General features: G+C 41.8%; 1 protein-coding gene and 1 pseudogene across 1 annotated transcript; one reads left to right on the top strand and one right to left on the bottom strand.

Moving 5' to 3' along the window:
* Window positions 1-11,190: 11,190 nt before the first annotated feature.
* LOC147433823 (uncharacterized protein At2g34460, chloroplastic-like) lies at window positions 11,191-23,663 on the top strand (annotated as a pseudogene).
* Window positions 23,664-32,274: 8,611 nt separating this feature from the next.
* On the bottom strand, window positions 32,275-47,856 carry NOP10 (nucleolar RNA-binding Nop10p family protein). The gene is made up of 3 exons (XM_086490435.1): window positions 47,700-47,856; window positions 32,661-32,703; window positions 32,275-32,574 (listed from the first exon to the last, which is right to left on the bottom strand). The coding sequence occupies exons 1-3, from the start codon at window positions 47,817-47,819 to the stop codon at window positions 32,477-32,479; spliced, it is 261 nt and encodes an 86-aa protein (XP_086346561.1). The 5' UTR covers window positions 47,820-47,856; the 3' UTR covers window positions 32,275-32,476.
* Window positions 47,857-65,296: the final 17,440 nt, after the last annotated feature.

Raw genomic sequence — 65,296 nt, 5'->3', positions numbered from 1 at the left:
ATTAGGTTAGAGACATGTAACTCTTTAAAAATTATGTTAAACCATCAGACATTGGTTCACATACGAATTGCTAGCACTAGTTCTGTCTAAAGTTGATAAAATATGGCACAAACCATGACGATAAGGCTAAGCAAGTACATTGATTCAATCTTCCAAACCATATAGATTAAAGACATGTAACACTTCAAAAAGTTATGTTAAACCAAAAACATTGGTTCACATTTTGATTGGTAGCACTTGTTATGTCCAAAGTAACATGTAACACTTCAAGAGGCTTGAAAGATTGAATCAATGTATTTGATTATCCTTATAGTCATACTTTAGCAACTTTGGATATAACTAGTACTAGCACATCAAATTGTGAACCAATGCTTATGGTTTATGATAGTTTTTTTGGAGTGGTATATGTTTTTAACCTGTATGGTTCGAAAGATTGAGTCAATATATTTGATTAGGATTATCTTCATGGTTTGTGCTATATTTTATCAACTTTGGACATAACTAGTGCTAGCAATCAAAATGTGAATCATTGTTTTATGGTTTAGCATAGCTTTTTGAAGTGTTACATGTTACTTTGGACATAACTAGTGCTAGATCAAAATGTGAACCAATGTTTTATAGTTTAGCATAGATTTCAGAAGTGTTACATGTCTTTAGCATGTATGGTTCGGAAGATTGAATCAATGTATTTAACACCACATTAGAGAATTTAAGACTTTAGAGCCAATTTGGGAATCGTCAATGTCTTCAAGATTTAGCCATATGGAAAAATCTCAAACTTTTTTTTAAGGTTAAAGCCTTCCACAAGGTAGTACTTGAAAAGCTCTTCCGAGCCATGCTCTCAAAACTTTGGCTAAGATTTGGCCATGTGGTGAAATCTTAAGCTTGTTTTAAAAATGAAAATTGAAAATTTCCCAAATTCACTAATATGGTGTTATTTGATTAGCTTTATAGTCATGGTTTGTGCTATATTTTATCAACTTTAGACAGAATTAGTACTAACTATCAAAATGTGAACCAATTTCTTATGGTTTAACATAGTTTTTTAAAGTGTTACATGTATTTAACCTAATATTTCGATAATCTAATATGTACAAAACCTAGATGGGTTATGCGGTACCGTTTAGATCATTTTTTTATTGACCAGTGTAAAAGTGACGCCTCAAGAGAAAAAGATCATCATGCAAACAATTTACAAAGAGTGCACACATGCAATCTCAATGTATGCAAATGCCAAAATCCATCAGATTAATGAAAGCGATATCTTTATTAAAGATTTCATTAGCACTATGTGGAAATATATAGAGTGCACGCTACGTGAAGAAGGCCACCACGAGTTATTGATGCCAACTGGTATCAAAGAATTTGAGTTGCATCACAAAATCAAAACAACGCTTGGTAGCATGAAGATATGTTGCAGAGATTTGAAAGAATACATTCCTCTTACATGCAATATGACCTATGGAAAAAACAGTGGGAGAAACAAAAGATAACTTAGATGAAGAGAGTCAAAATACAAGATCATTCTACTTTGCCCAAGCGAGTAAAAATGACGCAAAACACGCACGGAGCCATCGACAACAAGTCAAAAGCCAGCGGCACGAGAACACTCATGCACATAACATTGAATGCTAAGTCTGCACATTTGATTGTCATTCCCCATGAAGCCTTAGTATAAGGAGTCAGAATTGGATCAGGTTCATTTGTTGTTTGTAGCTTATACACCATTAAGAGCTTTTTTTCTTTCTAGAACACATCAATTATGTAGCCAAATGCTATAAGGGAGGGATAAAAGCAAAATTTAATAGCTTCTAAATAGAACAGGGCATGCAAACATTGCATTCATCCATTGTCAAATGCATCAGTTTCACTACAGAGACCCCATGAATACACTTTCTTTTCATACTATAATGGAGGCTTGCTGGGAGACTTGATGTGCCGAGTACACTTCTTGCAAGGCACATTTTGACTTTGCATGCATAGTGGTGGAAAGAAATTGCCCCCAACAGATCAAAATCCATAAGAGATAGACATACATATCTCAAAATAATGATTGAACACATGCTAGCCATTTTGCATGCATTGGTTAACGGCATTGCAGGCATTTACTTAGTTGACATTGTACATTGCAATCTACATCCATATAATGTAATTTTTATTTCACAAGAGCAAATAATTTGCATCAGTATTAACAATTGTGGCATGCTGCTAAGAATTTCAACCAAGTGGGTGTCAAATAATTATGTATATAATGCAGCTAAATCTTTGACAATGCAGCTTTGGAAGCAAAGAGTGCATGCAAGCACGAGCTGTCAAAGTGGCCATGGATTGCTCCAACAATCTATGATCTACAATGTGATTGGTACATACACAAAGGCCATTGATATATATATGCGCTAGGTTTTATGTAAGAGATGGTGATAGATTTTTGGAATGCAACTAGCAGAGTATTCTTCAAAAATGAAGTATCTTGTTACCTTGATCACGATACTCTCAAAGTCATTCAACTGAAGATGAACACATAGATGAAGCTAAGGGAGCGTGAGGCCAAAAGGAATCAATTTGCTATTTTTCAAAGATCATTTAAAGATAGATCCTAACCCTGTTTAATGACCTCTCATTGAACTTATATCTTCTTTTTATCTAGCTGAAAAATTATCAATATTTATTGTAAATGATTTTTTATTTAGGTTTTTATTTGGACCGATCTTTTCATTTGGGTCAACTATTTATAATCGTGTTGATTACTCTATTTATGCATTTTGATTTCTCTGGTGTGATCTGGCTTTGTCATGGTTGATAAACATTTTGAGCTATAGTGTGAGAGAGTAGATCTTCGAGGGAACAACGTTTTGCCAAGATGTTTAATATTTGTCTATTTGTGAAGTTTTGAGACACCATGGCTCAGTAGGACCAAGAATCTGACGCACAACTTGTCCCAATAGATAACGCCAAGCAGTTGTTAATGCATTTCAATGCATGAAGTCTTTAGCACATGGTATATCAGCACAAAGCAACGCACACAGCTCATTGGCTATCCAAATGGGCAAAACCCAAACTATGCGCAATAGAAGATATCAACAAATAAGTGATCAAGAAAATGATCAAGACAACATGGCCATGTAAATACAGAGAAATCAAGAAAGGCATGTGAAAAGTATCGAAGTATCAACACCAAGAAATCACAGAAAATGTCAAAAAGATGGACTTGAAGTTTCCATTGCACAACGTAGATTGTGATCTGTACTTTGCAAAGATGTTGTATGCACAATTTTTCCAACAACGTCCAATGGACTTCTCCTCGAAGGAAACCATTGTGGCCGTACACGATATAAGAGAGAGTTGTGTGACATTCACACAAGACAAGTTGATGCTAAGATTTGAAGGCACAAAGATAAACTTGAATGACAACACAATTGATGGAGAAGGATATAAAAATCACATAGCTCCTTAGGTATTCCAAATACCTCCAGTGTCACAAGCCAAAATGGAAAACAGATTTGATCAATAAGCCAAGACGATCAAAATTTAACACAACGAGTGAATCCTCCACCTGTTCAAGGGACACACATAAGTCACTTGGTTGTACATCCATAGTTAGTCCCCGCATGAGATTCACATACATCTTCATCCTCTCAATACATAGTATGCTATAAAACTTTTATTGGATGGAGTGGTCACTGGCGTATAGTCAATATTACCATCTATGTGCTTGATTAGACTCATGCAAAACAAGTTGATGTGAAATTTATTCTAAAGAAATTTCATAGGGTGTGTATTATATGTTCGGGATAGCCAATGAATATAAATTCAAGCAAGCGCGACAAAGCATCCCTAGTGGAATAATCAATGATTTTATTACTGAAAAAGCACAAGCTCAACATCAACCTTCACAACAATAGACATTGTAATTTTGCCTCAAAGTAGCATTGTTTGCATTAAAAACTTGTTAAAAAATAAAAACTTCAGTTACAATTTCACATCTTGTAAACTTGTGACATCTTATGCTGAGTCTATGCAGTCATTATTTTTCTCTGTGTTTGTCCATTGTCAGTTCTCCAATGTTGAATTGTCTACATCTATCGTGAGGTCCTCTTTGATCTCAACTATTTTACATTGAGATACGTCAATATTGATGAATTCATCTTCATCTTCTGCTTGATAATCGTCCACTCAACTAGGCATTTATTTCTTGTAGCTAGCACTTTCAATATGTTGTAGTATCTTTTCATTGTAGAACATGCAAACTAATTTTACAGCTCTGTCTGCTAATAGTTTGTGGGGTTAAAGATCGCAAAGAAAGCATTGCAGTTCCTACAGCAATTCGACAACATCTATGCTTCAAGGAACTATACAGAAGAATCCAAGATTTCTCGAGCAGCGGGATTTCTTAAAGATAATTCTATGCAATGGTGGAGATTAATCGCGACACAAACGCATGCTCCAAGGACCTGGCAAGCTTTCAAGATAGTTTCTGCACGTAGTTACATGACTTCTATGTTTGAAGTCCGGATTTTGGCAGAGTAGGGCAACTTGAAAATGCTTGCCACCGAAACCATGGACGAATATAACCAAAGGTTTCTCGACGTGTACTTTCCGGTGTCCTTCTTTAGATTTGTTCCCTTGGAGGCCCAATGCGAGCGATACACCATTGGACTACCATCACTATTGCAGGAATATTGTCTATCCAAGCAAGTCTCCACCATGCAGGAACTTATGGACCATGCTGCAGATGACTACAAACTGATGAAGGGAAAGCTAGAGTTTACCACTGAAGATCTCCATCCACTAAGTACAACTCTCGCCAACAAAGAACAAATTCTCGAGAGTCTCGTGAAAGTCAACCACAAAGGCCTTGTTTGACACCTCAACAACGAGACACCTTACTACAAGAAGGCCGATGTTTTGGATGCTTTCAAACAGGACATAACTATTTTGGTTGACCCCAACGCACTAACAGACCCGCGGAGTCGACTCCCGCGTCGACGGTTGAGAGAAACCCAGGACCATCTCTAGCCAAATGAGCTAAACCGGCTATTTGATTAGTACCTGACATCTATGGCATACGCCTTGAAAGTACAAATGAATTGTGTCGAGCATATGGCAAAGTCAATGGTTTCAAAGCCCTTATTTTCTTTGACTCTGGAGCTACAAAGAACTTCATCCTTCCAGGATTCTTAAAGCAAATTCACTTTGATTATGATGTAGAGGGTGGAGAAATTGAAGCTGAGCTAGCCACGGGGCAAACTCAGAAAGTGGTACCGCTCATTGGCGCTCTTCCAGTGTCTATTCAAGATTATCATGGAAAAGCTGATTTCCACATCATGAAGTTGGGCAATTGTGACGTTCTATTAGGCATGCCTTGGCATGACAAGAATGATGCGACTCTCCAGGTTCGAAACCGAACCATCAGCGTCATGCAGAAGGGCAAGCCAATCGTCCTCAAAGTTTGGTTGTCTGAACAAAACCCTGAATGAACTCTCTAGTTGTTTTATAGTTAGATACTTTTGAACTTTGTTTGAGAAAGTATTGTTTGAAATTTTGTTTGAAATGGATGGTATCTGTTTTGAACCTGTCTTGGTGCCAATTTGAATTGTTTGACTTTAATTTTAATAGTGGTTTTAATGATTGGTGATTTTACTCCCGTGTGGAGTAGTGAGAAATGACGTTTGTGAATGCTTGTTCATACTCATTGCCCGACCCTTGTGGTTATTTGCGGGGGGAGTATTGAATGATTGAAAAGTGTTGTTTTTTTACTCATGGCCCGGACTTTTGTGGTTATTTAAAGGAGGAGTATTATTGTTGCTACTCATGGATCGGACCTGGATGGTTATGCGGAAGGAGTATTAAGAAGTCTGAGCAATGGTTACTCCCAACACCTCCAAACGACGCAATCTGCAGTCTGGGGGGCGTTTGGTTGTAAAAGGCCTCTATATCTCATGGTCCGGACCTTTTTAGGTTATTTACGGGAGGAGTGTTGTTGAACAGCTCATGGCCCGGACCTGGATGGTTATTTTGCAAGGGGAGTTCATCGGCGGCTTCATGTTTCTATGTCTTGTAACATGCATATGTGAGCATTTGTGTTGCATTGTGATGTGCCAACCACTGAATATTCCTAATTGGATGAGATTGCCTAGGTATGTAATTTTAGTGCATCAAGACACCTGTGGAAGATCAGTACGGTCTGGGTGTGATGGTTAATTTTAGTACGCCGGAATATCAAGAGTTCCGATCTGGACGAAAGGAGAAGCTAACTCCTTGATCAAAAGAGCCAAAAGGAGAAGCTAACTCCTTAACAAAAAGAGAAAACTGATTGTCCCTCGGAATGACCCTCGAAATTTTTTGAGCTAACTTGAGTTGTTTTGCAGATATGTTGTAATTCGGACGATTACTCTCTTTCAAGAAGGGGAGATGTCACAAACTGTTGATGTGTCAAAGCCTTGAAGAAGGGAGTCAACTTGCAGATGTCGGCCCAGGGGCCTGAACTCTAAGAAGAACAAGTAACAGAAGAAGAAGTCCTACCAACTTATGGGGACCCCGTCTGATGGGGCCCCAAGTGACATAAAGGATTAAAATAAAGCAGGACCCGGAATTGATGATGTGGCAGATTTCCAAAAATTGCGCTAACAATGATGATGTGGCAGGCTATATGGATTTCCATGTTTTGCACTGACTGTTGATGTGGTAGTTGTATGGATTTCCATGATTTACACTGGCAGCTTTTTGGCTTTGCTTTTGGACCAGAAGCTTTTCAGTTTTGAAGGCTTTTCATTATAACTGCTTTTTAGGCCAAGGCCTTTAAATATGAGGTTAGGGCTCATTCTCTGGCATGTTTCCTAGAGAAGGTGCAGAGTCTGGATTACCGGCTTGTACTGTTTTGATGCAATATACAGAGATACCAAAAGGATTGCCAGTGTTTGGGGCCAATACTCTCTGGGGTGGAATTTTTCCACTCCGTGTTGCGTGTCCTCTCTCTCTCTCTCTCAGTTCTGTTTTTATTGAAGTGCTAAAAGTCTGTTCACTTTGTTCTCTTCTATTGGCACGCGGTGCCCGTCTTGTGACAGCTGACCTGAACTCTAGATGTGAGATAGCTTGTCCACATGCACATAGGGTTAGATGTGCACGGGACATCCCCTCCTTTTCAAAGTGAGGTACCGGTACCGAGCTGTATGGCATTGAGGGAATGCGCCAAGAACTTCAAGAATCTTGAGAAGAACTCTTTGCTGGCCCACTCTGATGCGTGGGTCGTGCGATATTTGAACTTCATGAAGGTTTGCAATGCTTGCTTCTTTGGACCGCGTCGAAAGCGACACAAACTAATCTGTTGCGGCTTCAATGCTTCAACTGCGTCTATGGTCGTGGGTACACCTACGTTAAGAATCTCCGAGGAGGAAAATTTTTGAAACCATTGCCAACACAAAACCATAAACATATCCATTCCGTGTAGAGTAACTGGAAAAATACTATGCTTCCTAAATGACTTTGCATGCAATGCAGCTGAACAAAGTGATGGAGTGCCAAGCCGTTCACCAAACACACGCAAAAAGTGGGATCGAAACTTAACTTTTCGACCTACACCTATCAACTCTGGCAAATCACAACGGAAATGACGATGCTTGATGGACAATCTTGCTCGTGCCCTTTCTGAGACTTTTTTCTTTTCAAGGGTGATCCGCATACATCCGTGCTCATCCATGAGTGAATCATGTGCATCGTACAATACAGCATGCCTGTGAAAAGAGAACACATAAAGAGAACACATAAAGACGGTGATGAAAATACAAGAAACCGTCAAGAATGAGAAACTCAAACCATGTGTGCTGACTAATCATGTGAACACACAATACTTCCTGAGTGGGTTCTTTGGACCTCGGCTCGAGAGCCAAGATCTGTCCTGCGTGACTGATCGTATCTGCAATGAGGTTAGCTTCACTAGAAGAATCATCACTCAAATCATTATCCTTGCAAACAACTACATCTCTATAATGCAAAAAATGTGTGTCTTGCTTCAGAGAAGAAAAGACTGAGAGAGTCTCCTTCTCATGTTTCTTTTCAAGGTTTGCCTGCACATTAGAAATGAGAGGTAAAGAATGAATACCCTCCTCACCACGAAATGATAATGGGAGGGTCACTTTTGGCAATTAGAGTGAGCGTATTATCTGTCCAATCAATGAGAGGGTTATGCTCACGAAACCATCAAATGCCCAAAATCATATCACATCCTGAAAGAGGAGACACAACAAATTGTCGGCGAAAGGAAGCTTGTTGAACAGTGAATAACACATCAAGGAACTCTCGTGTAATGAGAGAGTCCATACCAGGAGCAAAGCCCGACACCTCGAGAGGAGTTATCTGGCTAACCTCCAAGCCAGCTCTTTCTACAAGAGAGGCACCAATCACATCATGCGTACTGCCTGAATCAAACAAGATCACCATGCGTTGACCATTCACATGACCATAACACTTCATGAGAGACTCATCAGCTAGATGATCATTAGAAACTTGGGACAAGCGAGAGAGAGGACCCTCCGCTACCGTACTTGTTGAAAAATCAATAAAGAATGAAATACAGAAAGGGGCGTCAGTCTTTGGGGCCAACGCATTTGGAAGGGGATTCACTCTCTCTCTCTCTCTCTCTCTCTCTCTCTCTCTCTCTCTCTCTCTCTCTCTCTCTCTCTCTCTCTCTCTCTCTCTCTCTCTCTCTCTCTCTCTATTTTCAAGTTTTGTTGTTGAAGTTTCTCACGTATGCTGCAACTGGTTTCTTGCTTTGGGTGTCTAAGGCTTTTACACCTCGCGTGGAGGGTGTCATCCTTTGTAGTAAAACCTGTCTGCTCTCCGAAGAGAGAGTGAAATCATCCCCATATCTCATGGTATACTGGGCACCAGCATATGTAGTGCTTCTATGTCTCTGGCTCTAAGTCACATAACTGGCATATCTGCTCCTCCGGAGTTCGTGAAGTACTCTATGTGTAGCTGATGAGAGGAGGTGCGAAGCTGGTTGACGCACATTGAAGCCCATGTGAAATGTGTGAGTCCATGTATCTCGGCCGTAAAATAAATCCATCCTCTATAATATTGAGAAAATGCTCTTTGAAGAGGGGGGGGGGGGGGGGAGAGAGAGAGAGAGAGAGAGAGAGAGAGAGAGAGAGAGAGAGAGAGAGAGAGAGAGAGAGAGAGAGAGAGAGAGAGAGAGAGAGAGATGAAATGTTATATGAAACGTCTTTAAAAGGCCAAAATGATCTATGAGACCAAACTAATACAATGTTGGTGGATCTAATAGAATGTCTGGGTACAAATATAAAAAGAAGTAAAGTGAAAAAATAAATTCTTAACTGCTAGATGCGAACTAAGCAGCTAGCTGGTGTAGGATATGAGTAGGCGGTTGAAAGTAGTGATTGGGGGCTAATACAACACAATGTGGGTGTGAGTGTGGGAAGATAATTGGTGAGGGCTGATACAATATGAGGAGGGTGTACAATCCTCAAAAGAACTAAATCATAGGAGGTCCATCATCGGTCTCTGGCGGATCTCATCAATCTGCTCCATGGTCAATAGTCTGACTGGGCATCGTGCATGTCCGGCCAAAGCGATCTGAATCCTCTGATGCGGCCTCCGTCAATGTTGTCTAGTCTCCGTAGTCGTGGGCGTCTAAATCTCCCTAGATCGCTCGCTCGATCGATCAATGTGCCTGTGGAGTCTGGTGTGAGGAGAATGTGAGCTCTGCTGTGGTAGCTACTCCTCTCGCTGTCCATTGTCCACTCTAAAGAAGTTTGTGATCCATCTTTGAGACTAGCTAGCCTTGCCTCTCATCAGGCTCTCTCTGTGTCTGAGAGAGAGAGAGAGAGAGAGAGAGAGAGAGAGAGAGAGAGAGAGAGAGAGAGAGAGAGAGAGAGAGAGAGAGAGAGAGATGAAATGATATATTAATGTCTTCAAAAGGCCAAAATGGCCTATGAGACCAAGCTGTTACAACATAGTGAATCTGATACCATGTCCGGAATCAAAAAGAATTGAAACAAAAAATACAACTACTACAAGTTGGGACTATATGGATGTGCCAGCTACTACAAAGGTGCCCAGTACAATGTGTAGTACAATGAGAGGGGGGGGGGGGGGGGGGAGGGAGGGGGGGAGAGGGAGATATGGTAGGGATCCATCCTCCTCTATATGGCTCGAATCCTCTACTGTAGTCTCCGTCGATATTGTGTAGCTCCTCTCCTCAATCGCGGTCGTCTAGATGTCCCTAGATCCAATGCTCGGTCTATGAGAATGCCATTAGTGGTAGTATGAGTGTGGGTAGAGCTCTGCAACGGTGGCTGCTCCTCTAGCTGCTCTTCTGGGTTTCCAATATCTAGTGTAAAGAAATCTGTAATTTGTCTCTGGGACTATCTCTCTCCAGCTCTCCTCAGTAAAGTGTCTCTATGCCTGTGTAACTCAAGTAGATACGGTCCAAGACATCTCTGATCCTCATAACTCATGACCCTAGATAGAGGCCCAAAACCCTCTCTAAATAGACAATGAGAGAGAGAGAGAGAGAGAGAGAGAGAGAGAAATGAAATGAAATGAAATGCTATATTAACATCTTCAAAAGGCCAAAATGATCTATGAGACCAAAAAGTTACAATTGGTGAATCTGATATCATGTCTGAGTACAGAAAGTACAAAGAACTAACACTAGAAACATTAAGGAAAGTATCTAAAACTGATTCTCTAGGGGGGGGGGGGGGGGGGGGGGGGGGGGGGTGGGTTCAGATCGCTGTCGAATCTCATCCACATCCTCCATGGTCAGTACTCTAGTTGGTAGTCTTGCATGTCGAGCTAGAGTGATATGTATCTTCTGCTGTAGCCTTCACCGATGGTGGGAGACCCCTCGAGGTTGTGGGTGTCTGGATCTGCCTAGCTCAATGGCTCGGTCAATCAACGTACCTCTAGTGTGGGTGGGCTCTCAGATCTGCTGTGGTGACTGCTCCTCTGCCTCTCCCCTTGCTTGTGTAAAGAAATCTGCGATTCGTCTGTGAGACTCTCTCAACCCTGATGTCCTCAGCAAGCTCTCCCTGAGTTTTTGTATCTCTAGCAGGAACAATCCAAGACATGTCTTATCCTCGTATCTCATGACTCTAGAAAATGATCTGAAGTACTCTCTGAATAGACAGTGGAAGCGGCCGCGTATCTCATAGTGCGTCGGGCAATGACATGTGTAGTGCAGCTCTGTCTCTGGTTCTACGTGACAAAGGTGACATATCCTAGCCCCTACTGGCACCCCTCAAAATCGGCCAATCTCGATCTGGAGCTGATGTGAGGATGTGCGTATCTACCCAATAGCGCATCGTATCCCATGAGATAAGTGTGTATCCATCTATGCAGGCCTAGTCACAAAACTATCCTTCGTGAGTTGGAGAAGATGCTCTTTGTAAAAGGCCATCTTTGTTTCCAACTCCTGTGTCAGATGTATCCATGTGCTCTTGGTACCTAACTGAATCAGATCCTGGCATATGAGTCTGGTGATCTATGTCCCTATGAGAGACAGGGAGGGTGTATCTAGGGAGTATTCAAACGGAGGCAATCTATCCATGGTGAAACCATGTGACTGAAACCATGTTGTCATCTGTCCATACCAACATGATGTATCTCCTTGTAGCACTAGTTGTCGAGATGACTCCAGGGCAAGCCAACCATATCTATCCCTGGGGAGATCCCATAAACTATTGATAAAGGATATGGATCAAGTCAATGCCTCAACCACGAGGGAGGGCCGGGGGGGGGGGGGGAGGCTAGCTCGGCTCGGATAATCTCATGCAGCACTGAGGCCTTAGCCCAAATCATCCGAGTGATCATAGAAACCAGAGGCCTCTCCATACATCTCCATCCATCTGTGTTGCCAGATCTCCCATGATGGTCTACTGAGGGTCCCCATACCTGAACTCCGTAGAGCATAGCTGAGGTCACTAGAGTGTCAAAAAGCCATAGCTTTGCTCGCGGTTCTTGGAATTGAACCTACAAACACATCCTCTCTAGTCCTCCCAAGGTTGCATATGCTCTTGTCAGTCTAGTCTCTGATGCTCTCCTCAGTGAAAACACCGGTCCATCAAAAACTACCCCAAGATAGGTATATGCATCTGTGTACTCCACAGTCTCCCGGCCATACGTAAATGTGGGTGCTGACCTTCTGACCCACTGTGGTGTGGTGTTGAACACCATAACCGTGTCCCAAGGTTGATAAAAAATCCGGATACAGGTAAAGAATTCCCAAGAATCTACTTTGTAATTTACCCTCTCAAAGTAAAAAGAAATATGAAAGGGGCGCCAATTTTGGGACCTATAGGTTGTCGGCATCTGCTCGAAGCATTCTAGCTTCCGAGCCGTGTGTGTGCTTAAGTGTTAATTCTTGTCACAGGTTTCCTTTGCACGTTCTCTCTGTGTGTGTCTAAAGTAAATAATTTTGGGTGAAAGCCAAAGCCTACCACCCTACGCGACGGTTTTCATCTGCCATACTGAGTGTACTCCTCATCTTGTGATAGTCTAAATAGGCCCATCTTTGTGACTTCCAGATCCCTAAGCATCTCCTTGGCAGTATCATAAAATATTGTCTGGTGATGGGCACTCCTAGCATTGAAGTTCCCTAGTATGATAATGTCACCATCCTTAGAAAACTCCTACTTGTCATTATCCAAAATAGCAAAGGGGGGCTGTCCTCTAGGTGATGCATATACTGACGTACTAGGAGGAAAGTAACAAATAGCAATGTAGAGGTCTTTGCCCGTCTCTGCCCTGAGCTTTACCCACATGTACCTAGCATGTTCATCCTTGCGCGCTATATATATCAATGGCTACAACTCCTCCCTGAATAGAATTGCCACTCCCCCTGAACCACGTCTTGATGCTCCGATCTGGTCTCCTGTCTGCAGGCTGTCTCCCATCTATATCCGCTCATGTGTGGCATGGATTGCCCAGGGGCTTGATGCGTCTCAGAGTAGAAAATGATGTCTCTCCCTGTGAAACTATCCTCAAAGGCACCCACATCAAGGCGAAGTGACCCATTGAGAGAGAGAGAGAGAGAGAGAGAGAGAGAGAGAGAGGAGAGAGAGAGAGAGAGAGAGAGAGAGAGAGAGAGATGCTCCTGCTCCCTTTGTTTGCTTTGTATTTTAGGCTAGTAGTAGAAAATCTAGTATCGGAAGGTGCATCAGTTTGAGCATTAGTATGAGATGTCTACAAAGCACATGCAATATCACAACTAAAAGACTGCGAGGTAGATTTGCTTAAGGGCTGGTGGTGTCTGTGCTTTATTGGAACAGATTGTTTAATGAATGAGGGATGATTGTGTCTACCCTTTGATTCAAAGTAGACTTTTACATGTTCTTTGTATATTTGTTTCTAAATTCAGTGCGTTGAGGCTGACTTGTACAATAATGAACCAGTGAAGAGAGCTATTGGAGATTGGTGAGTGTTGAACTTTTTGATCCTTCAAAGATGAATTCTCGAGTTTTTTTTATAGATAGAATTGGTAACTCCTTGATATCTGTTATTTCTGCAGTAATGTGGTCATATGTGCCATTGGAGCAAGGACTTTTGCATTTGATCCTTTCAACACTTATCAAGTAAATTGACTTTCCGATGAACTTGTGTGCTTATGTGGCTTGTTCTATGCTTATTGTCCTATTCACATATTGTATATGCTTTGTAATTGAATGTATAGCACTACTTGAAAATTTTGCACCGTTGAGAGTGACTTGATTTGAACACAGGTCGAGTATGAAGGTGTTCTTAACCTAATTTCAACAACCAAGAATCAAGGGAAGGTTTAGAAGGTAAATTTTGTTTTGTAGCATTGCCATTTTGTTGTAGGGAATTTTCATGCACTGACACATTGTTTGATTGATTGCAGTTTGTTCTAATTTCTACAATTGGTGTTACATATTTTCAACTGGTTTGATTGATCTTCACGTAAATCATTTTTGTCATAATAATCAATATCTAATTCTCCTAAATGATTTTCCATGTTAAACTGACCATTTAATATGGGGAAGTGCCAAGGGAGAAAAAGCTAAAATATTGGTTAAGCTAGCAGACCGGCCATAGTAGGGATCCAAAGGAGGGAAAGTAGGGATCCACAAGGGGGGCCATCTGCAAAAGAGCAATGTGCACCAATGGGCTTAAACGACCCTAAGGTTCAGCCCATTAAGACTTCCAAAATGCTAAGGTTCCAAAATTCAAAGGTTCTGTCCAAAGGTCAAAAGCCTAGGGAAATTGGATGCTTTGTGTGTGTCCCAAAAGTCTTCAGCCATCCCTACATAGGAGGGGGCGAGCCATAGAAGCAGGAGATGAGAGAGAAACTCACACACACACACACACACACACACACACACACACACACACACAAGCTCCCTTTACACAAAGGGAATGAGAAACACATATCAGCTCCCTAGCCCAGATGCCCACAAGGTGTACTCAATTCCTATTGGATGGCCTTGGAGGTGGACCAATGAGAATTAAGTTAGAGTAAATCTAGTTTAATTCATTTAAAAACACTTGATAAAAGAACCAATAGGAATTAAGCTCTCTAGAAGACTATTGGATAGTCTCCCAAGGGGTCCAATGAGCATTCAGCAGCCCAATGGCTTGCCTAATTCCTATTGGCCAAGAGGCAAAGGGGTCCAATGAGATTTTAGTTGAATTAAGTAATTACCTAAAGCTCTCACAAAAGGGGAAAGGGGGACACGTGTCAGAAGACTATCAATTGCTACTTAATTTCCATTGGCTAGGCCTGGGGAGGTCCATTGAGGTGTGAGGATGAGCAAATATCAAGAGGGGTCGACCAAGAGAGAGAGGGGGGGATGATTTTTGCAAGGAATTATCACACACACACTCACACAATTTCATGTGTGAAGCAAAGAAGACTGTCTCTCCTTCTCAAGCTTTAATGGAAAGCTTACCACCTACTCCAAGCTTGTGAGAAGGGAGGCCTACACCAACAACTCTTGGCTTTGTGATGCAAATCCAACCAAGAGCCAAGCTTCAATGCATGCTCATCTCCTCTACCATGCTAATTACTAAGCTAAGCTATGCTAATCTGAGTGATTATGTGAGGATATATACATCTTTCTCGTAAGAATACGCCTTCTTCCTCTCAATCTACTCTCATACCCCGCTAGCTCTCACCATCTTCGAAGGTGTGTAAGCTCTTGGGTCTAAGACCGTGAGGGAATTGATGTTGTGTTTGATAAGTGTTTTGCTTATTGCATGAAGTTTCCATCTTCATTGCACTAGATAGTATTGAAGGAACACAAAGAAATGTATTGTAAAATCTCTCTCTTGATGGGAGAAACCATAATACAAAGTCTTTTGGAGGGGGGACCGGCTCCATGCAACTCCGGTCCTCAACTATTGTCAATTGCTTAATTTCTCTCTCTTTTGAAGTATTGTTCATGTTATCTAACTAGGTGTTATACTTTTTGTTGCTCTCTCTCCACCCAAGCACTCTTGTTATTCTCATTAGGAAGCTATTCTAATGAAATGCTCACTATGTTCATGCTATTTTCCGCTACACACAAGTTACTAGACCATTAAATGTTACATTGGTATCAGAGCACAAGGTTTCTCTTTTCTTGCCCAAGAAGGGAGGTCCTCAAGCTAGCTATAAATGTTTGGTACTATTAATTGCATGTGAGTAAGTAGAATAGGGATTTTTCAGCCTTGCAGTGCACCTTCCTTTGTGTAGTTAACGGGGCATCATTGTCAAGAGCTATGGTCTTAATAGTGGAGTCCTATGGGGCTTGCCTACGGCTTAACCACTATTGAGCTCTTAGAAGCTTGACAGGAGCCGGTGTTGTTGTGGTGTTGAACGACCCTCTCTTCTATTCCTTGCAATTAATGGTATTCTAGCCACGGGTATAGTAGCTTGAGTGCTTTTCTAAAGGGGTAAAGAGGAGTAGCAACTAGCGCTTGAAGTGCCAAAGTACACCTAAAAATTGTTAGAATGGCTGACAATAGTAAAGAGAGTGAAATTAATGTTGATAACTTTGAGTTTGCTAATGAGCAAGCTACTAATGATGCCCCAATGCTTGTTAACTATCTTGTTTCTAAGCTTCAACAAGCCATGGGCAATCCATCCCTCCAAAGTGAAGTGCAACGGCAGCTTCGTGCTCTTGGGATTCTCCAAGCTCCCCACCATGACGAGAGAGCACCTAGGAAGCCTCCTTGCGAGACTTCCAAAAGAGGCATCTCTTCGATGTGGGAAGAAGAAGAGGATCCATATAAAGGGCTCAGAAATTTGCCCCTTGATGACGCATCTCCTTCTCAAAGGAGAATTCAAGAGCCTCCACCGAAGGAACGAGAAAGAAGTGAGTCTCCTGCCACCTCGGTGGAGATGGCTCCACGAAGACGGCGGGCTAAACGCTCTCCATCACCTCCACAATGGAGAAGACCATCACATACTTCTCCACACCATACTTGAAAGAGGGATGACAAAAAGCAAGAGAAGAAAAAGGTGAGAAAGAGGACACACTCTTCTCCATCTTCTTCATCCTCCTCCTCTTATGAAAGTGATGGTGAAGACAAAGAAGATCAAGGAAAGAAAAAGGCGAGAAAGAGGTCACCCTCTTCTCCATCTTTCTCAAATTCTTCATCTTCTGAAGAAAGTGATGGTGCAACCTTTGAACCATCAAAAAGAAGAGGCCATAGGAAATCCTATGCCGCATGGAAGAGGTCGTCCAAGCTCAAAAAATTCAAACAGGGAGGGAAGAGCATCTCTTTCCTTACCTATGATGGCACTTTTGGTGCTACGGACAAAGTCTTGGCCTTTATCCAACAATTCGATGCGGTGTGTGGAGATGAGGGCTTCATGGAGTCCTCTAAGCTACGCCATGTAGCTATGCACTTTCAAAAGTCCGCCAGGCAATGGTGGTCTAGCCTACGGGCCAATGGTGAAGCTCCACAACATGGAAAGCTTTAAGAGCTTCCATTATGAAGCAGTTTTTGGCCACCGATGCCAAAGACAAAGTACACACCGAATGGTGAAGCTTGAAGCTCTCTCCTTACGAATCATTCACAAATATGTAGACAAGTTTTGGGATTTACTACTCAAAGCCAGTGTCTTCAAGAAGTTGGATTTTGGAGAGCAAAAGCAACAATTTTGTGCGGGCTTAACTGAAGAAATGGCGGAGTATGTCAACTCCCAAAGGCCACGCACCATATCGGCGGTTATACACCATACTATGGTGGCCTCTCGAATCAATTTCCAAACGGGGGCTAAAAGAAATTCTAAGCCTATGGAAAACAAGGGTTCTAATGAGCCTAAGGGGAAGGACAATGTCCAAAAGTCTCCTAAGAGCAATCTAACAAGGCGTCCACAGGATGAGTGGCACTGCCAGTCTGTGTGTGTGTGTGTGTGTGTGTGTTGTGTGTGTGTGTGTGTGTGTGTGTGTGTGTGTGTGTGTGTGTGTGTGTGTGTGTGTGTGTGTGTGTGTGTGTGTGTGTGTGTGTGTGTGTGTGATACCTTCTCCGCTCGATTCTTGATAATGGCCACAACGATGTAAGATTTTGTAGACGAGGAGTGTGCCTGTTGGAAATGCTCCGCTGCCATATCCCGCGAGCCCGTGTGAGTGTAAATGTGCGTGCAAACTCACAGCTGTAGGAGCGAGAGAGAGAGAGAGAGAGAGAGAGAGAGAGAGAGAGAGAGAGAGAGAGAGACTCGTCAACTCTTAAAAAGGAGATTACTATTACTGGCCCGAAATACTAGGCCACACTTTTTGTAGTAAAAATCGAATCGTTGCATCGGCAACTGCCTCCGGCAGTGCCAACAAAGCTAAAGAGAAGGGAGTTTATAAAGGCAAAAAAAAAACTCTCTCCTGAAGAGCTTGAGCGTTATCGCAAGGATAACCAATGTTTCAAGTGTGGCGAGCAAGGGCATGCGTACCGCTCTTGTCCTTAAAAGAACACCCGCCATGAACCTCCTAGAGCTACCTTGGTCGAAATCCAAGAGGAGCAAATTTACCAGAAAGGGTCTCCTTTATGCCATGCTTTTGGAAAGGTAAGAGAACATGATGCTTTTATTCTCTTTGACCTTGGTTCTACTCACAATTTTATATCTATAGATTTGGCCACCAAGCTAGGCATACAAGCCTACGAGATGGGAGATGTCCTACCCGCAGATGGTCCTTTCAAGGGGCAAGAAGCTTCAGTTACTCCCTTAATTGGGAAATTGAGGATCCATGTCCAAAGCTATGTGGACAAACAGGACTTGTTTATCTCTTTTCTCAAGCATGAGGATGTAATCCTAGGGGCACCATGGTTTGATCGCATGGCTGCCAATGTTAAATTCTCTGAAAGGAGAATCTCCTTTAAGTTCAGGGAAAAAGATATGTATATAGATGCTAGGGAAATGGGAAACACTATACCCATTATACATACATAAGATCTCAACAAGTCAATAAAGAGCTCTATTTTCGTGTATATGATTTTTGTTAAAGATTCTCAAAATGAACCTAATGTTTTAGCAAAAGAAAATATATACAATCAAAAGAAGCGGTTTCAAGATGTCTTTATTGACGACATCCCTTGTGAGCTACCTTCTAAACGAGGCAATGATGACCATGCAATTGAACTTCTTCCAGGAAGTCCACTGCCTAACAAACCTCCTTATAGAGTTTCTCAAGCTCAACAAGAGGAGATTATGCGGCAAGTGCATGAGTTAATTGAGAAGGGCATGGTTAGGCCTAGCTCATCTCCATTTTGTTCTCCTGTGCTACTAGTGCAAAAGAAAGACGGCACATATCGTATGTGTGTCGACTATAGAGCACTAAATAGGATCACTATCAAGAATAGGTTTCCCGTTCCACGGGTAGAAGACCTATCTAATAAGCTACAAGGGTCCACCTACTTCAGTAGGATTGACCTAAAAAGTGGCTATCATCAAATAAGGATAGTTGTAAGACATTGTAAAGACCGCATTTTGCACTACGTTTGGTCTTTACAAATACATTGTCATGCCTTTTGGCTTGACCAATGCACCAGCCACATTCAACCGCTTGATGGAGAAGCTATTCAGGCCTCGCCGAACCTTTACTGGAGTGTTCTTTGATGATATCATCATCTACTCTAATTCATTAGACGAACACAAGCAACACCTCCAGGTAATATTTCAAGTTCTAAGAGAGAATAAACTTTATTTAATCAAAAGAAAAGTGAATTTTTCTTACAAGAGATTCAGTATTTAGGTCACATTATCTCTCAAGATGGCACCCAAATGGATCCATCAAATTTAGAGGTAATAAAAGGATGGCCTAAATCAAGGAATCTTCATGAGTTAAGAAGCTTTATAGGTATGTGCGCATACTATAGATGCTTCATAGAAAAGTTCTCACTAATAGCAGGACCATTACATGACCTAACAAAGAAAAACATTAGGTGCACAGGGTCTGCCAAGGAGAACAATGCTTTCGAAAAGCTTAAAGAAAAGCTTATCTCTCAACCTGTGCTTACACTACCGGATCTCTCAAAGCCATTTGAGGTCCAATGTAATGCTTGTGGTGATTGCCTTGGAGCTATTTTGCTTCAAGAAGGGCACACCATAGGCTATGAAAGTCGAAGGCTCAACCCTGTTGAGCAAGCTCTAGGCATATATGAAAAGGAACTCCTCGCAGTTCTACATGCCTTAGACTCATGGAAGCAGTATTTATTGGGGACTCCTTTCATTATTCGAACGGATCACCAAAGTCTTAAGTACTTCATGACGCAGACCAAGCTCTCCGACGAAAAAATGAGGTGGGCAAACTTTCTTTCACAATTTCATTTTCATATTGCTCACATTGCTGGCAAGCATAATCAAGTAGCCGATGCACTCTCAAGACGGCCAAGAGTGAATGCAGTTTCCATAGCAACTCACAATGATCTATCTTCTATGATAGATGAGTATTCTATTGATCCCAATTTTAGAGATGTGATTTTAGTCCTTGCACTAGGGAAGAAAGAGGAACCATTTACTTTACAAGATGGTTATCTTCTCTATGGCAATAGACTATACGTTACTAGCTCACTACGTGAGAAAGTAATGTATGAATCTCATGCTCCTCCTTATGCAGGGCATAGAGGGATTCAGTCTACCCTAAAGGGGATTGAAACATATTTCTATTGGCCTACCATGAAAGCAAACATACAAGAGTATGTTTCTAAATGTGTGGTATGCAAGGGAAGCAACCTGGATTGCTTCAACCTTTGCCAATCCCTAATTCACTATGGGAGAGCATATCCATGGATTTTATCTTTGGATTGTTTAAGTCTATCCATGGGTTCAGTAAACAAGCTCATTTTATACCTGTCAAAAAGACTATCAAACCCCATCAAATGGCAACCCTCTTCATTTCACAAATCTTCAAGTATCATGGCTTGCCAATGTCCATAGTGTCGGATAGAGATCTTAGAATGACCAGTAATTTCTGGAAGGGTCTCTTTGAGAATTTAGGAACAAGGCTAAACTTCTCTTCGGCCTATCACCCGCAAACGGATGGCCAAAATGAACTAGCTAACCTAACAATTCTCGATCTACTAAAAGCCTATGTAACGGAAGTAGATCAAAGATCCCAATGGGAGAAATACTTACCCTTAGTGGAGTATGCCTACAATAACATTGTACATACTTCCATGGGAAAAGCACCTTTTGAGGTAATTGAGGGAAGATCAAAAAGTCCCTTGCTACTTAAGGTACACTCGCTGCAGATGAGTATAGCCGAGACCTACAAGAATCTTTCCAAAAGATTAAGGATGTTATCTCTATCTCACAGCAAAGGCAAAAGGTTGTTGCTGACAAGCACAAAAGAGCCCAAGCTTTTAAAGGAAATGATTGGGTCTTACTCAAATTTCCCAAGGCTCTATTAAGACACACGACGGGCAAGAATCCTACGGGACCAAAAGTACTATGTTAAGTTAGCAAAAAGGTACTATGGTCCCTTCCAAATTCTTAGGCCAATCAATGAGATGACCTATCAACTCAAGTTGCCCAACCATTGGCTCATACACAATGCTTTCCATGTGAGCCTACTAAAGCATTACAAAGGAGAGCCACCTCAAGAACCAACTATTGAAGACCCACTGGAGATCAAGGACCAAGAAGAGGTGTTGCAACCCGAGTCCATTCTCCGACATGAAGACAAGGTACTAAGAGGCGGTAAGACTATCCGATGATATCTTATTAAGTTTAAGAATTATCCTTTTGAAGATGCTAGATGGATGCAAGGCATATAATTATAGGATAACCTAAACCTTGTCAATGCTTACAATGCTTCCATAGAGTAAGCAAATGTACAAATGGCAAAAATGAACAAAGTTTTTGTCTTATATGACTCTCTTTTTCTTTATTGTGCACAAAAATGAATTAGTATGCATGCTTCGATCAGGTTTGCGGAGACGACGTCTCCCAAACACCAAGTAGAGGTTGTCACTCTACTATGGAAGATTGATAGGACTAATGTGCAGACATACTTGCGGCAGCTTAGGCTCTCAAGCACCAAATGGACTAATCATCCATTCTGAAACGATGTCATAGGGTAACATAGGGATCCTCTACCCGCTAGGAAAAAGGACTAATGAATATGCTTTATCTTTTCTACCCCATAGTCGAGGACGACTATGATTTCTCAAGAGAGAGGTAATGTCATAATTATCAATATCTAATTCTCCTAAATAATTTTCTCATGTTAAAGTGATCATTTAATACGGCGAAGTGCCATGGGAGAAAAAGCTAGAATATTGGTTAAGCTAGCAAACCGGCCACAGTAGGGATCCAAAGGAGGGAAAATAGGGATCCAAAAGGGGGGCCATCTGCAAAAGAGCAATGTGCACCAATGGGATTAAAAGACCCTAAGGTTCAGCCCATTAAGACTTCCAAAATGCTAAGGTTCCAAAATTCAAAGGTTCTGTCCAAAGGTCAAAAGCCTAGGGAAATTGGATGCTTTGTGTGTGTCCCAAAAGTCTTCAACCATCCCTACATAGGAGGGGGCGAGCCCTAGAAGTAGAACATGAGAGAGAAACTCACTCACACACACACACACACACACACACACACACACAAGCTCCCTTTACACAAAGGGAATGAGGAACACATATCAGCTCCCTAGCCCAGATGCCCACAAGGTGTACTCAATTCCTATTGGATAGCCTTGGAGGTGAACCAATGAGAACTAAGCTAGAGTAAATCTAGTTTAATTCATTTAAAAACACTTAATAAAAGAACCAATAGGAATTAAGCTCTCTGGAAGACTATTGGATAGTCTCCCAAGGGGTCCAATGAGCATTTAGCAGCCCAATGGCTTGCCTAATTCCTATTGGCCAGGAGGCAAAGGGGTCCAATGAGATTTTAGTTGAATTAAGTAATTACCTAAAGATCTCACAAAAGGGGAAAGGGGGACATGTGTCAGAAGACTATCAATTATGCTGCTTAATTTCCATTGGCTAGGCCTGGGGAGGTCCAATGAGGTGTGAGGATGAGCAAATATCAAGAGGGGTCGACCAAGGAGAGAGGGGGATGATTTTTGCAAGGGATTATCACACACACACTCACACAATCTCATGTGTGAAGCAAAGAAGACTCTCTCTCCTTCTCAAGCTTTAATGGAAAGCTTACCACCTACTCCAAGCTTGTGAGAAGGGAGGCCTACACCAACAACTCTTGGCTTTGTGATGCAAATCCAACCAAGAGCCAAGCTTCAATGCATGCTCATCTCCTCTACCATGCTAATTACTAAGCTAAGCTATGCTAATCTAAGTGATTATGTGAGGAGATGTACATCTTTCTCGTAAGACTACTCCTTCCTCCTCTCAATCTACTCTCATACCCCGCTAGCTCTCACCATCTTTGAAGGTGTGTGAGGTCTTGGGTCTAAGACCGTGAGGGAATTGATGTTGTGTTTGATAAGTGTTTTGCTTATTTCATGAAGTTTCCATCTTCATTGCACTAGCTAGTATTGAAGGAACACAAAGAAATGTATTGTAAAATCTCTCTCTTGATGGGAGAAACCATAATACAAAGCCTTTTGGAGGGGGGACCGGCTCCATGCAAATCCGGTCCTCAACTGTTGTCAATTGCTTAATTTCTCTCTCTTTTGAAGTATTGTTCATGCTAATTAACTAGGTGTTATACTTTTTGTTGCTCTCTCTCCACCCAAGCACTCTTGTTATTCTCATTGGGAAGCTATTCTAGTGAAATGCTCACTATGTTCATGTTATTTTCCACTCCACACAAGTTACTAGACCATTAAATGTTACAGTTTTGGTTTTGTAGTTCTCCACTATTTATCAATTTTATTGATGGGAATCGACTTTTTTCTGTTCAGGAAAAAGCAAGCGGAGCTTTACTTGCAAAGATCTGGTCTCAATTATACCATTGTGAGACCTGGTGGCCTAAGAAACACAAATGGGGTATGTTTCTGAATTCAAAGCATCTTCTTTATGTGAGATTGTGCAGTTCAGGTCAAAGTTATACAAGGTTATGGGTTTTTTTTCTCTTTTATCTTCAGCCGGAAGATGTTGTCATGCAAGGCACGGATTCTCAATTTTTTGGAGGCATCGGTCGAAAGAAGGTGACCCCTACTCTGATGTTTTGTCATTTTGATAGGATCAATATTCAAAGTCTGTTGAATTGTGTGGTTCTACATTTATCTATTTTGCTTATGTTGTAAATTTGTTCTTGACCATTTGAATAACCTTGAGACATTCATCAACAAAATTTACATGAAGAGTTGCACAAAGAAGCAAGGAGGGGGAGAGAGAACTCCTAGGAGGGGGGTGTCTTAGAAGGGAAGGGGGGTGGGAATTCTTCCATCCGCGTGACTACTTCTAGAAACAACCTTCTCAAACAAGAATTTAGATAAACTTCTCGGTGTGACATAAAAACCCGTCTCATAGGTGTGAAACCTTGAAACCACAAAACTTGAGAATTTTGTGTGGGTGTGTGTGTGTGGGTGTGGGTGTGGATGTGGGTGTGTGTGCAGGCATGCGTGCAATGAGACAGCACGCACGTGACATATATAAAATATTTATATTGCAAGTCAAAAACTTACTAGGATTGCTATATAAGCAACCCCTTGCCTCCATTGTATACACATTCATTTATTCATTGCCAAGGTTGATTGGTTCAGGAGACTCTCTCTCTCTCTCTCTCTCTCTCTCTCTCTCTCTCTCTCTCTCTCTGCCCCCCTTGGTCTCTATGCTTCTGCATTGTTGACTTTGACACGGTAGATACCGTGGAGCCTCGTGTCGCTTGAAGCCCTTGGTGTGAGCAGAGAGGAGATTTCTTCCCTTGTCGTCACCAGCCTTACTCCCCCCCACCTCCCCACTGTGGCTGTCCCATGAGTTTTAAAACTCTAGCCTCTGGACTCCCTCCCTTGCAACGGCACCGGTTTCCCTCTCTTCTCTTGCAAGCATTTCAAAACGCTGACTGCCGACAACCACACCTCCCCTTCCCTACGTTTTGAAATGCGCATTGCCTGGTAGCACTTGCTAGGCGGCGTCCCTCGTTGCTAGCGGTGTTCTAAAATGCTGCCCTGTGTGGTACCCCTACCTGCCGGTCCAATGGAGTTAAGATAAGCATTTTAAAACGCAAGGTCAACAGCCCTGCTCCCCGACCCCCTGCGTTTTGAAACGCCAACAGGGGTGGCTCTCAAAGTAAAGAGAGGGACTTGGGGTGGTTCTCCTTGGGCGATCAACCGCTCGACGAGGCAAGGTGACAACAAGGAGAGGAAGAGAGGGAGAAGTCACGTGGCTTGAACGAGAAGAGTTCCAGCTTGGTGGCTCAGAGAGGGCGAGGCAAAGTTTTGATCTGCGGAGCCTTGATTTGTTCAAAAGCTCCCACACGGCTACGTCAAGGCGAGTTACAGAGAGTGCGGAGCAGCTTGGGGAATTTTTAGCGGCTTGGGAGATAGGTAGGAAATTGCAAATTTTGAGGATTGGCATGGAATTTTTTCGGCTTGGATGCGGCAAAAAAGGTGAGATTTGAGAAGCGGCTCAAGACTTGTGCGGTCATACTTTGGAGTGCGAGAAGGTTCTCGGAGTTCCAGATCTTGCAACTTCTAAATGGCTTCCCCTTGCTTGAGCGCCCACGATGACATCAACCAAAGACAACCAAAAGCTATGGATAACAGATCGTCAACCATCCATTTAGCGGCCTATGCATCGGCTCCATTCTCAAGGAACCCGACAAATTGTTTGGCTCGAGTTTGTGGAGTCAAAAGCAAATGAAAGAGTTTGCTAGAGGACAACGGCAAAGGTTAGTTGGACAAGGATGAAAATACCAATACTCAGTTAGTTGCCTTAGTACCCACGAGTGGTGCAAGTTCTAGCAATTCTATTGCTAGAGTAGATTTGTTTACTGCACGGTAGGCACATTGAGATTCTAAGGATGCACAAGACTCATGTGTTGATTCATTTTTGTTAAGCATTCCATTAGTCCACACATTCACTCAACACAAACAACAAAACAAGTATGTGATAGACTAGCCTCTTTATGTGCAGATCCTAACTTGGCAAAAATTGCTTACATGTGTGAAGGAGCTAGAGCCCAAGGTTAGGCACGATAAGGATGTATTTCTTTTTATATAATGATGAGCAATGGTAGAGTTTGTTCTTGATAGAGGAGATGACGCTCTAAGCTCCCTCAAACCACAAAAACTAACACATGTCCCAACAATGACTCTTATCCACAAAAGGGAGTTGGAAAGATCGTGTTTATTGCTACATGTGATAGTTGTTCTATATTTTGGGATGCTTTGTATGTACATAGGATCGAGAAGAACCTTTCATATATCTTTACACTTGCAAAACTTGCCTTATAGTCAAGTTTGTGGATGACACATGTATTGTGCATAATCTTAGTTCTGGTGATACTATTGTAGCATTTAACACTTTGTTTTGTGGACTATATAAGTTCAAAACTTACAATTAATGTGTGGAAGATTTAGCACGTGCAGTTTTTTATTTGAAGGCTTTTTTGGATGCAAATCTTTAGCATACACATTGCGGTCATTTCCATTTATAGAAATTTGATACGATTGCTTTGTTGCCCCCTCTCAAGGCACCTCTACAAATATGATATTGTTAAAGAGCTTCACTTTCTAAGAAATTGCAGGTTTGCATGTTGGTGCTTCATCATCTCTCTCTCTCTCTCTCTCTCTCTCTCTCTCTCTCTCACACACACACACACACATAGTGCATGAGCCATTGCACCATCAAGTGATATGTGAGTGGGAGTTTTGGTTAGGTGCACAACAGGATTTATCAAAGCTTGGGAGCTCCGTGGAAACAAAATTTTGAGATTGGGAGCCGAGAGAGAGAGAGAGAGAGAGAGAGAGAGAGAGAGAGAGAGGAGAGGAGGAGGAGGAGGAGAAGAGAATTTTAACGTTGTATGAAACTATCCCAAGAGATCGTAAAGATCTATCTGACGAGAAGAGTTGAACTCAAGACAAGTTATTCAAGAGGGAAATGGCATAACCAATCTACCACACTTGGGTGATAGAAAGGTTATACAATTTTCCTCTTTTTAGTAGCGCGCACACACACACCCGAGAAGAAGAAAATTTTAACGTTGTAGGAAACTACCCTAAGAGACCTTAAAGATCTATCCGACGAGAAGAGTTGGACTAAAGACAAGTTATTCAAGAGGGAAATGGCATAACCAATATCTACTTAGAGAGGGAATTCCCTAACTTCTTTCTTACTTGAGTTCTTTTGTGTTCTTTGAGTCTATTTAGAAACACAAAGCACAACAATATCAACTCTTTAACATAGACTCAAAGAACACAAATTACTAGTGTATGTGAAATGGACCAAAAAATTACTAGTGTGTGTGAAATGGACCAAAAAATGTCTATTTTTACGTGTTTTACGTGCTTACTCTTTGGACTATCTCATTAATATACACAGTGACATAATAATACTAATTACACATCTATATGGATCCTCTTACCATCTTTTCTTTATTGTGGATCACTATGCATGTTATCATTGTAGTTATGAATGTGAGGTACATCATGAGGCACGGTGTGTTGTTCATTATGTGTGGCTCATGGACCATCTTGAAACAAGGCTTCTTCCTTGTCACCACCATAATGGACCACTCCAACAATAGGTCTATGGTGGCAGTGTAGTTTGGCAAAGGCAACATGAATTTGATCAATAAAGAACACTACTCATTTGGAGTGAGTAACCGATATTGTTGTGAAAATGTAAAGGCGATCAACATGGATAGGATTTGAAGGGTACCCTGGTTTCACCCAAGTTTACCCTTCCCGATGGAAGGGGAGATTTTTTGCTAGCCCTTCGAAGAAAATCATACGACTACTTGTCTCTTTCCATTCTCATTTTGAATTGAATCTAGTGTGGCCATAGATCATTTTCAGTGGATGTAGCACAACACAAAATTTACCCAAATGGAACAATTTTTTAAAGGTTTCCAATGCACGTAGTTGCTCAGATATGGTGCTCTTTTTTGGTGCAAAGCTACCTAGAGAAGCTTCCTTCTCAGAATGCCATGTGTTGGGTTGCTCTAATTGCAAGATGTGTCCAAAACTCAGATGGTCAACAAAATGACTATTTTTGACAAAATGCAATGGTGTGACATATTCTCGCTCTGTTTTATTCATAGAACGTCATGGATTCATGCACAAATTATGTGGGTTGTTCTCCATTTTGCATTGCATGATTATAAACATATTTCATATGACCACATATTGAGATATGGATGCTAGGCCTTCTTTGTAAAGAGATGTTGCAATCATCGAAGGAGAATTCTACATTTGAGCATGTACCTAAACCATGGAGAATGCAAGGAGGGTGTGGAGGATGTCCATAGATACTATCCAATAGCCATTTTTATGTTAGTAAATGGCATGATTATAGAGACTAATCTGTGCTAGGTCCCTCTCTCAACTTTGCTTCAATGGCTCCTTGTCTCCAAAGGTTTGAGAGCTATGCAATTTTTTTCAAGGGTCAATGACACCTACTCAGATAGTTGTGAGATTTCTTGCTTACTAGCTCACGTTATTATTCTTGGCAAGTGTTACAAACTTAAGCTAAATGTAGAGCATTGCAAGCTCAACCCCAATGCCAAGCACAAGAAGTTTTGGACAAATTCTTACAATAATTCCCACATTGTGACTTCACATCATCATGAGCTTCTGTGAGGGAGGCACCGCATACCTAGCTAGGTACGATTGGGGGCAGGGGACCGCCGGCCCGATGGGGGGGCCGGTGGTCCCTTGCCCCCAATTGTACCTAGCTAGGTATGCGATGCCTCTCGAGCAAAAACTCATGATGTTATGCATTGTATGAAAAATACTGAAAAAGACTCCGTTTTTCCTACATGAGAAAACTTCTGAATATTCTTGTGAAGTGCCCAACAACTTTTGGATTCACCAGTTTTGAGTTCATACATTACTCATCATTTAAGTAGTGGTGACGGACAATTATTGAGTCTCTACCATGCAAAGCTTTAAGATTCCAAAATGGATTTTAAAATTAAATTTTCAAATTTAATACTTTCAGCTATCTCAACCTGAGTTTAGAAATTAAAAGACACTAGAACCTCTTTTTGAATAGTTTTCACATCAGGTGCAAGCATTTGCCCTGGCTGTCACAATCAAGCAAAAATTGCATTGCTAAAGATAATTTCCCAAGGACGGAGTTGCATGGGCCCACAAATATCACTATGCACAAGCTGCAACCTGCATGTGGCCATAATTGAACCATCCTCTGGAAACTTCAAATGTTGCATCTTACCCAAAATATAGCCTTCACAAACATGTTTGACAGACGCTTCAAGAGGCAGGCGGCAAAGAAGCAACCATATCAGATTTCTACAAACGCAGCAAACTGGAAAAATTCTGATGTCCAAAACGTGCATGTGAAAGTTTTGCATCTGAAATAGCCTTTGAGTCCACAACTGCATTTTCAAAACTTTGCCCACACTTATCATACAAAGTGAGCTCGTACAGCCCACGACATAAAATGCCAGATACAACAATTTCATCACTGAAACTGAGATCATGTATCTATCATCCACAAATTTGACCACAAGTTCAAGTCTAGCAAGTACAGATGCAGACAAAAGATCCTTCTTGATCTTCGGTACATAAAGTGCATCAACAAGTGTGAAAGAACTACCATTTGCAGCAATAAGCACAATCTTTTCAACTCCCTGAACCGGATAAGAGGTAATGTTAGCACAAATAATTGAATTCCCATGAGGGACAGACTCGAGAGAGGTGAACAAATCATGATATGAGATAATGTGCTTTGTAGCACCAATGTCAAAATACCACACATGTGAACCTAGAGCAACTGACATGCATGCATCATGGACAGTAGGATTATAGGTACACTCTATCAATGATGCGAAAGCATAGAGACCAAAGGGAGTGAGCATGAGAGAGAGAGAGAGAGAGAGAGAATGAGAGAGAGAGTCTCCTGAACCAATCAACCTTGGCAATGAATAAGTGAATGTGTATGCAATGGAGGCAAGCGGTTTCTTATATAGCAATCCCAGTAAATTGCCCTACCCAAGAGTTTGAGAAATAAGTAAAATAAACACCTAAAAACTAAACTAGATAATGGGATCACATTGGGCAGTTCACTTGAGATTCCTTAACACCCTCTCTGCAGCTCATAGTTGACATCAATAGTGAGACCAAGTCGATGAAGAAGCTACCAGGGACACTCCAGTAGTGGCCACCAACTGGATACACCTCGGTGTTGCTCTCCTCAACTTTGTACCTGTAAGTAATGCCATCTTGAGCATCGGTTGCCTTTGTAGAAACTTTGAACTGTAGACCACACTACGTCCAATAATCCCCATTCGTGAACTGTGAACACATTACGTCCAAAATATAAAACTCCAAGATAATGAACTGTTGGAACACATCTTGTCCATAAATTAACCAACAACAATGAATTGGTGTGCCCTTCCATAGTGTTTTAGACGTCTGATTGGTTCCCTACCAGATGCATGTGCCTTGAACTCCGACCTACATGTCCAAACACCAATAACTTGAACTCCAACACAAGGGACCAAATTAATTGTAAGGAGCATTCATTGCCCTTCTCTGCCACTCACAAGCCTCTCTTTGGCTGAAGCTAGTGGTGGCACCTGTCATTTGACTAGAAATCTGACGTTGAGGCCACTGTGGCCACTACCACGAGTGCCATGCCGATCTCCTCTGTCAAATTTTTATTACCGTAATCTTTGTCCAGCTTGCCATTGTCCTTGTCTTCAAGTGAATTCCTACTTTTGCCTTTGGCTCCCAACTCCCGAGCCAAACAAAGCGTCGAGTCACATTCATGACAACGTTGGTCCTATATCCACAAAACCATGTCTTACATCATCACCACACACAATGTTTTAAATGTCCTTTGCAACAAAGAAATGTTGCATCATGTATTTCCAATCATGTATTTCCAAAGTTGGTAGTTATCGTTTATCCTTAGAAGACATGCAAAACTCATCATTGTTGTAAGCCATTGCCATTGATTGCACCTAATACAAAAGTTCCTTTGAAGAGGAAAAACTACACAAAATTAGCATATGTTAAATAACACAACCCACAAAAGTCTACAGGACAAATTGCCTATGTGTAAATTGCTAGTAGTGCAAATGGCGACCAAAATAAGCTCAAATCAAAATCCTAACGATGTCAAGCTTTTCCAGAGGTATATCACCCTACGAATGCTCACTAAAAGTCACCTCAATTTGAGAATGTGAGCCGAGAGGGTGCTGGTGATGATATGTAGGGTGTTGTCATCTCTCTTACACCAACTTGCTACAAAAATGCATGCGAAGATAGAGAAGATGAAGGAGAGGTTGAAGAGCACACAAGAACAAAAATAGTACTATCGATGTTGCTTATATAAAGATAAGGCTTGCCGTAGAGTGATGGGTGTATATACAAGTCAAGGGGAAAAAACGTCCTATAAGTGGCCTTGCAATCCTAAGTGTGTTCACACACATCACTACTGTATAAAGATAAGGCTTGCCGTAGAGTGATGGGTGTATATGCAAATCAAGGGGAAAAAACGTCCTAGAAGTGGCCTTGCAATCCTAAGTGTGTTCACACACATCACTACCGTATTAGCCAGACCTTTGAGTCTACATCAATCGAGGAATTGAGTCTTGATGAATTATATACAAGCCAACCATCAAATTAATCAAAAAGAAATGTCAAGCTTTTTGTGCAGAAACCACTTGTGTGTATGAATCACTCATTTCTCAAGATCAAAAGTCAATGATTGCATTGTTTCACTGAGTTTTATTTTTCTCCACAAGGAAATTATTTTGCCTTGGCTGCAAAATCACATGGATAACCTAGGGACAAAAGCCGCAAAAGCACCTATGGGATGGGAGTATCAACAAAGGGTAGGATGCAAGGCTTGTCGATGGAAACGTTTTCTTATGGACCAACCAATTCCTGTACAAATCACCAAGGAGCCAATTGCTAAATCAGAGCCACAATTTTCGGAGCAGTCCACAGATTCAAAGAACCACACATCAGCTAAAGAGCTTCAAGGAGGAAAAAAATATGAGGAGATTCTGAAGTGTGCACATTGTGATGTTAGATGTGTTTTTAGAAGGCCGACTTAGTGGGTCAGAGCGAAATGCAAACACTGGAATCAAGCATGTGTTCTTGGAACATCATCAAATCAAGGATGAAGTGGAAAAAGGTAGATTTTGAGGTCCACAATTGACAAATTCATCAAGTGGTCAAGGTCCTTCAAGGTTGGACCTCTTGAATGAAAATGAGAATTCTTCCAAGTTGGGTCGGTAAAACTGGAGCCCACATGATCACATCCAACATGACTCGAAGATTGTTGCCACATGACAAGCCTAACCAAAGAAGATAATGCCCATGAATATAAATCACCTCTCCAATTGGGAGACTTTAATTATGTACGGATCTAGAAAGCCTAGTAGTGGTAATTGGTGCTGAGCAAGTTAACATCTGCAAAGAGGCCTTTGTGCCCCAAAAAAACAACATCCAATCAACCCAAAGAGAATCATGTGAAGCACATTGAAGTTTCTCTTCAGCCCCAAACAGAGAAAATCTCACATATATCAATGCATACCCAAAAAACTCTCTTCAGAAACAAAAACACGTGTGCACACACATCGATATATTCCTGTTTTGGTCACTACTGCACCAGGAGTAGAAGATGTAGAGAGTAGGCATGCCTATTTGTGTATGTGAGATTCAACAAAGATGCCATGTTCCACACATTCAACAACAGGTGTAAAGAAGCACTTGCACGAGACGAAAAGATTGATTTGCTAAATACTGGTCAATCTGCATATCAACCAACTGCAGGGCATGCTACTCTAACCTCAGCAATTCGTCCAAAAACAACATACAGCAGTTTTCATTGTTCCTACCAGCAGGTAAAGCTGGGCACATCACACTATTAAGTTGGAGCCACAGCTTGATTGAAGGCGGCTAGCCATCCACATTGCTACTTAGTAAGTCGGAGGAGGAGATTGAGTCGGCAGCAATCCAAACCGCTTCTTCAGCACCACACGATGCTTTGAGAACTTATCATCTGGTGAGAATCGAGCTGCACCCAAAAAAAAGGAACGGTTAAGAAAACTTGTTAGCATAATAAGCCTTCAAAAACTCAGCACCAAGAAATTGCTGCAGTACCTGGATGTGCAGACTGAGTTGGGGTTCCCTCAGGCGAGTCTTTCTGTTGAAATTGCAACCATCAATTTAAATTTCAGCTTTCAACTAACATACGAGAACACTCGCTCAGGAATCATCTACCAACATGCAAACCAACAGCGGTAGTATACTATATCTCCCAGCTCATATACCTAGATAAATCTAGGATAAGCATAAATACACCCTTAAAGGGAAATGCAAGGTATAGACTCATAGTAGTCATCCACAAGACAATAAAACCATCAGCTCCATCATGCATGGCATTGACTTCATACTCCAACATCCTCACTAAAGTCATCAGTGCCCAATATTTGGAGTAGAACTAGGTAACAACATATGCTCCCAATTATGCCCACATGCATTCCTGGAATCTCTACTGAGAATGAGTACAAATCTACCAATAAACAAGTTAGCTACATAACGAAAAATTGGATTACGCCCTTCCACATCTCATTCAAACAACACTTGTTACAACTCAATGCTGACCATTCATCTCTCATTTATTGAGACACAAATCTGGTTGGTGCACCCAAAACAGCACCCTTGCATTGGCTTGTGATCAAGCCTTCTACTGTGGCCCAAACATCCGCTGTGTCACAAACCGGTGACGCGGCTAGCCCCTGGACACACACTCCTGCTGACTCAGGCTGACAGACACGTGGCAGGCCGTATGGAACGCCGAAAATTACGCTGATGACGTGGCAGGCAGTACGGACGCCCGGAATTTCTGCCGGAGATTATGCTGATGATGTGGCAGTCCGTACACTGTACGGAATTCCAGAAATTATGCTGGCTAATTTTTATGGCAGCTTTTGGGCAAATTGCTTTTGAGATTGAAGCTTTTAAGTTTAGAGATTTTTGGGGCTCTGCCTTTGGGCATCCCTTGTACTTATAAATAAGTGGGCAGGGCCTCACTTCTCAGAGCATCTGGACGCAGAGTCTGAGAGTGAGCACCTACCAACTCTCTTGTACTTTGAACATAGATTAATACAAAAAGAAATACCGAAAAGGGCATCAGTCTTTGGGGCCAATACCTCTGGGCACGGAACTACGCCGGGTTGTGTCAATTTTGTGAACTGTTTTGAAGTGAATCTCTCTTATGTCGCGGTAGAATCTTGACTTGGGGTTCCAAGTATGTTACAGTGGTATCAGAGCGCGGCCGATTTCTCTTCTACCGGGAAATCCGATCCATTTCTCGCAGCACTTATGGATTCCAACAAGAAACACTCGACTACTTCTGCATCTACAAATGCGGGAGGAGATCACGAAGAAGATTCTCATGAGCAATCAAAGGAAGAGTACGGCCCACCTCGGCCTACTCAGTTTGAGATTGAAGAGATGGAACTGTTAGAGTTACACCACCGTTGCTTCGCCATTTTGTACGACTAGTGATTGTCTCGAGTTGGCCACCCATAGCACATCATGTAGATTGCATGGGCGGACATTTTTAGCACATGTCCGGCCGGTCATTTTTTGAGCCTGGCTTGGTGCACACATTTTTAGCCATTTTTGGGCTTTTATGTTTTTTGCACCAGTTACACATTTTTGCCCTACCTCAACCTAAGATTCTATAAATAGAACGCTTAGGGTCTTGTAGTCATTCAAATTGTGTATTGAGAGCATCATTTCAGGCTAGCACCTTGAGTTTGGTAGAGCCAAAGATAGAAAAGAGTGGACATTTGATAGTAAAGAACTATATTATGGTCACGTCGATCGTCAACACGTGGTCGTAATGTTTGATTCTGCCAAGATGTCACTAATGAGGCTTTGGTTACGTGTACATGTTCAGACTACCTCCCATTCCCACCTTCCCGCATGGATTCCCCCCTCTCCCCCAGACACAATGATGTTAAGTTGATCATTTGACAAGCACAATTTACCCTTGGTTTGTAGTTGGTATGTAGTCTCTAACCTTGTTGGTTGTCATGTTATATTAGGAATTAAGTGGTCTCGTATGTTCGAATTCATTGTCACATGGAATACGCTTACGCTTTTCATCAAACATAATGTTACGCAACCTCTTCTCACTAGATACGAGAGCGTGATTTCTTCTCTTCCTCTCATCTCTCGCACCTAAGCAAAGAAAGAAATATGTCGAAGAGCCCAAGCGGCGGTCATCTCAACCCTTGCTCATTGTTTTTGTAAGCAAACTTCACCAATAAAAATATTTCTCCCATCGAGACTTATTTTTAGAGATGTAACACTTCAACAAGTCTAATACGAGTCACGGCTGAGTTGGTAATCTTTGACAGCCCATCAGTCCGCAAATAAAAGAACGAAGAGAATTTGCGTAAAGTGCCCACATTCACACACAAGCTCGTAAATCTCGGATCTCCATCCGAAACAATAGACTTAGGTATCCCATGAAGCCGAAAAATGTGTGATACAAATAGTTTTGCCAAATGATCGGCCGTCACTATCTTCTTTACTAGTATGAAGTGAGCCATCTTGATGAATCTATCCACTATAGTCCATATGTCATGATGTCCACCCTAAGTCAACACATGACATCCATAGTTGTACTCTCTCATGGTTGATCTGAAAGTAAACATTGTAGAAGTTGTATCGCTCTGTACCTATCATACTTCACTTTCTCACATACCAAACAAGTGCGCACAAACTCATCCACATCCTTCTTGAGTTGAGGCCAATAGAAGTAACTCTTAATTGCCTTGAGCGTCTATTCCTCTACGTCCAACAATAGGAGGATTATGACAATGCATCAACACCTTTTGCCTCCAAGCTCGTGTAACACACATGGCTTTACGTATCAAATAACCGTCCTTGAGACAATATATATACATATGCCTAGATGAATCCAGGATAAGCCTAGATTCACCCTTAAAGAAAAGTGCGAGGTATAGACACATGGTAGTCACTTTCACAAGTTTGTGACGTTGCATGCCCAACTTGAAAGATGGGCCGAGAAGATTAGGGGTTTAGAGTTTGAAAACTTTAACCCAGACTAACTTGAAGATTATGGCTGAGGGGCCTAAACACTAGAAATACAAGCGTAAGGACAAACCGCAAATTGCGTAATTTCCAGTATGTTGCTTACGTGGCATGGTTGTACAGATGTTCTGCGTTTTACGCAGACAGATTGTTGACGTGGTAGTATGGACAGTAGGGAAATTGCGCATGCTTTTGGTAGCAGATGCTTTTAGTGCCAAGTGCTTTTGAACCAGAGCTTTTGGGGCTTTGCTTTTGGGCATCCCTTGTATAGTTTAAAAGAGTCTTGAGGACCATTCTCTGGAGAGGATCTCAACGGAGAGTCTCGGAGAGCTGGACCCTCCGGGAGTTGTACCTTTGTGAAGTAATAATAAAGAAATACCGAAAGGGGCACCAGTCTTTGGGGCCAATGTATGTGGGGACGGAATTCTGTCGTTCCGTGTCGACTCTCTCTCTTGGGATAGTTTCCTACGACGTTAGAATTCTCTTCTTCTTCTTCCTCTCTCTCTCTCTCTCTCTCTCTCTCTCTCTCTCTCTCTATATATATATATATATATATATATATATAATATATATATATATATATATATATATATATATATATATATATTCAAGTTCAATTATTTGCAAATTTTATTCATATGTTGCTATCGATTTCTCGCGTGGAGTGTCCAAGCGTATAACAGTCACCCACAAGACAATATAACCATCAGCTCCATCATGCACAATATTGACTAAATACCACAACATCCCCACTAACGTTGGTGTAGAACTAGGTACTAACATATGCTCCCATACACAACACACCATATGCGCACACACAAGAGAATACATCAACACAAAGTTCAACGTACTAAGTTTTTGTCATGACTCAGGAGATCAAGGACAGACTTAGCCATAATGAAACCTAGCACTAAAAGAAGCATTGAATCCAAAAAACTAGCAAAAAAAAGAGGTAGTTGATAGGGCATAAGCACCACAAAAGATAGAACTCCCCACTCTACAATATGTCGAAACTCCCAAAATCCAAATTTGAAACGTACTACTCTCGCATCTCATAAAATTCATGATGAAACATTGTTGTAACCACTAATATCCATGGCTTGCAAAATACGGCATATGCAACCGCATTCTGCCCTTCAAGTACACAATTTGAAAATGAAACTGAGACATGATGTTTTACCCATCTCATCTATTTCTTTGACAACTTCGGTTGAGACAAGGAATACTTCAAACTCTGATAATCCGCGGACACTGTGAAATTTGCACCGAGCAAGTAATGTTTCCATTGACTCAAAGCATGTATCACTGCTAAGAGCTCTTTCTCATAAAAGTATGCAACTCTCTTAGTCTTCAAAAGCATCCAGTCCTCATAGCTACTACACGGCCATCTTGCATCAAGACCACTCGAAATTTACTCCCACAAGCATCCCAATAAACGTCAAAAGGCTTCTACAAATCTAGTAGAATCAATACGGACCCCATGGTCAACTTTTGCTTGAGCAGCTTAAATGACGGATCTCTCTAGGTTTAGGTCCCAAGTGAATGGTCTTTCTAAGGGAGTGTAATAACGAACATATCCGCAAAATTCGAGATAAAATGCCAATAGTAAGAACATAAGTCCAAGAAGCTCCTCACATCAAGCACATTCTCCAATGTAGGACAATCGTGGGCGTGCAACGGTGTCCACAAAATTCCAGATTAACAGCCGATAGTAAGAACATAATCCCAAGAAGCTCCTAAAGAATTCTCTTCTGTCTGTTAATCACCAATCTATGTTACCTGTTACCTTAACGCTCTACACACTCGAGTCAGATGCTCCCTATGAACATCAGACCTGGCAAGTGGCATGATATGAAAGTCATCATGTCCAATGTAATCCTGACAATGCAAGCAAAACTTGCCTATGAGAGGTGTACCCTCATGCCCTTGTGCCGCTAACATTGCGTCCATCTATGGCCCCATCTCCTTGAGCTTAACTCTCAGTCAAGCTTGGTGGAATAAAGTTAGCTTTGGCTCCATTGTCAATGAAAATCAATCCCATACTTTGCCCCATGCTTTGCAGAGTACGGTACTCTCATTTTCTTGATCCTTGGGCATCCCCATGAAATTTGTTACAAGTCTTGCTTTGGTCTTTTCCTTCCTTCCTGCCCACTCTTCCGCTGCCTTTGAAGTCCTGGCCTTGTCTGCTAGCACTTCCTCTTTCTTTGGACACTTTGACAAAGTGTGCCCAACCTCCCACAACCATAATATTTCCCTTGCCAAGCCACTCTGCCTTCTACTAGGCAGAAATCTGTGGAATAGGTGACTTCTCCCATTGGACAACCTTTTAACCTTCTCCTTACCTTTAGAGGTCCCTTTCTCAACTAACTTAGATGCCAAAGCACCTGGAAAGTCAAAGAAACTATAAGCAATAAAAACTAATTTAGATGCCAAAGCACCTGGAAAGTCAAAGAAACCATAAGCAATAAATATATGTTGAAAGCATGGGCCATAAGCCCGAAAATGTTGTAGGACGAGTGCTTCAAACAATAACTTCATAGCTCCTCAAGTAAGTCACGACAATACCACTCCATTTGCTCTTCTAGAGAAACCTTTGTGAAAGAAGCTATAGGTAGAAATCTTTGAAGTATGCCGTCCAAAGATGGTTCCAAGCTGTCTAAATCTTGACTTCGTCCTTTGACATCAACCATAGAGATGAGAAAAGTCGCTTGAACCCATTCAACTACACAATGTCAAATCATGCAACAATAGTGTTGACCACCAAGTCTATGCATTCCCCTTCCGATGAGAGGCTTCCTTTGTCACAAACTGCTGACATGTCAAAGCCCTGAAGAATGGAGCCAGGCCTAAACCCTAAGAAGAACAAGTAACAAAAGAAGAAGTCCTACTAACTTATGGGGACCCCGTCCGATGGGGCCCCAAGTGACATAAAAGGATTAAAATAAAGCAGGACCCGCACACATGCGTAGCAACTGATGATGTGGCAATTTCCGGATTTTCCGCTGACACTGCTAACATGGTGACGTGGCAATTGTACAAAATTCCGTGATTTACGCTGGCAGCTTTTTGGCACTGCTTTTGGACCAGAAGCTTTTGAGTTGAAGGCTTTTCATGTAAACTACTTTTCATATATCAAGTGCCTTTAAATATGTGCAAAGGGCTCATTCTCTGGCATGCTTCCTGGAGAAGGTGTAGACTTTGGAGTACCTGTTGATACAATATAAAGAAATACCGAAAGGGGCGCCAAGGTTTGGGGCCAATATTCTCTGGGATGGAATTCCGCCACTTCGTGTCGCGTCTCTCTCTCTCTCTCTCTCTCTCTCTCTCTCTCTCTCTCTCTCTCTCTCTCTCTCTCTCTCTCTCTCTCTCTCTCTCTCTGTTCAGTTGTTATTGAAGTGCTGAAAGTCTGTTCTTTTCTATTCGGCCACTCCGTGTCGCGTCTCTCTCTCTCTCTCTCTCTCTCTCTCTCTCTCTCTCTCTCTCTCTCTCTCTCTGTTCAGTTGTTATTGAAGTGCTGAAAGTCTGTTCTTTTCTATTCGGCCACTCTCTCTCTCTCTCTCTCTCTCTCTCTCTCTCTCTCTCTCTCTCTCTCTCTCTCTCTCTCTCTCTCTCTCTCTCTCTCTCTCTCTCTCTCTCTCTCTCTCTCTCTCTCAGTTCAGTTGTTATTGAAGTGCTAAAAGTCTGTTCTTTTCTATTGGCATGTGGTGCCCGTCTTGTGACAGTGGTATCAGAGCATCAAGCGTGTGCTTTTTTTAAAATCATACCGGTCCTACCAAAGAGCAGACAGAGCAAACCGGCGCTTCCAAAAGTCTACTGGAATTTTATTTGAAGTATCTTTTGGGCCCCGATCCCAGACCTATTAGGCACTCCCACCCTTCATACATCGCGCATCGGGCGCCCTCCCGTCTTCACCGCTCATGTCTTACAGGGCATAAGCCATAAAGATCACTTGCAAGAGAAGGATCCAAGATTTGTTTCGCACTGCTATGCAGTGATGGATGTCTATAGCTACCAAGCCGCACACTCCAAGGACTTGGCAAGCTTTCAAGAATTTTTTTTTGCCCAAAGTTATATGGTTTCTGATATCTTCCTTCGGAGTGCAACTTCTGGCAGAGTGGGGAATCCCAAAATGCTTGCCATGGAAACCCTCGCAGATTATATCTTGAAATTTCTCGACATCTCTCAATAGATGTCTCTTCTCGAGCTGATAACCTTGGAGGTCTAATGTAATTGCTATGTCTTCGGACTACCATCGCCACCAGAGGAACATTGTCTGTCCAAGAGCTGATGGACGATACTATGGTCGGCTACGACCTTATGGAATGAATCTAACCCTAATTTTTGGTACAGGTTTCAGGATGGAAAGTCAATTGACTTTTCGAGCTCGACTAATGTCGAGATTTCTTTTTAAGTTTGAAATCTGTTTGAGAACTTGTTTGGTGATCCTGTTTGAAATTTGTTTGAAATGGATGGTATCTGTTTTGAACCTGTTTTGGTGCCGATTTGAAATGTTTGACTCTGGTTTTGATACTCGTTTCATTGATTGGTGATTTTACTCCCTGAGAAATGCTGTTTTGGTATTGTTTGAACCTCGGAACGATGCACGCTGATGCCTGGGGAGCGTTTCGTTGTATGTTTGAAAACCTCGAAACAATGCAGGCCAATGCCTGGGGAGCGTTTCGTTGTATGTTTGAAAACCTCGGAACGACGCAGGCCGATGCCTGGGGAGCATTTCGTTGCATGCTAGAAAACCTCTGAACGACGCAAGCCGATGCCTGGGGAGCGTTTGGTTGTACAGTCCTCTGAACTCATGGCCCAGACCTTTTTAGGTTATTTGCGGGGGGGGTGATGAGGTAGTCGTTGAGTAGCTTCATACCACAGACCGTTTGTCTCGGGGGAGTGCTCAACGACACTGTTTTGTTGTGTCTTGTAACATGCATAAGTAAGCAATTGTAAATTGTGTTGCATTGTGATGTGCCAACTACTGAATATTCCTAACTGGATGAGATTGCCTAGGTATGTATTTAAGTGCGGTCTGGGTGTGATGGCTAATTTTACTATGCCAGCATATCAAGAGCTCCGAATTGGACGAAAGGAGAAGCCAGCTCCTTGATCAAAAGAGCCGAAAGGAGAAGCCAACTCCTTAGAAAAAAAAATAGCGAACTGATTGTCCCTCAGAATGACCCTTGAAAAGTTTTGAGCTAACTTGGGTTGTTTTGCAGATAGGCTGTAATCGCGGACGATTACTTTCTTTCAAGAAGGGGGGATGTCACAAACTGCTCACGTGTCAAAGCCCTGAAGAATGGAGCCAGGCCTAAACCCTAAGAAGAACAAGTAACAGAAGAAGAAGTCCTACCAACTTATGGGGACCCCGTCCGATGGGGGACCCAAGTGACATAAAGGGATTAAAATAAAGCAGGACCCGCACACATGCGTAACAGTTGATGACGTGGCAATTTCCGGATTTTCCACTGACAGTGGCGACATGGCAGTTGTATGAAATTCCGTGATTTACGCTCGTAGCTTTTTGGCATTGCTTTTGGACCGGAAGCTTTTGAGTTTGAAGGCTTTTCATGTAAATTGGTTTTCATAGGCCAAGGGCCTTTAAATATGTGCAAAGGGCTCATTCTCTGGCATGCTTCTTGGAGAAGGTGCAGAGTCTGGAGTATAAAGAATACCGAAAGGGGCGCCAAGGTTTAGGGCCAATACTCTCTGAGATGGAATTCCGCCACTCCATGTCGCGTGTCCTCTCTCTCTCTCTCTCTCTCTCTCTCTCTCTCTCTCTCTCTCTCTCTCTCTCTCTCTCTCTCTCTCAGTTCAGTTGTTATTGAAGTGCTAAAAGTCTGTTCTTTTCTATTGGCACGTGGTGTGTGACGCCCCAGAATCTGGGCGCGTCGGGGAGGGGACCTTCAAGGGCCCGACGGGGATTTATACCCGCGCGGGCGGAGGGGACTTCTGTCTTCAAGGGCCCGGCGGGGATCGACACCCGCGCGGGCGGAGGGGACTTTCGTCTTCAAGGGGTCCTGGCGCGGACGGCACCGGCTCAGGAGGGCCCGGCTCGGACGGGACCGGCTCGGGTCAAGTTGCCTTCACGGGGGCCCGGCTCGGACGGGACCGGCTCGGGCGTGGTTGCGTTCCATGGGTCGACGGCCGTTTGCGTTTCGCGGGTCTTCGCGGGTCTTGCGTTCCGGGTCCCTAGCCCCACGTAGCCTCAGGCTCCGCCGCACCGCCGGCGGGTCATAGCGTGCCCCGGGGAACCTTGCGTGGAGTCCCCACGGTGCGCGAGTGCGTGGAGTGAGGCTACCGTGTCTAGGTGGGGGGTCCCCTCCCGTGGCCGTTCTCGGGAGGCTCATACCCCTTATATGGTGCCCGTCTTGTGACATCCTTCCTCACTTTGGAAGCCTCTATAAAGTTGCTTCTAGCAAAGGCTACGCCAAACTCTTCAATAAAGCCTAAAGCTTTAAAAATCCGGAAAAAGTATCAAACTTGACACTTTGTCTACCATCCTTGAAATCTTTCTTTGCCCTTTTAGGCTCCAAGCCATTATACATAGTTGATTGGAATATGGCTCCGATCTTTCTCAAAGATATACCAAAAGCAGAAGGAAACTTGTTTCTTCCTCCTCATCATCATCATCATCATCATCCTCGTCTTGATTACCCTCGAGATATCCAAAGTCATCTCTCTATTTGCGAGGAAGGGCTCTCCTATTCCGAGGCCGCCAGATCTCCTCTTCTTCCTCGTCAGTGTCGTCCAAGTCTGCCTCAATCGAGGTCGTCTGCCCCTTAGCAATACTTACACCTACCGGTGCCGTGAGAACCAAATGCATCAGCACGAGCACCCTCAATTGCCATGTCGAAAAAGAAGACTTTTTGCATACGAAACCCAGAAAAAAAATTCGACTCATGTCACTTGCAAGATGGAACTTACCCCATACTTTACCAATTGTTGGTAAGCTTGTCATTGGATCTCTCCTTTGGATTTCATCTTCATAGATAGAAGAATTGGAACCCTTCTTGTTAGTAGATATATTCCGCTTCGCCTTAATCTCTGTCTTGGATTTAGGGTTAACTGCACCCTACATCTGATTGTTATGGATCAAGTCATCATGTGCTTAGCGTAAAGAGGATCCATGGAAAAAGCAAGTGATCCATGTGGAGCTACACTTCTTTGCGCTTCTAGTTTGCACCCTCAACGTGGTCAAGCTTTCTGGGTCGGGCTTCCACAACGGGATTGGGATTACTCTCCTCTGCACGTGTTGCCTCCTCATCCTTTGCTTCCTCTTCCACTTCTTCGTCTACTTCCCAATCAACAACAGACCCACAATTAAACTGAGCACAACAAATACTTGAACTTGGAAAGAGCACAAACACAAAACACCCTCGGGCAGAGTACTCCACCTAGCTGCACTCGCCACTTAGTCAGACACCCCTCGATACTTCTTTATTTCTTTATCACAGACAGAACTCTCGGCCAACCGCTCTGCAATCTGCAACCATGCAATGATCTGCAGAAAGGCTCCCAACACCTCACTTATAAAGGCACACAAGCCAAAAAGCAACCACTATGGAAAAATTGACGCCCATAAGCACGAGCACCCAAAACGTCGACGCTTTCAATAACTGTCTTAAAAAAGCAACCCCGCCCTACACGCCACATCAACACTTGCGTTTTGCACCATGTTTCCTGTCGCGTTTTGCGCATAGCCAATCTCATATTCAAGTCCTTTGCTCCGATCAAGCTCCAATGGCTCTACTCTTCCGGTCTGGTATGGTCCACTTTCAACGACAAGCACATTGTACAGGTTCATTAATTTTTGACCACAAAATACTACTTTAAGAAAAACATTCACCAAAAAGCACTTCTCCTTGTATATACAACAAGGTTAGAAGCTCAAAACACAAACTATGAATAACTTGTGACAAGGTGGGAATGGGGTGATCTCTCCCTTGGAGGATTTCATTATCCAAGTGCACGCTTTTTGGAGGTTTCTCAAACGAGAGCACCAAATTATCCATACAAGGCCATAGAATGGGCATATACTTTGTGAACCTCCTTTGTAATCGTTAGCTCCATCCATATACTTTGTGAGCCTCCTTTGTAATCGTTAACTCTATACATGGCCATAGAATGGTTCTTTCATAACTCCATCATATACTTTGTGAACCTCCTTTGTAATCGTTAGCTCAGCCATAGCAACAGAAACCTCCAAGACACGATATATGCCTGCTTATAAAATTTGTAGGATAGTATCCATGGCTCATTCTTGAGCATCAAATATGGAAAGATCAACGAATATGCTTCTTCTCCGGCCACATAAAATTGTATGGTGACTGCAGATCAACAATATGAAGTATTGACCATTGCCAGTGTCACAAAGAGATGATGTGGCATGCCCAAGCGAGAAATCAATAGCAACACACGGACAAAATCTACAAATAATTGAACTTGACTAGAGAGAGAGAGAGAGAAGAGGAGAGTCGACACGATACGGTAGAGTTTTGGACCAAGACGCACTGCCCCCAAGACAAGCGCCCCTTTCGGTATTTCCACGCTTCTCAAAGTACAACTCCGGAGAATCCTCTTCTCCGAGACTCTGTGTCCAAATGCTCTCTGTCACACCTCAATAGAAAAGAACTTGTATCCTTTTTCTATTAATCTTAAATTTTACAAGTGTTTTCCTTTTATAAAACAAGATAGCTAGAACGGTGCACCATAGTATGATCACCGATGAATAGTCACAGGTTAAGGTGGACCCACACAGTGGGTTAGTACATAGATAGTGCACACTCCCACCTAGATAACCCAATAGGGCGCCTGTGACTTGTAACTCGTGCATATCGGGATCATACTTGCACATAGAAAGGGTTGATGCATTGGAGTGTGGGCTAGGTCTGCCTGAAAAGACAATTACAATCAACAAGATGGCATGATAATGAAGATTGCTCATTGTGCATATGTAGGCTAAATGCATTGAATGCTTTATCTCCTCATAGATATGTTAAATCCATGTTTTGAAGCAAAAACCATATTGTACTCAGAAAGAGCTTTCAATTGATACCCATATTAATGTGTGTTTTTAGCAGTTCCAAGATGGAAGATTCTAGAAGAGAGATTCTAGAAGGAAGGTTCCAGAAGGAGGACACGTGGCGGGACACTTGTCACAAACTTTCCAAAAGATGAGACACTTGTCAAAAAGCTTTCAAAGGAAGAGACAAGTGTGTGGATACTTGTCAAAAATCTTTTAAAGAAAGAGACAAGTGTGTGGACACTTGTTATGCCAACTTTATCTTTTACTAAACACTTGTCACAATCCTCTTCAACTTTTCCCTTTTCTCTTGAGCAACTTCTCTATAAATAAAGCCCCTTTCCCTCTCATTTTCCCATCTCCTAGTTGCCGAATTTTCCTCTACCATCAACCCAAGAAACCCCCTTCATTACCATCACCATCTCTCTCTACGCTTACTATTCCTTCATCCTCAAGAAGCCATATCTCTCTCTCTCTAGCTTGCCGTTTTTCAGGGCAGCACACCTATAAATCTGAAAATTCTGCTCTTTCCCTTCAGTTTTACGCTCTTCTATTCATCCTACAAGCAACCAAAACACTAGATCTCTTCTCTAGCATACGCAGCAACTAAATTTTATCTTTGTACATATGTTTGAGAAGTTTACTAATGTTTACTTTTATGCATGTGCACACAGCATCTTGCATGATCTACGAGTGTGAGTCTACTTGAACTCACTCTCCGGTTGATTGTAATTGAGCTCAATCCTAAGGTACTTGTACTTGGGTTGAGTAGAAATCTAATTCCTTGGGGGGGGGGGGGGGGGGGGTTTGCCCATCTTCAACCCTCATTCTGCCTCTTGTCTCTTTGAAGTGTTGTGATTTAATATTTTGTCAAGTTCTTTAAGCACTCTTAGTTGTTCGGGGCTCTTACACTCTCCGAGAATGAGATCCCAAGGGTCCTTATAAACAATACAAGGGATGTCCAAAAGTAGAGCCCCAAAAGCATTTGATCCAAAAGCATTCACACCCAAAAGCCCATGCAAAAAGTGCAAAAGTCAAGCGAAAACGCGAATATCCGTATAACCTACCACGTCATCTTGTCAACGCGATTTGCAAAAGTCGAAGGCAAAGTTCAAGTTTTTGGTTATTTGGGTTTAGGCCCCTCGGTCGGTGCTCATAAGTTTTGTAAGTTGAAAGGGGTTAGGATTTTTAATCCCTCCCCTCTAAGGCCTCTCGTTCCATCTTCTAGGTTCAATTCCTCTTGTCCATTCAGCCAATTCTTTCTAGTTGGGCATGCCATATCATCTCTAGATAGGGCAGAACCCATTACATTCCAAAGAGAACAGGGACAAGAATATAGACCACACAAACTAATGCAAGTTGTAACCACCATGTCCCCTTCGGTGTACCAAAACATAGACTCTACACCATCCATCTCCACTATATCAAGGCGATGCAAAGTCCCGACAAGATATCCACTATAGACACGTGCAAACCGGGCTTCAAAGCTGCAAGCACCCTCCCGTGGAAAACCATCTTGAAACTCCTCTACAAGGGCAGATACACCATTTGAAATAAAGCCAAAGTAGAGGGGGCTGCCTGAAACTCCACCAAGGTGCCACGCACAAACCGACGCACACGAGTCTCCTCTTGCCTTCAAAACGCAGCCCCAATCTCGTCCGACTCCTCCCTAAATGAGAGAGAGAGAGAGAGAGAGAGAGAGAGAGAGAGAGAGAGCTCAACCCTTGGGGGGTGATGCAAGGTGCTATGCACAATCTGACCAAAATGGGGGCACCCCTCTCCCCTAAATAAAGGTAAAGCTCAGACTCCGCGCACATACCCCACGACCCATAAAACTGGGAATTTGAAGAGTCGCTAAGCAATAAATAAGGCATCCAAACAAGAAGCCCTCAAGTGGCTTAACCACACAAAAATTCATAAATCCTCCTAAGGCTTAGACCTAGTAGAACCTCACAAGGCCGGGCACAGCCTCAAAGAAACCCTCTCTCAATGAATCTAAACCAGAAACTCAAGAGACAACCTCCTGAACACTTGGGTATATATCCACATACACACCTATACATATGTAGTTGGTTTCCCTTGATATATACATAAACATTTAATCACCCTTCATATATTGAAAATCACAATTACATGCTAATCGTCTGATACCAAATATCATCCACTCAGCCTTTCAATGAACGTACATCGAACCCTGAGCTCAGCCCAATGTACAAGCATTGAAAATTGAAATTTCTTTGGGTGTAGAAAACAAGGTCAAATATCGTTTCGTAATATTTTGCCAAAATGATTTAGGCACTTCAAGGTCTCAAGCTATCGCCAAAACATGTAGGCACTTTTGACTCTTAAATTTTCACACACAATGAGGTTTTGACACATGTTATAGCACCAAGCCTTCACCAACTCCTACTATAAGATAGGTCAAATACTTTCCATAAGAGACACGTAGTCATTGGCGGTCTATCCTCAAACCAAAGTTAGGAGGAGGGATACATTTGCAAATATGTACTGAAATCCAACGGTAAAGTATTTGCCTGAGGGTATCTAGAGCTAGCGATGCTATCAATTGTGAGAAATTCAGTAACCTAGCTCCAACCTTAGAGGCTCCACCATGTCCAAACTAGTGACATACTCTGACTCCCAATACACTTCGCCAACTTTCTTTTTCTGTCTGAGAGGCACGTATCATTCTTGTGCACTGCCTCAGAGAAAAAGCACTTAATGGTAAAGTCATGATTTGCCTGAGGATATGTAGCTAAAGACGTAGCAATTGTGAGAAATCCAGAAACCTGCACTCCATCCTTCGAGGCTCCACCATGTCCAAACTAGTGACACTCCTTACAATACACTACACCTAGTTCCTTTTTCTGTCTGTGAGAGGCAGGTATCATCTTGTGCCTTCAGAGCGCTCTCTCTCTCTCTCTCTCTCTCTCTCTCTCTCTCTCTCTCTCTCTCTCTCTCTCTGTGTGTGTGTGTGTGTGTGTGTGTGTGTGTGTGTGTGGTGTGTGTGTGTGTGTGTGTGCGCGCGCGGATATACGCACCTGAAGAGTATAGACTTTGTCGCCATTCTCGTTGATGTAGAACATGAGATACATGATGATTATCACGTCTACGAAACAGCACTGCTCTGTGAGTCGACTCCCTTTCTGAACCCCTAGCATCCCTCCTTGTTATTAATTAAATGATCACAGTTTATATTTCCACGTGGTTAATTTAGGATGATATGGAGTGGCAATGAGAGTGTGTGTGTGTGTGTGTGTGTGTATATATATATATTTAGAGAGAGAGAGAGGTCTCTCCATTTTGTAAGAATCGCAATGAGATTCTTTCTTATAAAGGGAGGTTAAAAAAAATTGGAGCACTCTCTCCAGGTCTCAAGGTTAATTTATATTTACACGTAGTTAATTTAGGATGTCATATGTGCATGTGCCATATGGAGTAGCAATGAGAGTGTGTGTAGGTCTGTTTAATTTTGGAAAAGGGTCAATTTGTAAGAATCGCAATGAGATTCTTCTTGTAAAGGGGGGTTTGAAAAAATGGAGCGTCGTCTCAAGGTCTCTCTGTCTCACATGCCGCGGCTCCCTCCCTCTTTCCCCCATGTGTAGACTCCCGAGAAGTCCAGATGCTTCGTGCTCTAGTTTGCGAAGGTGGTTCCCCCCCCCCCCCCCCCCCCCCCCCCCCCCCCCCCCCCCCCCTCTCTCTCTCTCTCTCTCTCTCTCTCTCTCTCTCTCTCTCTCTCTTTGTGTGTGTGTGTGTGTGGTGGACAACTGCAGCTCTCTTTTGCACACTCATATAGCAGTAGAGTTCTCTCTCTCTAGAGAGTTCAACACGTCTTCCTCTTTTATATTGCAGAGGGGGGAGCCAGAGGGTGTGAGGAGGGGTGGAGGGAGGAGCAGCAGGAAAGGAGGGAAGGTGCAAGACAAGAGGGTAGATGGCAGAGGAGAAGGGGGAAGGACAAGGGAGTTGGGAGGCGGAGACAAGAAGGCAGAAGGAGGTCTCTCTCTCTCTCCCCCTTGTTTGTGTCCTGTGGAAGAGGTGCAAACATAGAGTTTTTTTTTTTTTTTTTTTGGGGTGTGTGTGGGGGGGGGGGGGGGGGGGGGGGGGGGGGGAGAGGGAGGAAGATTTTGGAATATCCGGTAGGAATCTCAATATGTCTTGGATTTTTTTTAAGTCAAGCAAGTATATAGGATAAAGAGGTGTGTGTGTGTGTGTGTGTGTGTGTGTGCGCGCGCGCGCGTGCACGCGCGTGTGGTGTTCTTATTAAGAAACAACAAATTTACCATCTAAATAGAGTACTAAATAACGATTGCATATCTTGTCCACAAAGGATGTTGGAAATACAACCACAAGAATGCACTTGAATATGGAGAAGATGAAGAAGAGGCTCAAGGGCATACAACGTGAGGAGTCGTATTATCAAGTGTGCTAATGTAAAAATAAAATCTGGCCTAGAAAGATGGTCATACATGCAAGCCACAGGAAAAAAGGCCTCCTAAGTGAGGGAAAAAAGTGGCATGGCGGTCCTAGGTGTGTTCATACACATCACTACCATAATAGGACATGCAAGACTCTATGTGGCCAATCCACAAAGCAGAGTAAGCCCAAAGCTTTGCAAAAAACTTTGAGCTTCTCATAAGGAAGAGCCTTTGTGAAACATCCGTTAAAGCATTTGCACATAAGCCACGCTACCCTCTCTTGCAGAGAGTCTCTCCCTAACATAATGATAACGCACCTCAAGACGCTTTGTGTGAGCATGGAACACGAGTTCCTTGCAACTTCTAAGCACTTTAGCTGTCAATGAAGATAGTGGGAGGATATTGGTGGTAAACACCTCATACACACTCAAGTCATAAGGCATCTAAGCCAAACACACTCAACCATAGCTATGAAAAGCTGCCCTATACTCAGCCTCACAACCAAACATAGCCATTGTCGAGTGCTTCTTGCTCAACCAAGACATGCTTGAGTTGTTGAGCATGAAACTTAAACCACTAATGGGCACTCATGTGTCACACCAATCAATCTAGTTACTTGGTAAGCCTAATGAGGTTTTTTTATTTCTGGAACCTACAAGCAACCACGTGGCATAATCTAAGCCATTGCCCACGACCCCAAGTCCCACGGCCAGAGCATATGCAATGAAACTACGTAGTGTTCTATAATGATTATTACTTTCACGCAAAGACAGCACTTATACACAGCTCCCGCGTTAAAAACCTCTGGCTGCACAACAACAATGACTGCTTTTTCCTTGCGCCAAGTTCATTGTCGCTTGCACGATAACCTCCTACCACGATCCAAATCGTTTCCTATTTATAATGAGCTCACACATTCTCTTAATTTTAATATTATGGCTAAAAAGTAATAGCAGCAGCTGAAAGCTCTAGAGTACTTGTCCACCGAAGGTCCGCAAAGAGCTACAAGCCAACATTTTTTTTTCTTAGAAAGTCTAGCAGAGTTGATCATGACCTTGCCCAGAAGAGTGAGAAGTAGAAAACGCTTTTGAGAGCCTCAGAGAGAATTATGGCGCTAACTATTGAGCTTCCTAAGTACTTCATCAAAAGTTTTCTCACCAACATGAATGTCGCTCTTCCCCTTCAAAGAACGACTAGAGACAAGACCTTTGTTGTTCTACCATCAAATAGTAACAGAGCTTCCCTGCCCTACGACATCACCTACAAGAAGACATTCCAAATGGGGAGCATGTCAATGACTTGTTTTGACCTATGAAGTGCACCCACAATTGGCATACATGCTAACCAACATGTTCTCAAAGCATGCACATTTCTCATGTACCCCACTAATGCGAATTTCACCATGAGCCTTTGTTGATGTTGGGATAGACCTTGCAATAACTGTAGTCCAAGAGACAATATTTACTTAGTGAGCCTAATGTACTCTTGAGCTTTGTCGAGACTACAAAAGACCACTTTCCATCATGTTAGCCATTGCCGTTGACAATCCAGATTCTATAATGCAAGTTGTTTTTTGCCTATATCATCAGCATAAGAAAATCTTGTGCAAAATTACGTGCCTTTTATCCCAGAGTCTTTATAAACACTGTTGCAAAGCCAACATCCTTATTTTTCAAGCGCTCACAATAAAATTTTCAAAAGGGGTCTGCAAGAAGTATCTCGATCTCCTACCTCCGGCTTGTAGCATGGATATCACACACTTAGGTATCTCTCTCTCTCTCTCTCTCTCTCTCTCTCTCTCTCTCTCTCTCTCTCTCTCTCTCTCTCTCTCTCTCTCTCTCTCTCTCTCTCTCTCTCTCTCTCTCTCTCTCTCTCTGCCCTGACAATAGGTTGATGAGGTTGAGGTTGTTGACACTTGGTGGCCACACAGATGCTCTCTAATCTATCCATGATGTGGGGTCAATGGAGACGAATCCCTCTATGCAAGGAATAATCTACACAATGATGGATATTGCGGTATGAAAGACAAAGAGAGCATGATAGAATACTAAAGGAATTGTAGCCACAAGGATGATGATTGAAACATCACAAAGAGCATAATGATTGTAGGGATAGATCCAATGTATATGTTGGCAGTGGCGACGATGATGAATGCAGAGATGGGAGCAAGAGGGATTCAAAGTAATGTAGCTCATGCACATTTTTGGCAGTCAAAAGTGTGACTATGGGTTGAAACCTTAAGAGTTCTAGTCCCTCGTTTTGAAGGTCTTCAAAGAGCCAAGAGCCAACATTGGTTGCTCTGACGTAGGAGTGACGATGGCAAGTTTTGATGTGGTGATCCTTACACAGGCGAAGCTGTCCAAAAGCAAGCGGGGGGGGGGGAGAGAGAGAGAGACAATTCTCACGGTTACAGAGGGTAAGAGATGGGAACTCACAAATAGTGAGAGCAGGAAAGGTTCTCTAGAAGCATGGAAATCATGAACACAAAGATCAAAGCAGGAGCGATCGAGATGCAGCCACGACTCTAGCTTGACAACACTTTAAGCTTCGTTATCTTTATCCAATTCCCCATGCCTATGCATTTGCTTGGTCCAACACATAAAGCCTACAAGGTAGGGCACGACTTTTTGTTTCTAATAATTTTTGGAGAGACCAAGGTGCCAGCTCTCCACTTATGCATGACGTGCACTGTATAATTAGCAGTTTCACTCAATGACGCTTCATTGTAAGATGAAGTGTTTAACTATTCACTTGGGTTTATGTAGCTTGACACAAACATTCCTCCGGCTTGGACAATTGGACGACACCCATACACAATTATCTGGTCCTCAATGTTGTTTATTTTTTATAGTCTATTGATGCTTTTTGTATTTTTTAAGTTTGTCAATGCTTCCCTAAGTTTAGTTTAGCTACATGTTTTCCTCACTAGTACATGCTCAATTTCAATCATCATATCTATATATCAGATAGATACACACTTCTTTTCTCATAGTTGGGTAATTCAACTTATGTATTGTAGTACTCAATGCACTCTGTACATGTTTACTTTATTCCTAAGTGGTTGATTTCAATCTATGTATGTCCTTGTTTGGCAATGCATTTTATATATTGCAGTCCAACGTTCTTCTCTACATAACCATTCTTTAGCATGAGGACAACCCTGCAAAATCTTAGTGTTTCTCCTCATATATGTTTTGCATGATCGACAGCCAAGAAAACACATCTCTCTCTCTCTCTCTCTCTCTCTCTCTCTCTCTCTCTCTCTCTCTCTCTCTCTCTCTCTCTCTCTCTCTCTCTCATAAATAAGGAAAAATTGACTACCCGTGAATTAGAGTAAGATGGGCTCCCAATCTAGAGACTAAATGGATGATAATACGAGGCTGAATGGAAATCTCCAAGCGACTACAAAAGTAGGTCAAGGAGTAGGGTTTAAGCAAGATGATTAAGCTGCAACCCTTTGCTCGATTCAATTGCCCCCTTTAGTAGCCCTTTGTTATATAGTCAGCTCTATTGGACACAACTTGCTTCTTCCCAATGCTCATCAACCCAAGCTCAGCTATTGTTGTTGCCTATCAATTGGTTCTACTCATCTGCTCCAAAATCTATCAAAACACGTACGACAAAGAGCATTGCCTTGGTCTCACTGCTCAAACAGTTATAGAGAAAGCCATGAAATTGGACCATTTTATAGACAGCTTTAGAGGTATCAATCATCCTATATGTTTGATAAATACACATGCACCTCTTTTTTAACAATTTGTCAATGCACTTTGTAGTTTACTTTAGTGCTAGATGCTTGATGCCAATCTTTGTATGTCCTATTATGTTCTACAACAACACCCACCAAGCAAGACTAGTTTGAGTTAGAAAAAGTATGTAAAGTGGCAGCAATGACCCCCCTTGGGATAAACAATGCAAGATATATTGTGCCACTCAAGTAGCAAAAGATCTATGTAATTTCTCTCCAATGTGTAGATCTTGGGCTATGCATAAATCTACTCACCTACAGATTTGCATATTGAACATCTCGCCTCATAAAGCCTAGTCCTACTTTGTGCACCCATTGGATGTTGCAATTAAGCCTCCATTTGTTTAATTATGTGCTAATTTCAATAAGAATTTAGTGCTAATTAGGCTCCATGTTGTGCTAGTTTTGTGTGCTTTTGCTTGATTTTATTGCATAATTAGAAGCCATCTGTCGATTTCTTGAAGTGTGTGCTGAAAAGCTCTTTGGTCTAGCTCTATGTGCATGCGCACAGGGGTGCACACACGCTTGTAAGCTTATGGTGGGAGCCATTTGTTATAAAATTAGGGGAATTTATTTTTTCTTAAAAGTAGTCACTTTATGGAGGGATTTGCACGATCACCTATCCCACCACCTTGGTGTGTTCTCAAAAAATCCCTCATGCATAGCTGCATCTAAAACCTTAATTAGATTTAGCTTGCTTGAGGCATAAATTCACGTTAGCATAGATTACATTTTTGGGTGATCAAGCATCATTTCCACATGTATACATATTCAAACTAGCATGCTTATCAAAATAAAGGAAAACATTATTAGCATAAGATGACACAAGATTGAGGGTCAAATGTTATAAGGCTATGAATGACATGTTTTAATCGAAGTCGTTAGTTGATAACAACATGAAATACATGCTATCTGCCCACCAAGGTAGTATACATAGGATTGAAGAGGCTAAGATCTCCATGACCCAAGCAGCTTAGCCGTTTCCTTGATCATCATGTGTCATTCTCCTCTTCTTCAAAGCATCAATGAATAATCAATACAAGTATATATCAAAGAAAAGGATTCGAATCCATAGGGCTTTGGTTATGAGCTTGACAAGAAGAAGCTCCATAGCATAGTTGTATATGGAATACTAGTAGAGGCTACTAAGATTTCAGACAATCTCTGATAATCATGTATGATAACCTTTGTAATCTTAGAAATAACTTTTGATTTCGTCTATAAAGTTGTAGAGCTTAAAGAGAGCTAAATTTCCAATTAAATTTTTTTTACAATCCAACCTTGTATGAGCGAGTTATACCTGATTTCGTGAAGATTATATTTTCCTCCCGCTTTTCAAAAATAGTAGTTTGAAATTTCTAGGAGGAGGTAGAAGAGTCCAAAGTATGAGAGTATGAATGTGGAGGGTTAGCCTCTTTTGGGATTCTTTACGAGGAATATGAATGTTCTAGGCCCTTATGCCCATCCACCTACCCTTCTATCCACTTGTGGCAATCATCTTTTGGCACTTCCTTGCATGCCTCATTGTCCTTTGACACGTGCTTTCTCTCTCTTATAAGTCCTTTTTAGAGAAAGAAAACACATGGTAAAGCTTAAAATAAATCAAAATTCAATTTTGATGGCATACCCTTCCTTTGAAGTCGTAGTCAACCTCGACTATACATGGATCAAGTGAAAGATAGCCCATATTCATTTGGGATCCACATTTAAGCGATAATACTTTCCTTAGACTAGTTGGCAAGTATAAAAGGAGTTTTGGTGATGTAGTTTCATCACAAAAATTATATTAGAAAACATTTGTGCACACAAAGAAAATTTTGATGCACATTGAGAGAAAGTAAACATGCATTTTAAATCATTGATTATTCTGTATATTGATATCTTAGTATACATTTAAGCCATGAAGTAACTTGTGGTCTTGCAATAAAGGAAGAGAATCCTTTAATTGGGGTTTGTACATACATTTAGCATCCTCAAGTGCATAATTCCTAAACTTAATCAAATATCTACATCTGTCCACTTTGTAGAATGTTGTCTTCATGTTTAAGGATAGCTCAGGTCAAAGGATGTCCTCTTGCTCATCAAACTTTGGAGGATCCTCTTCAATGGGGTCCATTGAAAGTGTTCCTTAGATGGCTTAAGTAGAATCGCATGAAATGCATTATGTCTATGCCAATGCTCAAGCAACTTGAGTCTATAAGCTATTGCGTCATTGATTCTTTTTAGAATCTGAAATGGACTATAATGCCTCTTAGCGTGTTTAATATAGAAATTTGATGTCTTGTGGAGTTTCCTTGCCAGTTCTTGCCTATCTTTTAAGATAATCGGGCCTAAGGGAATCTAAGAAAAACCATTTTGCTTTCTTGAACTCTAAAGGTCTTCTATGCTTATGAGTAACTCTTTTTTACTTTTGTTGTGATGCTTGAATAACTTATTTTATCTTTTGAAAATCTCTCTTAATGTCAAACACATTTTCATCAGCTACAAACATTTTTTGATGCATTTTTAAACTAGGTGGAGGCTTGGGTGGTATTCAATTATCTCAAATAGAGACTTGCCTGTAGAAGTATGCAGCACCATTTTATTGTATGCAAACTCTAACAAAGGTAAGTATTTCTGCCAGTAGTCATCTTGGTCTTTCTCACCAACATAATTTCTTAGAAGATCAAGAATAGTTAAATTTGCGATTTCATTCTGGCCATCCATTTGAGGATGATACGTTGGAGAGAAATCAAGAAGTATCTCCATGTTTTCAAGTAGGCCCTCCAAAAGAGACTTGTCATACATCGATTCTATCAGAGACTATTATACTTGGCATACCATGGTACTTAAAAATTTGGGAAAAGAACAAAGTAGCCATGTGATGTGATTTAATAGTCTTGCACAAGAATATAATGAGAATGTTTACTAAATCAATCGACTATTTTCCAAATGGGCGTATTCCATGTATGCACTTTGGCAAGCCAAAGATAAAGTCCATAGAAATAATCTCCCATGGAGCTTCTAGGATCGACAAAGATTGCAACAATCCAAGGGCCTTGTGCCTATCATAATTGATCTTTTGACATACTATGCATTGCTCTACGTAGTCTTGAATGTCATGTCGCATAGTGGGCCATCATAAATAAGCTTCTATTGATTGGGTTGTGGCTTGAGTTCCACGGTACTTTGCATAAGGAGGTGCATGTGATTCATACATAACCTTCTCACACAAATTCTTTGTTATGCATAGTCATAAACCAAGCAATAAAAATCTATCCTTTCGTGAGAGGTTCATGGGTCTTGTCATTCTCTAGGTTACCCATGATAGATACATACTCTCCATCTTTTGCATAATTTCCAATCATGCTTGTAAGGTCATGACGGTATGCAATACAAATAATATTGACCATAGGAAAACATGAGAGTGCATTTACAACCGCATTTTACTTTCCCAGAATGTTAGCCTTGTGAAAATGACATTGTGAAAGAAAATTTCCCACCTCATTTATTTGTTGGTAAGCTTAGTTTGTGTGAGAAAGTACTTGATACTTTGATGGTCTATTCATGCAATGAAAGGTGTTATTGATTCCATGAATCTAATGCATGAAACGGCAAGTAGCCCTTTACATGGCATTGACATGGGTGAGAGTATTCACGATAAGATTGCTAGTCAAGAGTTGCTCCATATGTATGTTGAATGCTACCCTTACAAAAGTATAAAAGTTCTTGATTTTTGGGATGTTGTCTCTTGGAGTGTGTTGATTGCAGGATATGCCCAACATGGTTGTGGCAAGGAAGCTTTGAATTGTTTTAACTAGATGCAAAGCGAAGGCCTCTATGTAGATGCAAGCACTTGAAATCCTCTGCCCTTTTGTAAGATGTTGACATGGGTGAGGGAACTCATGGTGAGAGTGGTAGTCAAGGGCTCTTCAGAAAGATGTCGTTCTTGACACGGCTTGGCTTGATTAATTGCCAAAGGTGCTTTCCTTACAAAAGCAATAAAAGTTCTTAACGAGCTTTCCATGCAAAATATTTTCTATTGGAGCACATTGATTGCAGGATATGATGCACATGATTGTTGAAAAAAATCTCATCACTGTTTAGGGGATGTGAACAAAGAGAGATTTTCAAGCGAGCTCTAGAGAGAGGCCTTTTTGGGACTTTCAGTCAAGTGTTGTCTACAGTGAAAATGCTTTCTCAAGATCCTACTTGAGAGATCTTTCAGAAAGGAGCGCTTTTTTGTTTTTATTTTATTTTAAGAGAGCCTCAAACAACGTAATATATACGAGTGAGACTTCCTCCACCTCCGACAAAGTGGCTGCCTGCGGGCGACAGAAAGACTATCAAAGTATGTAAACTTGTTTACATCATTACAATGGTGGTGTGATATGAAGGAGAGTTACATTCCATCCCCCATAATCTCTCTCTCTCTCTCTCTCTCTCTCTCTCTCTCTCTCTCACACACACACACACACACACACACGCACACATACATACAAACATTGTAAACTAGTCCACCATCACACTTTCCCGACTCTCCACCTTTTGGTTCAACCACTATTGGTCGACTTCCTGGGTCAACCACCATATCCGACTTCCCTGCTTTTCTCTTAGCGTTCCACATGGTGTTGTAGCCTAAATATGGCAGCCCTAGGCAATGGTGGGTAGCAAAAAAATTCTCTCTCTCCCTCTCTCTCTCTCTCTCTCTCTCTCTCTCTCTCTCTCTCTCTCTCTTTTAAACATCTGAAGACAACTCTCAAAGAAGTAGAAAGTTACAATCTGAAGACAACTCTCAAAGAAGTAGAAAGTTACAAATTTTCATCTCATGTATACAACGAATGCCAACATCAACACCTTTTCTTAGAGAGAGAGAGAGATAGAGAGAGATAGAGAGAGAGAGAGAACTTAGAATGCCATGTTGGCTGCCATGCTGGCTGCAATGAGGATTGAAGGCTATAGTGAGGAGGGGAAGCCCGTGGCCACATGGATGTGCAACCACGTGGAGCTCTCCTCCGTCTCTTTAATATATATATCCAAAAAATATTTTGTCCATTATTTCTATAAGCTTTCAACATAATTCCCTCTATGTTTGGCAAACAAGACTTTCTTTAGTCGACACCACTTAGTTGAAAAACAAGAAAACACAAGCCACCATCATGTACTTGATTTTTTTATAAAAAAATCTAAAAAAAGAATTACAATTTTAAAAAATAAGTTCCCTGAGGGCAAAGAGATGCTTGGGATACAACTACTAAACATCACTCCTTGCTCAAGTGGTACGACGACAATTGAAGACTCGAAGTAGATCCTCGTTTGTTAGCTTGCTCTGATGGATAAACATATTGTGGTTCACATCCAAACCAAAGTAGCAAAGGAAGATGTAGTAAATATGCTTGCAAGCCATGTATGGTTTTCTATGTGCTCCTCGCTCTGCAAAGTCTCCACATGTACACATTGGGCTACTTGCGATATGAACTTCATACCTCCCACCTTGGACTTGTGAACTTGATGTTTCTACCACGAATTTCTCATGCATGTTTGTTTTAACAATAGTGTGTTGCACAATTTGAGCTTCCATGGTTACTGCTGAGTCAATTCTCTTGGAGGCTTGAATTGAAACTCCTGGCCAATAACGCGCATTGTTTGTTTCCTTAACTACAATCTTCTTTATTGTGAACCCTCCTAGCTCCAAATTCTGCAACTCAAAAGCAGTCAAGTTTGTTGCCATATGATGGGTACTTTAGCCGATCATTGAGTGTTTGTGTTACAAATTTGCCACGTGTGATCCACACTATCATCACAAAACCACATTAATTGTGCCTTTGAACCTTTAGCATGAGAAATATGTGCCTCACTTTCTCAAGTTTTGATACCCCAAAAGGATGGTGCAACAACACCTGTATCAATGTTTTTTGGTTCTTGACCCCAACCACCCCTGGCATTGGACTCTATTGCCCTTTGATATATGTCAAATTTCCCACGTTGTCTTATGCATGTCTATCTCCTCAACCACCAGTCCACCCTCTTGTTCATCGCCTTCTTGATTGGCCACCCTGGCAGCTGCTTGGACACCTCCACAATTACGCGGAATGTTTTGTGTCAGAAACTTGGGTTGATGTGAAGCATTTTCTTCCTCACAGTTCGCATTTAGCTTGTTTTTGCTTCCTAGATACTCTGATATTATCCCCTTAAACTGTTGTTTGTTGATAGAGAGGTGTACCTTGGAGTTGATCCTCAATCTCTCTTGCGATAATAGCAGCTGGTGTGGGTGCTCATCCTTGTTGTGCCCAACAAGCCAACTTTTCTAAGAAGGTCCAACCCCATGATACTTGCCCTCCACAAAAGCAAGCATTTCCTTACTTTGAAGCAAAGCGTTTGATAGATCAAACACACATGCATCATACAAGCTCAACATTTCTTTGTTGCCCTGGCCTGCAAGCCAACTTGCATGCTTTGTTTTGGCCAGGTTTGTAGTAGGAATGAATGATAGATCATCTACTTCTTGTAGCACAATTGTTTTTAGTGACAATATACACTGCCTATAATGAACTCTACCCACAATATGGTTAGGTAATGAAGTGTTTTTTCTAGTGAGGGTACCGTACATGTGACCAACTTAGCCAACAATCCATTTGCGACAAGTTACAATCTGACACTTTCCGAGATGTCCACCAAGCTCGTATGCTTCTGTAAAAGGTGGCTGCCTCATTCTTGCTCCTTGTGCAATGCCATAATTCATACATACGCTTGTGTTCATCATGGAAATTCCTATGTACATATTGAGTGGTGTGAATTTGTAAGCTTTGCTCCTAGTGAAACAAGGAAGAGCACTCTCTTTCTTCCATAACATTGTTAGGACCTTTGTTAAACACCATGCAAATTGCTTTCTAATTTTCTCCAGCCTCATCGACAGTGAGTCCTCTAAAATTAGCTAGACGACGTCCGTTATCCAACAACACCGCATTCAAAATTCCCAAAACATGATTTGTGCTTGCATGTCTTCTTCTTTCATCTCACATACAAAAATGGTTTGCATCTCTTGAATTCTGCATAGATGAAGGGTTGTTCAATGCCTCAAACAAACGAGAAAATATTAACAACTTGTTTGCAAAGACTCGCGCAAGATCATAGACATGTGTTGCCATTGTTGTCCACCCCACAACACTTTTAATGTGATCAAAGAAAACCCAGCTCCTTCGTAAGTCTCCATTCCCATCTTGTTGCATTCTATTGACTAGCTCGACACCAGACCCGAGTCCGTTGATCGACATTTTGAATACATGACACCTTTTAGTTAGATATGTGGATTGTGTTGGAAATAGCATGCCATGAAAAAATTTATATCCGCAATTGCTCTTCATCCTTAGCAACAATTGAGACTTAGTGCTAACTTCAATCCTTATAGAAGTGGCTTCTCTCATCAAGTGCTTAAACATGGTAATGTGGGCACTATTTGAAATGTTAGTCTACAAGAACGTTGAACATGTTCCTAGATAAGTTGCACTATTACCTTTGTGTATGGATCAATGGCCGCATCTCTTACGATGTAGAGAGAGGCTTGTTGCTATTTAGTGATTCTCTGTTTTCTCCGACAATTGCTCCCATCATCTGCTTTGCAAGATTCGACTGCAAATGCCTAGGACCAATCGTAGGTGTTTTTGACACCACACAAGACACAAGCTCCCTCGTATGTTGTATTGCACCTTTGTGTATGGATCAATGGCCGCATCTCTTCCGATGTAGAGAGAGGCTTGTTGCTATTTAGTGATTCTCTGTTTTCTCCGACAATTGCTCCCATCACCATCTGCTTTGCAAGATTTGACTGCAAATGCCTAGGACCAATCGTAGGTGTTTTTGACACCACACAAGACACAAGCTCCCTCGTCTGTTGTATTGCCGATCACAAAACACCCTTTGCAACATGGTAGTTATGGATTCTAAGGTGGATGAACAAGCACGTCCAATTATTCTCAACAAGTAAATAATAAACAATACAAGGACATTCCCGAAGTAGGACTGGACTTTGCCCACAATGGAAGCACCTCAAAGTTTCGTTTGTTGAGCTTAAAATACCTATGGACAAAATTGATGTCATCAAGTTCCCAGTCCAAGACGCCTCATTTGGGCGTTCATTTATTGCTCTCATACATCACGTGCTGGTTTTGCAGATAAGATGTCATCCACATTTACTTCACCTGATTATAGCCAGATACTTCATTCTAGTTGAACAAGCTTAACCCAACAATGGCCGTCAAACGTTTGTTCCATCCCCACCATTTTGAAAACACCATCTCGTACATGATCCAACTCATACATGAAATCACCATTATACACTTGTATTTCTACAACCTTCTCTTGATCAAACACCTAGAAATCATTATGTTCAGCTTGGAGTACTGGTGGTTATTTATCACTATGAACTGCAATGTACTCTGTAATTTCTCAAGATTGTTTGAACCATAAGGAATTTTTGTATCCTTGTTCTTTTCTTTTATCCAAACATCTTCCGTTGAAGCTCAGCACATAGAACAAGAATCCTAATTATTTTTATTGTGCATTGATCAACAAATCCTTCTTTTCTTCACAAAAGCTGCTAGATAGCTCAACCATTGCCACATTCAATGTTGTGGACATATCTACACCCTGTAGAGAAGGTTGAATCCAAAATAAATTGAAATTGATCACCAAATGTCACAACCACCATCTTTCACTTGAGTTTGACTATCTCCCTCAAGGGTAGACAGGATAGCAAACATCTTGCTATTACTACTGCCCCCAGAATCTCTAGGATTGACCATAGAAAATCTTGTAGGACAATCAAGTATTATTGATGCAACATAGAAAGTATCCAAAAACAAACTAATCTTGCATGATGAAGAAGAAGCCATTGCTGTGAGAGAGTTGTCATGGCTATGGCTAGATGAAATTTGTTACGCACAAAGGTTTATTTCTAGACAATTCGCAATACTTTTATCTCTTAGTCATTGCCCACCTCTCTCCATTCCCATTTGTGTGTCTAGTCATCTTGTTTATCTCTTCTTCTCTAACTCACTAGTTCTCCCACCCTTGTTCTCTAGCTCTTGCTCCACCCTCTCTCACATTTCACACTATCTTCCTACATTGTCACATCTCTCTCTCTCTCTCTCTCTCTCTCTCTCTCTCTCTCTCTCTCTCTCTCTCTCTCTCTCTCTCTCTCTCTCTCTCTTCCCTCTTCACTCAGTTACTTTATCAATCTCACTTTCATCCTCTCTATGCTTCTCTCATCATTACCAAAATATCCTTGTAACTAGTGGAAATTCCTCAAAACCCCCTCAAATAATAAAATCCCAATGTAACTCATAATAATAGATAGGAATGGAATTTTAGTTTGTACAAGGTCTCTCCAAATGAAACTGCTCGTCATTTTTTAGCACAAATGCCTGTATTTCTGAGCTCATTGGCAAACAATTTTGTGTAAGACGCTCAAAGATAAAACTCCATTGTCATAAACATTACACTATGCAAAAATTAGGGCAAATCTATTGGAAGACAATGCATTGGTATATTGAGAATTTTTGAAATCTGAGGGGTAGTTTGGTATTTTTGACAATTTTTAGGAGTATTTTTCTTATTCCCATAGAAGAAGCATACAATCTCTATCATTCCCTCCCTCTAGGTCTCTCTCTCTCTCTCTCTCTCTCTCTCTCTCTCTCTCTCTCTCTCTCTCTCTCTCTCTCTCTCTCTCTCACACACACACACACACACACACACACACACATGCTTGAGCAATCTCGGTGCTAACTTATATTTAAAAAAGGCTCTCTCACTAACTTTCTATTCCCCTCCTAATTTTTTTCTATCTCCCTCCTCGTAATCTCTCTCTCTCTCTCTCTCTCTCTCTCTCTCTCTCCTCTCTCTCTCTCTCTCTCTCTCTCTCTCTCTCTCTCTCTCTCTCTGTCTATCTCTCTCTCTCTCTCTCAGTGTGAATGACTATACGCTACTCTTTAAAGCCATCATGTATCACATAAAGAGTTTTTTGTTTGACCAATGGACCCCGAAATCAGATCATCGGACCTTATGTATTGACCTTTCATGTGGAGAAGCAACTAAGCATGATACTCTCAGCCAAAGGGAAGAGAAATTATCACTATGTATGGATTTCAAACGGGCACCAGTGTACACTGAAATGGTTGAGCAAAAGTTATTGATGACAAAGCTTCAATATGATGCACCATTGGAAACTAAATGGGAAGCTTTCAAGAAAGCTATTTGTTCTTGTGCCGAAGAATGCTTTGCCATAAATCATCTCCATGGTATCAACAAACATAGGTCACGCAAAAGGTGGTTTGATAAAGAATGGCAAGATGCTCAAAAGTCCTTGATAAAGCTTGATGCAACTATGGACAAAGAAAACTATCAAAGTCATTTGCATACATACAAGGCATTGATTCAAAAGAAGAGAAGAAGATGGGAAGTAAAGCAACAACTTTTTCAAGTCCAAGAAAAGGCACGTGCATGTGGAAGATTTTGGAGAAACTTGAGGGGCAAGCGTGTTGAGAATTTTGGTAACTTGAGTCTTGTGGATATGTACACACATTGTAGGCAATTATATGAGCATGCCAATGCTGAAAAAATGCCATTTTATGGTTCACTCCCATGTATGCCCTCTTTTTTTACTATTGAGGATGTATGCTGTGGGATTGAAAAGTTGGCCACTTGCAAAGCGGAAGATCTTCAAGGTATCAAGCCGGAGATGATCAAACGGATGAGAGATTTTACCCATGAGTGGATGCGTGATATGTTCAACCTTGCACTTCGACATGGTATGCCTTATAATTGGAGTACTAATTGGATTAAGCCTTTGCATAAAGGAGGGCATGTAAAGAATGTAAACAACTACCAGATTATAATGATTGGGTCTCTTATGGCAAAGTTGTTTGGATTATTAATGGAGATGAAATTGACTGATTGGGCGTTTTTGTCGATGCATAGCACTATTGATTCTCATGGAGAAAAGTCACTTGAAAGGTAAGTGATTGTATTGTTTTTTTGTGGACTTTAAGAAAGCCTTTGATATGATTCCACGTAACAATTTGTGGAGAAGGATGGAAGAACTCCAAGTGCCAAGTGAGTTTATGCTTGCGGTTTCTCGCATCTATGAGAAGGTGATTTGTCAATTGCGCATGGGAAGAGGAATTTCAGAAATTTTTGTAAGCACTATTGGGGTTAAACAAGGATGTCCATTGTCACCAACTCTCTTTGGTCTATGCATCGATCAATGGGAACAAATGGTACTTGACTTTATGCAAGAAGAGGTCACTATTTGCAAAGCAGTAATCATGCTTTTGTTGTATGCGGATGATGTACTACTTCTAGCACACACTTTAGAAGATGCACAAAAGCTTATGGTTGTCCTTGAGAACTTTTGCTTGCATAGTGGGCTGATTGTGAGTGAATCCAAAACAAAGCTTATGCTTGTGAAAACCAACCATAAGGAGAAGCCATGCATTGTGTACAACAATGAGACACCTGAAGTTGTTGAGAGCTTTAAGTACCTTGGCCTTGAGGTTCTGTCAATCACAAATGACATGAATGTGCTATGCGTCGTTTGGAAGCGGGAAAGAGAGCATATTATGCATTTGAGAACATGTGTAATGCAGGAAACATCAAGTGTTGGGTTCTCAAGAAGTACCTTTTTGATACATTGGTGACACCGGTTCTTCTTTATGGAGTTGAAGTGTGGGGCATGAGAATCTCAAAGTCTACTTGGAAAGAGTTTGAGAATGTCAAAAGTGCATCGTGTGCCTGCCATGTCCTTACCCTTGGTACAGGACATAATGTTGGGTCCTTTTGTAGGGCTGTAGGTTGTGAGCAGAATGAAGTATCTGGAGTTCTTGTTCAACCAGTTTTTTCTCCACTTTGGATGGATATCATCTGAGCCTTCTGCCAGCATATGTTTGTAAAGTCTTTCTTTAACATGTAGTAGCTCCACTTTTATCAATGGGAAGGGCAGTGATTGCTGATGCCATTGAGCATTGATTTGGTTGGGAGTGAGCTGAGTTACATTTATTGAGTGGAGAACTCTCAACTCCCAATCCATTGCTGCTTTCCATTCAGCATCTGCTTCTTGGACAATCTACTCTTTTAGTGCATCTTCCTCAGCTTTAGAAAGCTGGACCATTGGCACTTGCTCGGCTTCCGTGATTGGTACTTGAAAATCTGATTCTCCTGCAAGCCCTTCTGATGGCTGTGTTTCCATATCAGCAAAAGAGACTGAGGGTATGCCGATGGTTGGTTGTTCAGAGGTTCCTGCTTCATCCTGAGTTTTTGTTTGTCCCTCTCTTAGCAGTTGATTGACTCTCTTTAATTCCTCTATTTCCTTGAGCAATTGCTCTTCTCTTTGGACCCACATCAATGCAAGGTCTCATCTTTGCATTTGTTCCAGCTTTAGCTTAAGTTCAAGGTCCTTGTTCCTCTTTTCTAAAGTCTTGTAGACTTCATCTGTCCCCTTGAT

This window comes from Adiantum capillus-veneris, chromosome 19 (genome assembly GCF_014529385.1).
Source record: "Adiantum capillus-veneris isolate H3 chromosome 19, ASM1452938v2, whole genome shotgun sequence".
In the NCBI taxonomy this organism is placed as follows: Eukaryota; Viridiplantae; Streptophyta; class Polypodiopsida; order Polypodiales; family Pteridaceae; genus Adiantum; species Adiantum capillus-veneris.
Note: the sequence above shows the minus strand (reverse complement) of the source record. Positions and strands in the feature narration are given on the sequence as shown.

Excerpts from the sequence above, each read along its gene's own strand:
- NOP10 (XM_086490435.1), bottom strand. The coding sequence starts at position 47,819 with ATGCTAGGGGTTCAGAAAGGGAGTCGACTCACAGAGCAGTGCTGTTTC. Across the intron at positions 32,704-47,699 it reads ACAAAGTCTATACTCTTCAG|AAAGACTCGCCTGAGGGAAC; the intron begins GTGCGTATATCC and ends CAATTTCAACAG. Across the intron at positions 32,575-32,660 it reads AACTCAGTCTGCACATCCAG|CTCGATTCTCACCAGATGAT; the intron begins GTACTGCAGCAA and ends TTTTGGGTGCAG.